Here is a 72,089-nt window from a genome sequence, read left to right on the forward strand (position 1 = left end):
AATGAAATCGACCTCTCTCTCTGATGCTGATCATTGTTATTGTTTTTAGACCGCCAAATAGGTGACTAGATATGACACGATTTTCTCGGTCATATAATATTATAAACCTTTAACTTTAAACGTGGTTTTATGTGTTGGCTCTATTGATCATGCAATTAAACAGTGGTTATATACCGTCGATAGTAAAACCTGTGTAGTTTGCTATGTTTTCTCATCACTCCATTGTTTACATAATGGCAGCTGTTACAGAGGCGTGTTTTTTAGTGTGTCCGATAAATACATTGCACTTTTTAGTTAAAGTGATTAAGCATAATATGTTATGTAAGCAGTTTAATCTCCTGGTTAAGAATTTTAATAGAAGCAAACTTATTTATTTCATTTAAAAGACATACAGCGATTTCAAAATCTCGATTGTGACGTAGCTTTTGTCAACAAGGACAAGAAAAAGAATGAACGACTGACCTAGTTTCTTCAAAATTGATTGTTCCATTTGATGGTTCTCCGTCTGTCAATCTAATAACATTGATGCTTTTTTATTTTAGAAAGACTATAACCATACAGTATGAGTCTCGAGTTATTCACTCAACATGCGATGCATACCCTACATTATTGACAATTACGTCAATTATTGTGTATTTTATTAAAATTAGTTGAATACACATTTCAGTAGTTTTATTTTTGACTCGAAAATTTAAAATTAAGTATATTTTGCCCCTGATATCAACCAATAATCGTAAACCAACGACCCGAAGCCACTTCGAGTACTTATATTTCAACCAAAGCAAACAACCCACAATTCCTGAGCATCTTTCACAAACTTAACATATAATTGAAAAAATACGTAGTGTCATCGCCTGTTCAACAGTCGTGACGTCACTTCCCTCGTAATGACGCATAGTAACTTAATATGTAACTGGTTCTAAACTATCGGAACAATGGCGGGCGCCTTATGAAATACTTCTCCGACGAGCATATAAGTGTATCCAGAGGAGAAAAACATTATAATATCAGATCATGCTTTGACCTTTATACATTCTGATCACATGACATGTGAAATAGTTCTAGCCAGCATGAAGAATAACAAGTACCGATTTTCTTTGTTTAGAGCCAAGCTGCTCGTTGCTGGCCGGACGTGACATCAGACTATTGAATCCTATTAGTAATTTTAAGGAGATAAAAATAGAAGTCGCAAGAGTCAACTTTAGAGATCAACAATTTACTCCCAAAAAGGTTAAAATAACACTTCAAAATCCTTAGACTTATGCACACTGGCATAAAATTTCATTTTCAATAAGTTTTAATGGCTTAGAGATGTTCATGAACCTCTGAAATTAGAGACAAAAGTAATTAATTCTACGAATTTTTCGTAGTAGGCAGGTACTATAGTAGCTCCATTTTCATTTTGAAAATAGCTATCAAATTGAGAAATTAGGGAACAAGCATTGGTGTAAGATAAATATCTGAACACGTGTGTATGAAACAGTGCCAGGCAAAGCAAGATAGAAAATACAAGGGGGGGGGGGGGGGGGGGGGGGGACATCCCAAAAAATCAGTCTTCCTCGACTGGGGATAGAACCTCAGTTCTCCTGATTACCGGTCAGGCGTGCTACCATTACACCAAACTATCGGGGAACTTCTGTGGATGCACGTATGACCGGTAATCAGGGGGTCTGATGTTCGATCCCCTGTCGATGACGGCTGATTTTTTGGGATGGGTTTTCTCTTCTATTTTTCTTTCTTGCTTTGTCTGGCACCTAGGTGTTCTAGTACTCAGTCTGGCATCGTTTCATACATACTTGTTCAGATATTTATCTTACACCAATGCCTGCTACTAATTCCTCAATTTGGTGTTTTCTTATCTTCACTCCTTATTTTGCAAAGAAGAAAATGTCTGAAAACAAATTTGGACCTCTTCCCCGTACTATCTACCCGTTGACGCGAATTACATATTATTTTGTATGATCATTATATTTATTTATCTATGGAATATGCTATTTCGTCATGCTGGGGACCAAAGCATTTTTTCTTTTTCTTTTATTATTATTTTTTTTTTAATTTCGACCCGACTGTAGACTTTGGGAAAGAATTGTGTATAGTTCAATCTTAATATCTTTAATTTACCTAGTCACTATGTCAAAGTTGGAACATATTCTTGAATCAATTGGCAAGGAAAAACATTTCTAAGTTCTTGAAAAATGAATTTGCTCTCATTTCCATTTCCTTGTTTATGTATGGATTTTCAAACTTTAATCCATGATTATCAGAAAACTTATGAATATGATAAGAAAAAATTGATCTAAAAGTTAAAGAAGATTGCATAATTATGAAGGGTTGACTAATAATGATCCTAACAGAATGGTTTGTTCATATTATAAGCTTCTTGGCTCTGCCTGACACCGGACAAAAAATCCATAAAATACCAGACTATTCCTCACTCTCACAACATACCATCCATATCTAGTATGGAATAACTTACCAACCAGAGTTCTTTTTGGAAATAAATCAAATATCGGCTGTCCTTCCCCAACTAACAGCTAGTGCTAACAGCAGATTTTGATGTGATTATTCGACACATTCGGGCCAGACGTTTGAACTTCTTTTAACTTTAAACAAAATAAGTTCTTCAAGCTTCAGCTTTTGTTACTGACAGATAATGCAATGTGTTGAGATTTTTTTGCCTCCTACACAAGGACAACTATTCAGTATAGTAATCCTTGCTCCTACCCTATCTGTTTCAGTGTTGGTGAATTGAAACCACCGACTGACTGATTTCTGATGGCATTCGAGACGAAGTCAGTGTAACTTAGAGACGTCTGAAGACGCATACACCTTCGAGTTTTGTATTGTATATAAATATTTCTGTATATTGACAAAATGCCTTTCAGACCTGCCTTTCAATATCTGCCCACCGCGGGTGTAAGAGCCGACTTCAAAAGGTTGATGAATGAATTCATAACGGCAAAAACTGTCAGGTTTGAACATTTTGCAGAAATGTGGAAGAAGAGAAAGTTCAGCTTTTTGTGTGCTGGTCGATGTACTGATAGAGAAACAAGAGAGGTACCGTATACATTTTTGAAAATAATTTCAATAAAATCCCTTCCCCCCTCCCTTAGAATTAGAAGAAATTCCATAAATAAAATAATAATGGCAACACTCAATACGAAGTGGCAATTCGGATTCGGACTCGAGTCTGAATAATCTCCCGTGGCTATTCGGACTCCAGCGTGCGCATACAGAGGGGAGGACGACACAATGCGGGCAGTAGGCAGAGGGTGGATCTGATAAAGAAATAAAAAAAGAGTTAAGAAATTCTGTTTCACACTGACTCAGCTCATACTCATACCCCTACTACTTTGGACTGTAGAAGTAGAAGGATTTTGCCTGTCTCACACTATCACAATGGTTTTTTTTCTTTGTCCTGATTTTATTTGGACATTGTGTTGTTATGTTGTTGGAATAGCTTTTAATTTATACCACAGTTACTTTGACTGACTTTTGTTACTTTTGAAGAGGTTTAACTCTTTTCCTTTTAATTTCTATCTGGACCCAATTAATCTATGATTTTGTCTTTCTCATCAAATATAGCGGGTTTAGACTAACTCTAACTGTTGATAGTTACTAAAATCATCATTTTGATTTGAATTAATTTTGTGTAATTATCAATAACCAAAATATATTTTTTTTAAAGAACCAAAAACAAACCCCAAACAAACTTTTTAAAAAATATACTGCCATGGTAGACTATTCAGACAGTCGGAATAATCGTTTGATTGTTACATGCGCATTGGAATTTGAGTCCGAATAGCCATGGGAGACTAAATCAGACTCTAGTCCGAATAGCCGCAGCCAATTCAATATGAGAGTGAGAGCCATCTTACACTTTAACTTTAACTAATTAAATCATAAGATCAAAGATGTCGGCATTCTTAAAATTGTACTATTTAAAAAACCCACAATTACTATTACATAAGGCAGAATTTTTGTAGGTTAGCAAACTTTTTCTGCACCTTGGTTGGTGATGTAGGTTAATACACTGTTTTTCTGCTCCGCCTTTGGCATTGTAAATTCTAGTTTTAAATTGTAGTTTAAACCCTGCTTTGTTATTGGTGGTATATGTTTATACAGTGATACTGATAATAAAATATTAATTTTTAAAAGAACAAAGGCGAAAAAAACTCCCAAACCTGTCACAAATACTGATCATAATAAGAAGAAGACAATTGAATGTGATAGTAGTAGAATTAAAACTGATAAAAATAATAATAGTGGGAATATTAATAATAATAAAATAATGACAATGATAAATACATTTTTTTTCTTTTTTCTATAAATTAAGATAGATAAAAACAAATTTTTAAAAATTTGTCCTCGTTGAGAATCAAACCAGTTACCTTTACAACTAGAGTCTAGCACTACGCTACAGAGTCAGCTGGCTAGCAGTACTTGTTTCACATTCAAAGGGACTGAGATCGATCCCGACTGAAGAGGAGGTATTTTCTTACCCTACTGTTCACCCAACATTGCTTGGGTAGCTGGGTCTGCTAAAAATCTGATGGAAAGTACTTAGCCATAGTCTAGAGTCCTTTCACAAGTGTAGCAAACAATTGCTTTTGTCTATTTCATGCTCCAGAAACAGGGATAACGTCCGGCTCCATGGGCCTAATGGCTTTGAACGACTACTTTTTAAAATAGAAAATAAGTACGGCCAAAGGATTGAATTTTTATCATTGAAATCCAAACACATTCACATTTTTAGAAATTGTTTCACACTTGGGTGGTTAGATTGAGCGAGTAAATGGTAAAGCCCCACACTGTTGATGTTTTGTCCAATCCGCAACTGTGTCTATTGCCCAGATAATGTAGAAGTGTAAATTTTTAAAGTATTGCAGTGTAGAAAAATATATAATCAAGACCAAGGTCTGCAAAACGAGTGAAGAAAGTAGCTACATCAATAAATTTGACCGTAATGTAGATTTTTACATTTTTACTCGTTAACAAAATTAAAGAGGCTTGATTTTTTTTCCCCTCAAGAGCTTTTCTTTTAATTTACAGTTTCTAGAGAGATCTCTGCTCATTGCTGTTGAGTTTTTCTTGCCTCCTTATCAGTTCCAAGTCAGAGTTGGTGGCTTGTATCTCCTATATGGAATTTTCATGACTCAGCCCATAGCACCAAAAGTCAAGGTTACGATTTTATTTTTTTATTTTTTCTGTTATTGCAACAATTCTATTTTTAAGTTGATCATTTACTATATTATTGTTTAAGTTAAGCCTAAAAATTTATAGACTTAAGTCTGCTTGCTTATTTTTTTTTTTGTTTTCTTTTTTTTGTCTTCTTTCAATATGTGAATATAAAATCAATAAAAATGTGTACACACACACTATTAAAAGAATTGAAAACTAAAATATTACAGTATAATTCTTTTCCCTCATTTCTCTCTCTATATATATAGCACGTTTCATGGTTTTATCAAGCTATTTTTGCTTCACAAAACTACATTTTATTATATCTCTCACATAGTAGCCATTTGTATTGGTTAATTGGTAGCTATAACTCTTATACTGTATTATTTTAGTTTTTAATTTTTTAATTGTTATTTGCTTACAATATTCATTTCGGCCTAAATTATTGTTTGAATCAGTATAAATCAGTATAATGTTTTAGATGTATTGAATGATAACACTGGGGGTCATTTTTGTTTTAAATCAGAAGTGAATGGTAAAGCTTACATTTAATCGCTCAGAAAATATAGGGATGGAAGTTTATATTATTATTATTACTTTTTAAAATAATTATCGCACTGCAAATAACAATTATAAACTAGCTGCAGTTAACTATGGTTATTTTTTGTAGTTGTTATTTTAAATGAGCTTCTTTTTTATTGATTCTTAGGTTAGATTGACTGTGAGCCAATGGGAGGATACCATTCAATTCCAACAAGAGGCTTGTGATCAACATCATCTTGATGTGGTTTATATTTTCAACAGGATGCTTGAAGAGCATGCCTTCCACTTCTGTTACACACCGACAGAAGTAAGCGTCTGATATAAGCTCTCTCTCTCTCTCTCTCTCTCTCTCTCTCTCTCTCTCTCTCTCTCTCTCTCTCTCTCTCTCTCTCTCTCTCTCTCTCTCTCTCTCCTCTCTCTCTCCTCTTCTCTCTCTCTCATCTTCTCTCTCTCTCTCTTTCTCTCTCTCTTCTCTCTCTCTCTCTCTCTCTCTCTCTCTCTCTCTCTCTCTCTCTCTCTCTCTCTCTCTCTCTCTCTCTCTCTCTCTCTCTCACTTTTCTTTCTTCTCTCTTCTCTCTCACACATACGCAACACATGCAAATGGCGCAAGTGATGTGTCCACATATACAACAGCACAGTGTATCTCCTCATGCAAAGTGATTTACTTTGACATTGGCAGGATTTTATGTGCTAGTTGAGGTGAAAGGGGTGAAATCCATGATGCCAAGTGATGGAGTGGTAGCAGAGAGATCTCTTTTGATCTGATTGCTCTGAATTTGATTATTATGGACACTTCTTTCTTTCATCTGATCTCAATAAACCCTGATCGTCTTCTGTTACTCCCTCTTTCAAGCCGACATTACTTCTCTCATTGTGGTTCATTGCTTCTTCAGATTTCTGGAGTATTCTGAAACAGAGAAGTAAGTGGATATACTAGGCTTTAGTTTTATAAAGCAAATATAAGGTATGCATTACTTTCCGGCAGATGGCATGTTTCTTTTCTTGATTTGTGTCTATTTCATACAACGTCTTTGTTTTTTATTTTATTAATATTTCTTATATCCCAGATCTATAAAATTGATGAGATTTTATTTTGAACATTTAATCAAGTGACACTCCCCCCACTTCAAAAATCTTCAACTGTTCCAGACAGTGTCAAAAATGAGCTATGATACCTCAGCTACCCAACTGTGTTGTGAAAGTTACCTTAACACTAATAAGGTTTGGTCAGTTACCGTGACAAGTAAACTAGAATATTTTATTTTTCCACCCATGGATGGATAATTGATGCAACACTGTTCAGGGCCGTGATATTGCTTATTGATTTTTTTTTAGACTTGATTAAAATCCTCCTCTTCACATATTCCGATTACTTACCTGGTGTCAAAAATGATGAATAAGTGGCTAAAGATTACAAGAAGTGCGAAGTCCTCAGTTAATCACCTAATTGACGACAGTTGATAATCATGCAATATGCATGAGGCATAAAAAAACAACAATATTGTTCTAAACAACAAAAATATTTAAGATGATAAATACATTTTTTGTTTTAACATTGCAGACTAAATTTATGTTTGCTTTGAGGTTGACATCAACTTGCCACAATTAGACCATCACTAGAATATGGAATAGCAGCCTGGGAAATGCACAAAAGCCTAGATGGGAAAACTAAATAAGGTCCAAAACCAGAGCCTAATATGCACCACTGGAGGAATTTAATCAATGCCAATCGTACAAATGGGAAACACTAAATGGTGTTGAGTCATTGGCAGAAAGAAAGAACAAAAGAATTCTGGTACAGTTTATAAAGATAAAAGCATATCCAAAACAACCAATTCATGTAGGGTAAGGTGGGGGAATTCCACGCTTACATTCATTATATCTAGCTTTTTGCAGAAAGAATGCAAAAAGACCCTTGGAAACTGTTCAACGTTTTAACTGCCTTTGATTTCTATTTCCTGTTTGAACACAAGAAGCAGCCACTTTTACTTGTTGAATTCTGACAATTTTTCAAGTTTTTACAAGCCCATTGTTTTCAAATATGGCAAAATGTTAAATATTCTTCAACTTTGAAGCTCAAGCTAGAAATGCTTAATCATTCTTCGGATATATAACATTTTCCCCCAAACCTGTTCTAGATGCCTTAACTAAGATGCTGTGCCTATTTTAGATACATAAAGGTCAGGGAAATTCCACACCCTACAAGTTTCGAATTTCTCATGTCTTTTTTTGTGAAAATATTTGATTCAAATCCTATGTCAACAGTTTTATTTTACTAGGAGACTGGGATCATCTTAATGTGCTTGAATGATTGGGGTTTTTTCGACTTGCCAATCACTAAGGGTGTTAGTTTGTCGCTTCCGTCCATGGTGGTGGTGAGTAGTACAGTGAGGCGACTCTTGGACTTCTTCCCACTGGTGCACGTCTTGTCCTTTAAAGCCAGAGTCATGTGGGAATCTACATTAAATGGCCAAATGGAGAAATGCAAGAAAAGCATAAGGCAACAGAAGCTCTCTTCACCAACTATAAAGCTGAGGCATCGGCAACCAAACCAGGGATACAGATAATCATGGAATCAAACAACTCTGTCAATGCCTAAGTAGTCTTCCTTACAGATGCCAAACAAGTATTAGACACTTCAAACTACACAATGCAAACAGATCTGATCATGAAAGTGCAAAGCTAATGAAATTAAATCAAATAGCAAAAGGAGTGAGACTTTAATAGATTCCTGGCCATGGCAGCATCATAGAAAATGAAATATCAGATACTTTGGCCAAAATGTGATCTGAGGAAACACAAGATGAACATTTTTATGAAGTTGATGAAATCAAGTCAATCATTAAGGCCCAAGCTAAGACCAACTGGTACAAGATGTACCTGAGCTTCAGTAAAAGTGACCCAGTCATACTTCTAAATAGAAAAGTCCAGTCTGTGATCATGCCACAATTGCCTGAAACACCACATGCACAAGGTTTTTCAAAATAGGAGAAAAAGGCATGTGTAATTGTGTGAAGGAGAAGACGCTCACCACACCATGTACTCCATACGTAATCAAAGTTTGCAACAGTAAGAGAGTATTTATGGCCTGGTACCACATCTCTGCAGACTAAACTGGAATGAGCCCATGACAAAGCTGAGGACGAAAATGGCATTCTTTCACCAATAAGCTGTTCAAACATGAATACAATATGAGGAGGAACGAAAAAGAATTTGATAAATTACCATGAGACATTTTCAAACTCTTTCATTATTTATATATTTAAACCATCATTTTTTTCACAGATGAATGAAAGAACTCTGAACCCTGAAAGAGAGGATGATGAAGTCAATCTTGCAGATGACATGAAAGTTGAGCAGCGTGAAATTGATCGGCTCTTTAATTATGAATCCATGGAAGTTAGTTTGTAAATCAATTGAATAAATGATCTTTATTATTATTATTATTATTATTATTATTATTATTATTATTATTATTAATATTATTATTAATATTATCATCATTATTATATTCTGTTTCGTAATTCATATCCAAACTTAGAGATTTTTCTCTTTAGAACTGTCTTTTGTTTGGTACTTATGTTTTGCATATATATCTATTCCATATACCCGTGGCCAAACAAAAATATATTCCCAATTTGAAAAAACCCACAGATATTAAGAATTTTGCTTATTTGTGCTGTATTATAAACATTTACAGTTATTAATTTCAAATTCCAGATGCTTTAAAGTACAATTTCATAACCTAAAATGATTATATTAAGTATTTTTAACTTAATGTACTGTAGACACTAAATTTTTGTCTTCTGTTACAATTTGAGTTTGTTTGTTTTTTAAAATCAAACTTTAAGAGGAAAACATTTTCAATTATGGATATTAAATTCGGAAATTTATTTTTCTTCTTTTGTCGTGGTAGCCGTGTAAAATGTCACTGTAATGCAACAAATAGTTTTAAAAGATAAACATCTCTAAGCTTGGATATGAATTATGAAACACTCTAATAATAATATAATAATAATGATGATGAAAATAATACTAATAATAATAATTATTATTATTATCATAATCATTATTGTTATTGTTATCGGTATTATTAATTTACCATCAAAAAATGTGTTAAATCGGTTTTAATTAAGTTCATAAGTCTGATTTTTATTTGATAAATTATGTAGGTATCGTAAAGCCTCTTTACTTTATACAGCCATGTAAAATTGATGAAAAGATTAATTTGACCTATTTTGCCCAGGGTTCAATCATTATAAAACATTCAAGACCTGTGCTATTTTTATTGCAGCTGGCATCATATTAGTTGACAGTCAGTTGTAGGCGGCTACAACTAAAAGGTCATCTAATTCCTTTAGTGGCATTGGGAAACTTGGCATTTATTAATGACATTCTACATGTCAGTTAACAATAAAGATGAAATTTTGCATGTTGGAGACTACTTTAAATTTTGAAGAGAGTTCAGATTTTAAAATCAGATCGTATCGTTTATGGGCTAATAGGCTTTTAAAACCTTTAAATGCTCTGTGAAACTTTCATACATAAGTACAATTTTCAAAATTATATAAAAAACATTCATTGTTAATTTGACTATTTTGAGTCTATAATCACTATTTCGAACTATTAATTATCTAATACACAAATAAGTGTCATAGCCAAGATTCTTAGTATAATTTTCACTATTAACATTCATTTGGCATTCATTAAACATACAAACGTTTCAATTAAATAATATACAAAATGCAAATAATGTTCAATGTCACTGGTACATTTTTGATCAAAATCAAATATTATATTGGTAAGTTCTCTTTCAACTTTAATGGTTGACTTCCCTCGACACTGTGGGTAGTACTCTAAAGTGGTATCAAAGACATAGTTCAAACACAACTTGCGTCAATAACAATTAAATCTGACAAATGTGTCCAGTTTTGTTCAGTTGGACATAGTGTGAAAGAGTCTGTGACAAAGTAGTCCATATGAATTATTGATAATTACAGTTATAAGATATGTGATATGGCTGACTTTAATGTAACCACAGAGATATGTGCAAAAATACAATTTTAATTCAGATTGTCTCTATTACAAGATAGCGTAATTAAGGCTATATGCAGGAATGTGGTCTTGTGGTATGACACTCACTTTTGGATCGGAAATACTGTCTAACAGTGTCATGTCTCATTCTACATGTTACGTATTGCTGTTGGTCAGGGACCATTTTTAAAGCACTTGAAACACGTTTTGTGGATATGAAAGCTCAAATTTTATTTTGTTTTTTTCAAATTTTTATATTGCTCTATTAAGTACACAGTAAAAAATATAGCTGGTTATATGGTAAAGAAGCAAGACAAAAAGAATATTTGTGAAGGGAAAAAATCTGTTAGACGAGAGTTATTGCGCAATTTGGGCTATTAAAAGCTGGTTGACAGATGGTAACTAACAATATCATTTTCTGTTGATTTTGATTCATCCATTCTGCATTTTAATTTTTTTACAGCAACTTTCATACCTTTTGGACCATTACCGTCAGATGAAAATTAGTATGTCTGGTCGTAATGCCACCAAACCAGACAAGTCTCTGGATGTTGTTCAAGGGTCCATGGTAGAAGATATAGTTGCGTAAGTTTCTTGCCCATTTTGATGTCATAAGTCTGTGACATCATCACTTATGATAATGTTATATTTTTCTTATAGTAATGATAGTTATGATTATGATGATCATAATAATAATAAAAATAATACTAATTAATATAATAATAATAATAATTATAATAATAATAATAATAATAATAATAATAATAATAGAAGTTGGAGTAGTGATTATAATGATAGTCATAACTTCTTCCGAGTCTTCACCATTTGATTTATAATGAAAAGGGCGAGATGGTAAGTGATTTGGCATTGCCGAATTCAAGCCCTTTTATTGGGAACTTCTATTTGTGCCTTGGGCAAGTTTATTAGTGCCGTATTAGTGCCACTTGGAAAATGTTTGATGGGATATCTGTGAATATCATTTCATGGTATGCCTTGGTGGAGTCATCCTAGAATTTATATCAAACAATGTCTGATAATTGCAATTTTTAAAACATTCTTATAATGAACTTATTTAGATTGTCTCATATTTCAAGAAATGATGTTGCATTTTATTCTTGATTCTCAACTGATTATCTGTTTGCTTATTTGTTTAAATACAGATTACTGCAATCTTTCAAGGAAAGTTGTTCAAATATTTACAAGCATGTAAGTTGAACTTTCTTGTTACCATCAGAACCTTTTCCCCCAAGAATGAATAACATTGTAAAGAGGTATAGGCGTCATTCTAAATGTTAATACTTTGAATTATAATTGCACTCTGATCATTCAGTGAAAATCTCAGATTTTGTGTTTGTGTGAGAGGGGGGGGGGGGTATTTTTTTTTTCTTACATTAATAATTAATGCATGTTTGACTCAAATTGAATCAAATGCTATGCACCATAATTTTTAGCATCAAAGGGTTTAGAAAAGCCCGCATATTTCATATTAAAAGCTTTAGGATTTTGTAAGTCCTTTTTCAGTAAGGTTTGTTTTAAAGGTTATACTTTTGAACTGAGACTGTTATAGGAATAAAGATGATAGAGTCTTTTAAATTGATATATAAACCCTTGAAATCTCTTGCTGGGTGGGGTTCCTGACCTCCCATAGTGGGCAGAGAGGCACTTACTGTGTCATCTATCCCCCTATATCTATTTTCTAACTTGCTTTCTGTCTTTGTCTTGGAATGAGATTACTTGGTTTTGTCCTGGCCCTGACCGGATACCCTGGCTGAGAGGGAAACAGTCAAATATATAGTTAGTTTTGGGGGATGATATCTTTTTCTCTGTTATGTACTGTTATTTTGTTTTATTCTTAACATACAATTATAAACAGTTGAGTGTATTCCTCATAGTGGGGACTTGTGCTGGTGTCTGGGTGAGACTTTTAGGTGTTTTCAAACTAAGTACACTGATAATGTGCTCTTGGAATATACATCTGTTACCTATTTGAACCTTTTCAAGTCCCTTTAAGTGTACATCTTGAATGTTTTTACTATCCAATTTTCTTCCTTTTTTTTTCTGGCGCTGATATGACCCAAATTTGTTGCAAATACCGTAAAACCCTTTGAAACAAACAAATCTCTTGGTTGTATCACAAAATAGATGTATGCTAGAGTTGGATTAAACTAAGGTTTCTCCCAATGTCAAGCTTTTTAGCTGATGACGCATCAAATAGAAGTTTTGGGATTTCATGACAACAAATTTCGAGATATACATAGAATTTGTTGGTATTTTAGCAAGATGAGCAATGAATTAAGTTGAAGTTGTTTTGGGTTTGTTTTTTTACAGTCACTGTAATGAGCCCCATTGTTATATTATGCTTTTCATGTTTGTTAGTACTTGTCTGTTTGTGGTAAGATGGAATTTCTCTGCTGGGTTGGTTTTCAAAGAACACATATTATTAGAATATCTAAAAAAAAAACGTGCTGTCTTGCTTGTAATGTTTCACTTTTTATCTGATATCCAAATGCAGTGATTTAATCCCCCTGGTGTGATTTAAGACCTGTAATCTGTACCCAACTTCATTTGTTTAATTGCAAATTGATAAAATTGGCTTTCATAATTATCAAGTGAAATTTAATTGGATCCCCTTCATAATAAAGAGTTGTTTTTTTTCATAATTTTTTTTCTTCTTTCTTTTCAACTGGTGTATGTCTGAGCATCTGACTAGTCAGAGCGAACTGATTGTCCAGACCAGGCCATTTTAATACTCACCTCCCACAATTTAAAAAAAGCAATGATTATCACTTGACTCTCAATTGAACAATGCATTTTGATATACATTAATTATTTTTTTTTTTTCTAAAACATTATATTTCTATAGGGAGCAGCTCATCCTGACACATCAAGAGAGGCTGGACCCTCCAGATCTGTAAGCTCTTTGAAGTTCATTTTGATATTTAATTTTGTTTTGTATTTCATTGATTAAATTTAATGTCGCACATATCGAGCTTTCCAAATAAAAAGAAATTGATAAATATTGATATTTCAGATATTTTAATTTAACTACTCTACTTAACTAATTTTCAGACTTTTTTTTTTCACCTTTTTTTTACGTTGATATGATGTTGATGGGGAAAGAGCTTATAATTCTGATTACAATTAAGACTTTGTATAATTTCAATAAAATATTAGCCGTTTGAATTGGGTTTAATTTTGCTGCAAGCCAGGATGCTGATCTCATCTGTTGTTGATTGGATGCAATGTGATAAATGATGAACCTGAGAAATCACAAAAAACATAGAATCCAGTTCAATCTCATTCAATCCGGAAATTTTTAACATTGTTGTGTTTCTATTTTTTACCATTTTTTTTTATTCGAGTTTAGAATTTAGTCATAATCTGTGATCCAATTGCCTCAAAAAATATGCCAAACAAAACTGCTTTTTTTTTTTTTGTTTGTTTTGTTTTTGTTTCAGTGATTTTAGTTTTACAAAGCAACCAACACCACAAAACGTGCACCATAGCAACATTTTGAAAAATATCAACCTTAATAACAACTGATGTCTGTGATATGACTCTCCTGTATACCTAATTTATCACCCCATGTATGTCGAGAAGTCCATAGTTGATATTTTTAGTCATTCCAGCATTTATTCCCTGGTCATAATATGATAATGAATCGTTTCCATTCTATTTTATTTCATGTAAAAGATGTGCACTTCAGCTAAGTTTTTAGTCCTAAGTCTCAGCTCATGAGCGACTCTAACTTATTATTGATGTTCACTCCATTTTTATATTTCTATTTTGTGTACAGGAGCAGAGTATTTTAAGTAAAAGGCATGCACTTAAGTCCAAAATTTATGGGGAAGTTGATGTACATAGTCCAGTCAAGAAATTTGATCCTGATGCTCCTAGTTCTTCACAACAAAAAAATAAAGGTAAGTTCTTTTTCAATTATTCGGGATGCCTATAATCCTTTAGTTGACCTCGAATATCCCAATGAATTAACCTCCTTGGCTTGGGAATGGGGAACCAAACCAATGACCACCTGACCATGGGATAGATGTGCTACCATTACAATAAAGGGGTGACACAGTGGTTGGTATAATGTTTATATTCTTCTCAGAGTGTTTTTCACCATGAACTCTTTTTCACACTTTTTACAAACAAGCATTGAACACAAAAAACACAGTGTCATCCAAAGTATTGTCCCAACCATCTTAAAAGTTTGATTTTGAACAGTGGCTCTTTCCAGATTTTTCATTTCATATTTTCAGCTTTAAAAAATATATGCAACGTGAAGCGCACCCTCATGTTTTTGCCATTGTCTTTTTGTGATCAATGGTTATAAAAGTTGTGGAAAAGAGATCACAGCAGAATATGAATATTCTATGTAAAGAATATGAACATTATGTGCAACAGGGGAGGAATCTGGTTGTCTGATAGCTGTACAAGAAAGTATAAAGCTATAAAACACCCAACTGTGACAGCGATAAAGTTTAATCCATGATACCTCAATTGTAATGTAAATAAAATAGAGAGAGAATTTCCGCTTAAATACGGATCAATAGAAATGAACGATTAAAACATTTCAGGCTCAATCTCTTTCTTTTTGATCAAGACAAATGTTACCTTCATTGAATAATTAAGGGGGCTTTCTGTATTTTAACTTTATAAAATTGTACAGTTTATTAAAAATCCATGCTCAGTCATAAATAAGTGTAACACACTTTTATTTGTAATAATAATAATAATAATAAAAATAATAATAATAGTGATGATGGTGATAATAATAATGATAATGGTGATATATGTGTTATATTATGATTTTTATTATGACCAGACCCGACTGTAGAATTATATTGCTTTGTTTCATATTGCATGTTTGCGTGGTTGTATGTTTGAGTGAAAGTTGCCACATTACTGTTAAGCGTTTTGAGCTTGTTGATATATAGGGTAAGGCGCTATATATAGACATGCCTGTGGGTGGCCTAGTCACCCCAGTCTTTGGTCAGCCTTCAGGGGGTGAATTAGGTCACCCCCCACCTGGAGCTAATTGGGAATGGATAGATTATAAATTAGTTTTTCAACTTATTGCACCTTTTAAAGCATTTACAAATAAGATCTAACATTAACTTACTTGTCCAGACTAAAGTTTAAAGTAAACGAAACAAGTCTAAATATCACCACCACAATGTTGGATGATGAATGGGTTGGCAGAATTTTTTTTCTTTGAGACAGTTACTAAAAATTTTAAAATAATAAATCTTTTAATGCTGTTAACGTGCTTAAATGAATTATTTGAATGCACAGAAACTTCTTTTCCAGACAGGGGTCCAAGTCACCTCAATATCTGATGACATGGAAAGGCCACCATCTTGATTTATTGACCAATTTACTTCAAATATTACAAACAAATATCAATGCGAGTGAAATTTGGAATTGTAATTTGCTGGAAAAGATTTAAACTGTCAACAACTTGTTTTAAGATGAGCTGAGATTAATTCCTTTAACAGTTTTCACTTTTTTAGGCCATTGTGATATATTTCTGATCAAACCATTAAGAGCAAAATAATTGATTTTAGACGATAGGAGACAATGGTGATGATTGATTTAAGATAATTTTGTTTCAGTCAAGTCATTGCATTGTTTGGTTTATTTGAAATAAAATCATTGGTAAAACTTGGGTTTGTTTTAGGTCATGTTATTTTAAAGAATGTTTTCTGATGCTAAAATATTATAACTATCCTAAAAGAAACACATTATTACGAAATCAAATAAAACATGGTCATTCATCATGTCACCTCCCCTCCCCCTATAAAAAATCTTGAATTGTCTGTTATTGACAGTTTATTAATACAATTTTCTTCTACTTATCAAATATTCGTCATTTGTGCTATAATTTGCCATTATATATGACATAGTGATTAGTTTTCTCTCTAATGGATCGAAAAGTTCTGAGATATGATTTTGAGATCTCCCAAATTCTCTTAATTATGTCAAACTATATAAACGCTCAAAAGGCTTTTTACAATGCTGTTTTACTTATTTATGTGTTTATTTAAGTTCTGAAGTCCCTCTTTTTCTTTTACTTTGCAGTCCCTAAAATTTCCAAGTCACCATCAAAGAAATCGACTGTAAGATTTACAGATGAAGAAAAGGAAGATGTCTTGGAGCAATTTGTCTCACCAACAGGAACAAAACGTTCTCGTGGACGTCCTAGGAAGCAAACACCCTCCTTCGAATCTATGCTTCAAATATTACAAAAAAGTCAAAATATCAGTGATAAAGATATGGGTAAAGATGTGGAAGAATCTAGTCCTTTACTAAAAAGAGGAACAAAGCAAGCTCAAGGGAGAGGGAGAAAATCAAAAGGTCATCGAGATTCTTCTCTAGACAAAAGTTTGAAAGAAGAAAATGGTATGGAAATAATTTTGTTTCCTTCCTCTCCAACCTCAGGGCAATCAAATGACAATAACACGGGTAGCGTTCAGCTCAAAGATTCTGTAACTCAAATTAGTTTTGATGGTGATGGTGATGATGATGATGATGATCATCATAATGCAACACCTTCAAGCAAAAGGGGTAATACACCAAAAAGAAAGAAAATAATGAATGAATCTGACACGAGTTTAGAAAACAGACGAACATCCTCGAGAAAGAAGAAGCAAGCTAAAAAATTCTCCCCCACTTTATCAAATAATAAAAGCAAAAATAAACGCAATGCTTCATCTGAAAATTCCAGTCAACTTTCAAATTCAATGACCCAGTCTGATGGTATTATCACCATAGGTGATAATGAGGATTATAATGATGACATAATTGTCTCAGAAGATAAGAATTTACCTGGAATATTAGCTAAAAGACAGTTGAAGCCACCTGCTGATAGAAAAAGGATGGTACCAAGTAAATCAATAATTTCTGACAGCTCACCAATCAGGTCAAAAGTTCAAGTCATTAGTAATGGATTAGAAAAACAAAACAAAAGAGTCATTGGTGATCCTGAAACTGCAGGCAGTGGAAGTTTGAAGGCAACTTCAGGTAAGGAATTGTTCGATTCGAGGAAGTCTATTCATAAACATAAAGCTGAATCACATTTTGAATCCTCTAAAAATGAAAACATCAAGTCTAAAGAAAATGGAAATTTACAGAATTCGCCAAAAGAAGGAAAAGTTAGGGTTGCTTACACAACTGATTACACGGTGAAGAAAGAATCTCATTCATCAAACGAGCCAGTTCTTAAATTGAATCCAAAGAATTCCTCTGTTTTATTTAATTATCAGCCATTATTAGAAAGTGGTTCTAGAATACCTGATCAAATACAGCAAAAGCGTCCACGAGGTCGGCCGAGAAAAACAGGTCAAAAGGAAAGCACAGCCCCCAAAACCCAAAAGAGAAAAATAGGTTCAATAGCTTCTGCTACATATTCAAATGGAGAAAATGCACAGGGAGGTGGGAAGGATCAGTCGTCTAAACAGAGATTTTCCCCACAGAAGGTTGTTCAAAACTTTAAGCATGTTTTAAATGATGATTTGGCTAATCCTAAGAAAGCTAAAATGTCCTCAGAACCTGCTGGTAATGTGAAAAATGTTAAACAAAAGACTGTGAATGTAACCCAAACTCCTCTCTCTAATATATTGGGAGGGAAATCCATGGGGCAGACTGGAATTGAAGGTAAAAAACCTATTAAATATATCAAGATTGTTGCCAAGAGCAAGGCAGAAGCTGAGGAGGTTTTGAAATCAATTGAAAAACAGAGAGAAAGTGGAAATAAACTCCTTTCCAATTTGCCATCGGGTTTTGTGCAATCCATTTCCGTTGAATCACATTTGCCAAAATCGAAAACTGTGAAAAAGAGAGGAGAGACGAGTTTAAAGGAGATATCTGATCGGGCCAGTGAACCTGTACTAATTGATGATTCGGTTAATCCTTCTAGTGCTGGTGATAGTAAAAGAGATAGTAATAAAGAATCAGGGATAAATGAACAGAAAACTCTAAAGGTACCAGAAAAATTGGTATACGTCTCTGTATAATTTATCAGTTAACAGTTCAAAGTGATTTCACATTTTTAAATCACTGGTCACGTTGTTTTTCATTTTATTTTGGTGATCAATGGTTAATTTTACCCTTTACCATGTATTGACTTAAAGGAAACCTGGGCTTACATTCTGCCGGGTCTTATTTTAATAAAATCTACACTGTTTCAAACAAATATTATTTTGGATAATGATTCATTTGTGAGTCAATGAGGATTAGAATTAGATCTTGTATATCTGTGTTGAATTGTAATTAAAAATATACATAGATTTAAGAATAGTATTCCCGTAATTCATTCCCCTTGTAAATTTGTATTCAGTGACTCTTTCAATGGAATATTGCTGACCTCTCATAGTGGGCAGAGAGGTACTTACTGTGTCTACGATACCCCTGTATCTGTTTTCCAACCTGCTCTCTTTGTCTTGGAATGAGATTACTTGGTTTTGTCCTGGCCCTGGCCGAATACCCTGTCTGAGAGTGAGAGGGAAACGGTCAAATATATAGTTAGTTTAGGGAGATGATATTTTTTTTCCTTGTATATCATCTCTGTTATGCACTGTATTATGTTATGTATACGTATTATATATGATTTGTAAACAATTGATTGTATTCCTCACTGTCAGTTTTGAAATGATATAGTTTTGTGTATTGTAATTTTAGTTCTTGATTTGTTGATTACTGACTTAGAAAGGTACTGGAGATACACTCCAACACGGATTCCTCAAACTCATTCGAATGTCCCGAATATTTTCTTTATTATTCTTTGTTATAATTCCATTCCTTCCTCGAACTAATTCACCCAGCCAGTGTAAAATAATTAATAATGTTTTTTTTTAATGTGATGATTTACTATGGCATTGACTGCGTATTTGTTTATCGTATCTATCTGCACTGCATGTGTGTGTATACAATATGATACACTACACATGCAGACACACATCCACTTACACACTCCATCACTGTTTCGCATAACCAACACCTCTCCGCTTATTCTTAGCACTTCGCCATTCGTTATATTTTCAATGCCACACACCATGATTAGCTACGACGGTAAATGAATGTTGTAACATATAGCAACACCCTCCCCCCTGTCCCCCCAACACACACACACACACATAAACAATTTGTAATATGTCATATATAAATTTATCTCCCTCAGCATATCAATGAAATAATTAAATAATACAGTTCCCTTTTTCATCTTCAAGCTGAAATTTGACTTAGGGTCTATTCCAAGGGAAGACTGAATAACCAAAGTGAAGACCTGTAAATGAGCTCTATAAAAATTGACTGAGACTGAAACTGAACCTTACTGAAACTCTTCGTATCGTATCAGAAGAATCCAAAGAATCGAGATGAATAGTAAACAGCAAGCTCACTTGAGCAAAACAATGGCAGAAAACTAATTTACGTGGGAATTAATTAGGCTACTTACAATTGTTTCTTATAATTAGGTACCCACATCAGTGAAGAAATGGTCAACCAGTTTATTTACAACGTGAGGCAATCGAGATGTGCTTGTAGCAATCATATAACTTTCGATTTGAAGGTGTCTTCATAACGCACTTCTTGGGTGGGGTTCCTGACCTCCCATAGTGGGCAGGGAGGTGCATGCTGTGTCTTCTGTCCCCCCATACCCGTTTTCCAATCGTTTCCTGTCGTCTTGGAATGAGATTACTTAGTTTTGTCCTGATCCTTGCTGGAGTTCCTTGGCTGGGAGGGAAACAGTCGAATGTATAGTTATAGTTTTGGGAGATGATATTTTTTTCATTGTAAATCATCTCTCTGTTATGCATTGTATTATGTTTATTTTACATATTATATATGATTTGTAAACATTTCAGTGTATTCCTCTTAGTTGGGACATGTGCTTGTGTCTGGATGAGACTTATAGGTGATCTCAAACTAAGTACATTGGTGGTATGCTCTTGGAATCTACATCTGATCCCTATTTGTTCCCAGTTCCCCTTTGTCCTACTTCTCTTGGGTGCTTTAATTAATTGTAATTCTAGAACTTTTTACTATCCCATTTTCTTCCTTTTTACTGGCGCTGATATAATCTAAATGTGTTGCAAGCGCCGTAAAACCCTTAAAAACAAAAAAGCAAACTTCATAACACACTTCCGGCTTTCGCATTCAACTTTTTCATACTTTTAGGTTCTACCAAGTAAATGTGGTCAATTTTGGCTTAGACGAAACAGTGAAATTTATCGCTCAGCAGCTCAGTTAAAATTGGCTACCATTGGGATCACGACAGGTTTGGAAAGTGAAAAGATAATTTCAAGAAGGCTGTGTGAAAATACACTGGGGTGTGTTCAGACACAGCAATTCTAAGAAGCGTCGCTTAGCCTTGGCAATATATTTATCGTAAATATAAACGGCCCTTGAGCTATGCGTAGCGCTGTGGAACATTCCTAATTACTTCACGGTCATTAGACTACGATTCACGAATTTTTTCTTTCTTCTTCATTTATTTCTTTCCTTTTTAAAAATATTTGAATTTGACGAATTGACTGTATTCAGTTAATTGACTTGAGAATTTACAGGTCTACAAGTGTCAGTCGCAGCGCAGCGCAGCAAATTGAGCTAAGGAGAAGTGGCTTACTGAAGGCCACATAATGCTATGGACCATATCGAACTAGATATTTTTTGGGTGGGTAGTGAAGTCTATACTGCCGAGCCACATTGCCCCCTCCCTCCTTTCCATCAGGTCGTTATGGCAAGGTATGTTTTCCTCAAATTGTTTTTACTTGTCCCAAGGAGTTTGAGTTTGAGGAAACCGTGCTGGAGTGTATATATATTTAACCTAATTCACAATCTCTCTGGGTGGGGCTCCTGACCTCCCATAGTGGGCAGGGAGGTACATACTGACTTCTATCCCCCTATATCTGTTTTCCAGCTTGCTTTCTGTCTTTGTCTTGGACTTGGAATGAGATTACTTGGTTTTGTCCTACCCCCGGCTGAGAGGGAGACAGTCAAATGTCTAGTTAGTTTTGGGGGATGATATTTTTTCCTTGTAAATCATCTCTCTGTCATGCACCGTATTATGTTTTGTATACATATTATATATGATTTGTAAACATTTGCATGTATTCCTCTTAGTGGGGAACTGTGCTTGTGTCTGGGTGAGACTTTTGGGTGATCTCAAACCTACTTTGATAGTGTCTTCTTGGAATCTATATCTGCTTCGTATTTGAACCAATTCCCTTTGTCTTACCTTTTCTTGGGTGTCTTAATTCTAGAACTGTTTACTATCCCATTTTGTTCCTTTTTACTTGCGCTGATATGGCCTTAATTATGTGACAATAAGCTTGGCTTGGTAATGGCTTTACATTGAAATATCACATCAGTAAAGTTTAGAAAATTTAAGAACAATGAGGTTAAATTATTTGGTTTGTTCCCTTTATGGAAATGTGAAGAAAAACTGTTCTTTTTTTGTTTTTGTTAGAAGATAAAAGACTTTTTTATACAAAAGTAGGCTTGATAACATTGTGAGGAGAGATGGATTTTTTAATAAATTTTATATGAATGATCATATTAATATTAATTTTACCTGACACTAACAGTATTTATCATTTTTGAACGCATGCTTTGTCGGTTCTGGCATAATTTCACTCTTTTGAGGGGCATTTTTGTGGCATATTTGGGGGGGGGGGGGGGTGTCATTTTCCTGGAGGGATAATTATATGATATTGGTTGTTATAGTATTATTTTTAGTGACGATGATGTGGTGTTGTGATTGTAGTAGTCTTGGTAGTGATGACAATGTGTGGTTAGTGGTTGTAGTAGTAATATTATTGAAAATGATGTGGTGGTTGTAGTAGTAGTGATGTTGATGTGGTGATGATGGTTGTAGTTGTAGTAATGATGATGTATTGGTGGTGGTTGTGACAGTGGTAATGGTGTGTTGATAATTGCAATGGAGGTGGGAATCGTGGCAGTGAAAATGATGCTGTGGTGTTTGGAATGGTGGGGGGTATCCGTGGAACAATATGACCTCACCCAGAATATTTTCTACTCCAGACTGAATTTTTTCCTGTTAAAACAAGTTTTGGCATGTCTGCATACAGGCCTGTAAATCTTCCGACAATTATCGGAATTCCGACAGTACTATTTTGCTCTATAAATTATGACATTAAAAAAAGAAAAAAATTATACAAAAAAATATATATATTTGTAACATCAAAAGACAGAACCAACTAAAGTTTTCATTTTGTGCCTTGACGAGTCTATTTAAAAAAACAAACATTGTACTTATCTTGTCAAAGACAAAACAAACCAGACAGCATTCCATCTTGTCAATAATTATCACCACCTCCACACTCCCCAGAGGTGTACGTATTCACTGCCTACTGTCTGCCCGCAAGTAGCTAGCTAGTGCCGATCACACACAACGTAGTCAGTAATCAACTAACACACATAGCGTGTTGGGGACCGGCCGTTTGCTACCAATAGACACACGTCGTTCCGTTCTTTTTTCAGTTCAGTTCATCTCTATCCGGTTGAAAGTGAACCAGAAAAATATGAATGCGAAATAAATATTTTTCTTGGAATTCGAATGAAAAGGTGAATGAATGCTTATATCGGAAGTCTTCACTCCTTTGGTCTATGGCCGATTCTCTTTTCCTTTATTCTCTCATGACCGTAGTTTTTCAGTTATTTATTAATTCAATTATTCTTCCTATTCAATATGCCTGAAGTATTTTTAGATCCCAGTTGCGAAAAATATGACGTGGTTTGACAAATTAATGTGTCGTATCTGGGTTGTGTTGTTAATCCACTTTTTTAGTTTGGTTGGTCTATTTTCGCATCCTCGAAAAGTTCAGACAATTTTTTCACCAGCCATTTACAGGCCTGTGCATAGTATCCTATAACTGAGAAACACGTTCTGTTGGTGAGCAAGTGTGGCGGTGGTCGGCTAGAGAACGCTTGTGCAATGCAAAGCACCAGCTAACCTTGCTTTGCTTTACTTCACCAACAGGTCCGAAGGGGGGACTGGATATAATAATTGGTTGGCCAATTAAGCGTTATCAGTATCAGTGGCTACATATCAGGATTTCATTGATCAGAAAGCAAGCGTTAGACTAGAAGATGGCAATCACTACCTTATCAATGTCGTCATACAGGGATTTTCTTAAAGTGTATGCCATTATGGTGATTTAAAAAATTACTAATGATATATTTGAAAAAAAATATGGACTTGGACACCACGCTGCTATAGAGAGGATGTCATATGTGGCACTGCACTATACTATTGACTGTTTCCCACTCAATCAAAGACTCCAGTCAGGGCCAAGACAAACCCAAGAAATCTGATTCGAAGACCAAGAGAGAAAGCAACCTAGTAGTCCGTTTTCTTAGCAGCAAGTTCCGTGCGTTTTGTGCACTTTTTGTAACCAGCAAACTAAGTATACAAATTGGTGCAGAAAATTAGGAAGATTCGAAAAATAGGTGGCTCCAAATACAATTTTTATTGAAAAGACCTTAAAATTCGTCGTAAAGTCTAGTGAAAACGCGCACTTTGTGACGTTTTGGCGCTCGATGACAAAAGTATTTTTAAAAAAACATTCTCACCCATTAAGAACATCTTGATTAGTTTTTGATCGTGGAGATATTTTTGTTTTAATGTTTTCCATTATTATTTACCAAAAATCGAGCTTTTAATTATTTTAAAACAATTTTTTGTCTTCTGACTGCAGAAAAAAACCCAATAAAAATTGTCCTTTTTTTGCCCCTGCAACAAAACTATGAGTCATTAGGACGACCTATTCTTTACTAAGTATGTTGTACTAGGATGTCTTAGCGCCTGTAAACGAAAAAAAAAAAACAAGAGACTAAAAAAATATTTAAAGCAGTTAAAGAGGTTTCTTTCGAACAGTGTGTACAGTACAATAATGCTAAATCGAAATGCGGTTTTGTCATCTGTCACCGGCTCTCCCTTCGAGATAACGACAGTGACAGCTCCATCTACCGACAATGGCATCATGTGTTGTCTAAAAAATAACTGAGGGAATGGGTTTTGTCTTTTGAACGATGTCAACAAACTACAATTTTATTTTGTGCAATCGATATTCATTGAAAAGGTAAGGAACAATATTTTTCATCTATTATAAATGTCTTATATCATCGTGATGTTATTTTACTTTATGCGCATGCTAGTGCGATAAGTATCGCGCAATGTATGACAAAACAATTGAGTTGTGAAAAAAGAATTGGGTCAGATCAAAGCTGAGTCACAGTCATATCATTCTACACACAATAAGCCTCCTGGATGCAATAGATGGAGTAAGATTATGGCCCATGCTTGGATCTGAACATATTTTTCTATCTTAGTATAATATAAGATACATGTGTTATGTCAGTACTAAAGTTAGACCCTTTTAGATTCGATTCTATAGATTAGCCTGTCGATGATTGATGATAGAATAACGGTGTTTATCATTACTGCTGCCGGGGAAAAAAATATAACTAATTTATTATTAAGTCAGTTGATTAAAAAAAGAACATCTCCACACATAATTCTGCAAATACACGCTAATATCCACACACATGTTTTACCTTTTGCTTGTTCAGGTTTTTTTTTTTTTTGAAACAATGTAGCAATGACTATGAAAAATGTTTTTTTCTCTTTTTGAGGAAAATTTTTGTCTAAAATCAAAGCCCTATCTCCACTGAGTAAAAATGTTTTTGAATTCTGAAAATCCATTCATAAATAAACAAGTTATGCAGTTTCAAAGGTGTAATTTATTTGGATGACCCGCAAAGAGGAAAAAAACGCGAAAATATGGGACGCTTTTTCGGCATTTTTTTCGACCTTTGGTTGTATCTTGCGTAATAAGTGAATTAAAAGATTGAAACTTGAAGAGCAAATTAGGATGGTGTTTTGTAAAATACGGGAAAAGTACTCGTCATATTCATATGAAATTGTACAACCAAAAAGAAGAAATGTTCATGTATTACCTTGTCAGCGACAAAGAGTAAAAATCTATTTTTAACGGTCTTCTGGTAATCGCACGAGTTTTGTCGCTTGACATAATCTAAAATGAGCTTTTTTCTAACTGTGTGCCAACTTTCAGTCATATTCATCGATAAACAGCGTCGTAATTAATTTTTAAAAATAGCATATACGAAACAGCTTCGTCCCATATTTTGACGCGAATTCGGGCACTTCGTAAGCGAAAAAGAGGCCCAAAGATTTGTGCGGGATAGTCATTGCTAAACAATGCATTGACTTGTTTGTTATATTTCTACTTGCCAGCCTCACAGTCCTTTGTTTCCTTAAATTTAATAAGCATCATGCCTGGGGACCTCGTCAAATTGGAATGCTAGTTTGATTTGTTGAATAGTCAAGATTGCAAGGACTAAAGTTCCATTCTAACAGGTATTTGGAAGTATGTGTACGTTGTGTGTGTGTTGTTGTTGTTTTGCAGAGAATCTTACCACTGAGCAATCCAAGCCCCGTCAACTAATATGTGTTTAACCTTTCTCACGCAAACACACACTCACACGCATACACACACACACACACTCGCATGCACACAAACTTGTTCATTCTGTCAGCTCTCAAGCTACCCTATATCGCCTTAAGATGGTAACATTTTCTGTAACTTGATAAACTACAGTGCAGTCCTGATAATTCGAATTGGGTGGGAAAAGCAAATGACTTCTATTTATCAGAATTCGATTTGTCTCCAAACAAGGGAAATAACTAAACCTGACTCCAGGTATCAGGGTTAGATCTATTTATAACCAACCCCCTTTGTTAGCTAGCGGCCAGCAGACCACAAGTTAGTCTTAGTGATGAGAGCGCGAGAAGGAGAGAGGGATGACGCGAGACAGCTGGTCAATTTGGAGAAAGAAGAGAGAGGGCGGGTGGGACGGAGAGGGAACAACACGCCATTACATGACTCAGGGGTCTAGTTATTATTATTATTAGTCAGCTCAGTCATTAAAACGCGTGGGAGGGTGGATACGGAGAACAGGCAGTTCGTTATGACCTTCCAGAGTTTTTTTTTTAGTGATGGGCAAGCACTTGCACTTCGAATAAAGAGAATAACGACTGTTCGAATTCGAATTAACCATGAACATTTTATATAGAAAAAGAAGAAAATAATTCATTACATCGTATTTTCTTCGATTTAAAAGAAATTCGGTTAATCAGATTTCGAATTATCTGGACTGGACTGTACGTAATTCACACTTTGTAGGAAATAATTTTAAATATTGTCTCTTGAGTATGTCATGGGGTTTTGTTTTATTTTTATTTTCTTACTAGAATGCGCTAATATGGCAGGAGGAAAGAAGCGGCAGACATCCTTTGTCGACTGTAAAAATCTGAACAAAGTTCCAAGACTCGATCAAGCTTCCCCTGAAATTGACTGGTCGAAGTGCCTGTTTTGTCAAGAAACCATTGAAAATTCTCCTCTCACAAACCCAAAAAAAGCAACCAAGTTAAATTGTATTGAAGACACTTATGTTGCCATTTCTGAGGATATCAAACTTTTTCATGACTCTGGTAGATTGCCAATAGCATTGAAATTCAATATTAACCAACCTGTGAAATGCCTTGCTAATTTTTTGAGAGACAATGATGGACTTTACCATAAGAATTGCAGACACAGGTTTCATAAATCAAAACTCAAAAGGCTTGCAAAGAAGATAAATCAATGTAATAGTGAAGCAGTTGCAAGTCCTGATACAAGAGGCACATTAAACACATCACATGTAAGCAAACACTGCTTGTTTTGTAAGGGTTGTGAAGGGGAATTGACTGAGGTCCGGACTCTTGCTCTTTCACAAAAAGTCTACGAGGAAGCTGTCCTTCTTTCAGATACAAGTATTCTTAGAGTATTTGCGGAGGGTGATCTTATTGCGGTGGAAGCAAAGTATCATAAGCCTTGCCTTATACTGTTCCACAGAAGAGCAGACGATTTTAGATGTAAAAATACTTCAGACAACAAATATAAAACACACATTGCAGAATGCACACAGGATATTGTCAAAAGTCACTTTTATTGATCAACAACAAGTTCGCACCGACACAAATGTTGTGTTTAAGGGGCGGTTTGGGTCTTTTCTAAAAAAAATTTAATTACCTATAATGGGCGGTTTTAATCATTCTGTATCATCAATATAGTTTAAAAAACAACATTTATGGTGACAAATTTTAATTATCTGTGTTGATACCCATTTTGCGATCTAATTTGGTGGTCTGACATAAAAAAATATAACAATCTTGTGGCAAACGTTCCACAAAAACTAATAAAGGAATGACCTCCATATTCTTCCCTCTTGTCAACATTGTACCATAGTGTGTCACCATAGAGAGATTTTACGGCTTTAGCTTATGGAATTTTTATTAGATCATTACAAAGTTGAGAATCAAAATGTTATGACAAAATTGATGTAAAAAATTCAGATTTAGGATTATAATTTAAAATTCACAAACCTTATTAAAAAAATATCTCTATGGTGACATAATACATTATCTCTGTGATAACTGTGGAAATTTTCAGACAATTTCATTGAATAGATTCTGAGAAACGTTTGACACAGTATCCCATACCCTTAGAAAAATGACATATTGAGAAAATAGCAAAATAGCTTCCCGTTTTTTACACATTTCTTACTACCTACAACATTTTCGACTGTGTATTTCGTGCCTTTATAGTCTACTTTAAGAATTTGGACTTCAATTTTATTATTTCTAAGATAATAAAATATCATTTTCCACCAAAATCTCAAAATCAAATTTTTGAAGGATTTTCCTAATAATTAGAGCCAAACCGCCCCTTAAGCTGATTTTTTTTGTTTGTTTGTTGCTTTAGGTCTCTTCCAACACAATTGAGGTTATATGAGAGACCGCTGAAACAAAAAAACAAGCAATCTAACAAAAATAGTACAAATGTAAATCAAAATCATAACCGAAAGATATCATAAGCTAAATTATAAATAACCAAGAACAAACAGGCAGAAGATTTAGAGAAAAAAAATATCCCATGTCAAAAATACAATCACAAACCAAAGAAGCAGGATAGGCTAGTAAAGAGAAGAAGAAACGACATCACTATCGGATCGTACACCCATGCGAACATCATAGGTATATGATTCAAGGGTGATGCTCCCATCCAACCACCCGCGCCCCTTAAGCTGAATGATCTCTACAATTTACTTTTGTCAAAATTAAATGCCATAAATTTGTCGGATGTATATGTACATAAAACTAGATTCAAAGAAAATTTACTATCGAGAGTTCCTTCTTTAATGGAAGACAGGGATGGGCGGGAAGTCTTGCTTACTTTCAAAGAGGGGAATATTATTTCACAAGCAGCTATTGCCGATTTAGATTCAAATGATCTTGCAATACAAAAAGCAGTTGATATTATAGGAGCAGAAATAAGAAATCATACATTCATATCACAAAACGACATTGGAACAGAAGCAAAGGCCGTCTTACCAGAAAGCTATACATCCATCCCACTGCTTTCAGAAGTAAAATGCTCAATACCATTGCCAAATGTAAACTTTGATATGATGGCATACATTCCGAAAAGTGTCATTGTTTCAGAGTATGACTGGTTGACAGATTGTGAAATTCAAATGTTGAAAGATGAAGAGTTGAACACTTGGTCAGTTTTTAATTCAATACAAACTTGTTCAACTGCTCATAGAAGTATTTCCTTTCTGCTTCCCCTTTTAAATCAAAGTATCCAGTCCTCAGCTACGGTCCGCCATTCTTTTGATATTGTCAAATCTGCTCTATCATTGATCAATGCATCACAGCTACCTGTCATTACAGCTGATCAACCAGTTTATGCTATAGCAAAACAAATTCAGTGGTTGATGCCTTCGAAGTATGGTGAAGACAAATTTATTATGATGATGGGTGGCCTCCATATTGAAATGTGTATCTTGAAAATACTTGGAACATGGTTGGAGGGAAGCGGCTGGGTAAATACTTTAGTTGCAGCTGACGTTGCATCTCAGGGGAAAGCTGAGTCATTTCTAGCTGGAAGTCATGTCAAGCATTGTCGCTATATTCACCAGGTCACACTTTGTGCCATTTATCACCTAATGCTCCAATCTTCTCAAACTAAGTACTTTGACTGCGTGCTCTTGGAATCTACATCTGTTCCCTATTTGAACCAATTCCCCTTTGTCTTACTTTTTCTTGGGTGCTTTAATTGTAATTCTAGAACTTTTTACTATCCCATTTTCTTCTTTTTTATTGGCGCTGATATAACCTAAATGTGTTGCAAGCGCCGTAAAACCCTTAAACACAATAAAACATTGGAAATGTTCAGCCAATGAGGAAGAATCCTTGGCGTCATGGCTCTCCAGACAGCGAAAGGAATCGGTAGTGTGACTAATGGCACAAAGCCATGTGTCTCATGACCCTTCTTCTCACTTTTGTGCAAAGCATAAGATCTGCTAATTTCCTTTTGTTCAGGGAGTCAATACGTCAGATGTGTCCTTGGTTATTTGCATTGGACAGGACAAATTATGCACGTTGGGTTCCTGTGTTCCTTCATTCTCTTGATGTCCTTGAAACTATGCACCCTGTCAATTTCAAAGAATTCATGGATGGGCATTTTGTATCTACACAAACAAACAGAGCATTTCCTGCATGTCTGATGATCAGCTACATGAGCAAAATAACAAACTGATCAAGTCAGATGGTGGAGCTATAGGTATTTTTGATAAAGAATCTGCTCTACTAAACTGGATGGTTGCAGGTCCCGAAATTGTATCTCTGACAGAAAGTTGTGAGAGAAATCTTGACATCATCAAGGTATTGGAAACTAACTGCCACAGTGAGGACACTCCTGCAAATAAGAGACGCTTCACAAAAAATGTTAAAGATTTTATTGGGCAAATGGAGACCTTTGGAAACCCATTTGAGGAAGAAGAGGATAAACTAATAACATTACACACTCGCCAAGCAATGTCAAAGAAATCGGCCTTGTCTGTCAGGGATGCATACACAATTGGAAAGCAAAGCTTTCAGACTTATTATAAACAAAGGTTAAACACAATTGAAGCCACAATCCATGACCCTATTAAAAAAAATAATCTTCCTATCTTCCATGCAAGTTCCTCAAAGAAATCATCAAAACAGAAAGAGAAAATTGCATGTTTAAAGCAGGATTGTCATTTGTTCTCAAGACTGTTTATTTCTTGCCAGAACAGAGATGGAAATTTAGAAGAGTTTTTTGAACATGAAAACCACCCTTACCCACTTTCCCTGTCAGAATTCGGAAGGCTCCGTTCATGTCAAAAGTCTGACATTATTCAGTGTCTTCCTCAGTCAACAATTTTTGAGGACTGTCCTGATTCAGTTCAATTTTGTGTGTATGACTGAGCAGCTCTCATTCATATGCTCTCTCCTGGAGGAAACAGTAAAACCTTTGGAGAATATGCTTCTGGTGTATTTATTCATTATATAAACACCCAGTTGAAAAGATTTAATCGAGTGGACATTGTATTTGACGTCTACATCAAAGATAGCATAAAATCTGCAACCAGAAACAAGAGGGGTGTCTCTTCAGAGCATTTTGATGTGAAGGACTTTAACTTCAATTCCTAGAAAACAATGGTCGTCATTTTTTAAAAATGAGAACAACAAAGTACAACTGTTCTGTTTCTTATCCTCAAAAGTATCAACAATGAAAACACCAGGGAAGCTTGTTGTTTGCACTACAGGTGAGAACATTTACACATCTATTACAGACGTAGAACATTCATTGCAATCGCTGTACCCTTGTACTCAAGAAGAGGCGGACACTAGAATGGCACTTCATTTAAAAAATGGAAGCGAGTGTCACTTCAATTCTGGGGTTACACGAACAGTTGACTCAGATGTGGTTATCATTCTGATATCAAAGTTTGCTGCAATGGGAATGGAAAAGTTGTTTGTCAACTACGGTACAGGAAAACATAGAAGACTGTTTATCCAATCGATTGTTGAATCCTTGGGTCCTGAAAAATCTCTGGCTATATCCTTCTTCCATGCCTTTACGGGGTGTGACAGTGTCAGCTCATTTGCAGGGAAGGGAAAGAAAATAGCATGGTCAGTTTGGGCTGCATTTGATGATGTTACAGAATCATTTAAAGCTCTTGCTAATCAACCCTCTAAGGAAGATATAGCCAGCCATTTCAACATCATCCAGAGATTTGTCTGTTGTTTGACAGAGCAACCAACTTATCTGCTGTCAATGAATGCCGGCATGAACTTTTTACAAAAAAAAGTCACGCCTTCCAGACAATATGCCACCAACTCGTGAATCTCTCAAACAGCATTTAAATCGAGCAGTTTACCAAGCTGGTTATGTATGGAAACGCCCTCTTGCTAAAGACCCTAGTCTTCCTTCCAAATCAGATTTTGGTTGGAAAGAAGGTGGTCCACTTTGACTGACCTTATACATGACTCACAAAATCTGATTAAATGTAACTGTTCATCAAAGGGATGCTCCAAAAGATGCAATTGTGTTAAGGCATCTCTTCCATGTACTCTGTTATGTGCCTGCAATGGTCAATGTTCTAGAGACAATGATTGACTTTAAACACGTTTTTCAATTGTATGTTTTCAACAATGTAATTAAAAAGGGATGTAAATCTATAGTAATGCTGCTGCTAAATATGTACACAGAAAAAAATGTTTTAAATGGTTCAATTCTTCATTGAATAAATATGTTTTGTACAATATATCAAAATTTAAACGTGTTATTTGCTATATGATAGAAATACATTGTACTCTTATGTTTGAGAGTGATTGTAAATGTGTGTGTCGGGAGGAGAAGGGGTACTTGCTTTGGCAGTTGAATTGTCTATTATTGTTTTTTTTTAAAATCAAATTAATATTGCTAAATTTTAGAGGATGTGAAGATTAAAAAATGTTTTTGAAATGCATGGCATTTCAAATATATGTCAGATTCTAAACTATTTAAACAGTTTCCAGGAAGGAGATATATGTTTTTTCTAATTCCTGAAAAATCCCAATTGAATTTCGTATTTTCTTATATATTTCAATAAAATTCAAATGGAAAAATATTTGTGAGTCCAGAGTACGCAACGGAATAACAAAATATCCACATTGTTATAAAATATTAATAAAACTAAATTTTTGAGGAAAATTTTTTTTTTTTTAATGCATTTTGTCACCTTTAAAGGGCAATAACTCTTGGTTCCAGCTATTTTTCAACTTGGAGCCACCTATTTTCGAAATCCTCATAAAATTCTGCATTTTGTGTGAAAATTTCATGCTGGTTACACGATTTGCACAATTTTTCCATTAAGGGAACGGACTATAGATAAGAAAATATAAGTGGATAGAATTAGAAGACACGGTAACAGTGACCTGTCCTGGGTGGAGTAAGACGGTGGAAGTTAAGGAGAGGGTCTACAGTTACTCAGAAGAAAAAAAACAGCTGAGAGCAGATCCTTCCTTAAAATTAAAATACTTTTAAATAAATGAAAATACATCAAAAATGTGCATAATAGATATTTTATTTTTACGCATATTATTGTTTTTAAAATATCATACTGTCATCAGTTCATAGATTTGAAAGTGTGCAGATTGTAGCATATCCTACAATATATGAATATGCCTGTCATATGTTATTTATTATTACAGAGGATGTGTGACTCATTTTGACACTGCTACCACAGACCCACTAAATATAACACACACGCACACACACAAAACGCCAATAGTAGCTGCTAAAATTACCTAGCCAAATAATCATAATGCTCATTAGACTATCTCTCATGTTTTCTTTAGCGTTTCTGTACCAACTATAAGAGGGAAGATGCTAGATTCTCAAAACTAGCAAAACGAGATCTTCCCCAACAGTGATACACGCCAATTCATACTTGCAATTTCAGATATTTCTGAAAATTGAAATAAATTGCTATAAAAAAAAATTTTTAAATTGTAATCACAGGAAAGGTTTTCATCTTTCATAGATCTAAAATGAAAAAGAAACGCATCTGACTGCCTCATTTTTGGCAAATAGTCATCTTTAGAGCCCTTGGAAAACAAGTATATTCGCCCGGGGAACTCCCATAATCTCACTTCAACTGAATTTATAACAAAGTTCTTAATTTTCAAATATTGGTTAGATACAGTGACACTGTGTAACATTTTGATAGTTTCCAGCTTATTTTAACCATTATCAAAATAAACCACAACATTTTTTGCGCATTGTATTTTCACCATTAAAAACAAAACATTTCAAATGATGTCTTGGGAAAAAAAAAATATTTGTACGGCATCATAAGATGGTGAAATATGCCATTATGTGTGCATGGGTTTGGAGGTGATGGCTTTTACAATATTAGATCCCAAGGTTCGGATGTCCTCAAGGATTGATTCTTTGGTAATATTCAACATGACTTTATTTTCATTGTCAACAGGTCGGTGCATTGCAAAATTGGACAACTGCAAAAGAAAAGAATTTTTACATTTTATTTAAATGAATATATGAAATATGTTTACGCCCCCCCCCCCCCCCCCCCCCCCCCCCAAAAAAAAAAAAAGGACTAATAAAGTAAAAGCTGATAAAGAAAAATAAAATCAAGAAAAGGTCAGGAGTGGCATCATTTTCAATCAAATACAGAGTGAATGAACATGATAATGTCTAGTAATCAGTAAGGTTTTACAATAACTTTGCTGGGTGGGGATCCTAACCTCCCATAGTGGGCAGGGAGGTACATGCTGTGTCTTCTATCCCCCCATACCCGTTTTCCAATTGTTTCCTGTCATTGTCTTGGAATGAGATTACTTAGTTTTGTCCTGATCCTTGCCGAAGTTCCTTGGCTGGGAGGGATATAGTCGAATGTATAGTTATAGTTTTGGGAGCTGATATTTTAAATCACCTCTCTGTTATGCATTGTATTATGTTTAGTTTACATATTATATTATATGAGTAGTAAACATTTGAGTGTATTCCTCTTAGCTGGGACCTGTGCTTGTGTCTGGATGAGACTTTTAGGTGATCTCAAACTAAGTACTTTGACGGTGTGCTCTTGGAATCTATATCTGTTCCCTATTTGAACCAATTCCCCTTTGTCTTACCTTTTCTTTTGTGCTTTAATTGTAATTCTAGAACTTTTTACTATCCCATTTTCTTCCTTTTTACTGGCGCTGATATGACCCTAGTGTGTTGCAAGCGCCATAAAACCCTTAAAAACAAACAAAACAATAACTTTGTTAAGCCAAATCATTGACAATACCATTAATTGAAGCTAGCACTGAGCACTAGCAGAAGCCACCAATCAGCTTGTCTGTAAAAAGAAAGTTAAATAAAGACAGCCCCTAGCAATGATAAAAATAAAATAAAACAAATCAATAATATAAAGCAAACAAACCTTAAAATCCTTTCTTTCAAATGCATGAGGCTTCCAGACCAGACCAATGAAATTACCACCAAATCGGTCAAAGAAGAAAATAGCTAACTTGCCATACAGATCCTGTTGACAAGAAGAAAAAGAGACCAATATCAAAGTATAATAAATTTTTTAAAACACCATTATGTTTGGTCTTAGTTAGGCAAAGTTGTAAAAAGGGAATAATGTTGATGATTATGAATTGACTAATGCAAATTTATAATTGTTTGTTTTGTTTTTTGCTTTTTTTTGCGAATTTAAAAAATGCAGCTTAACTTTTTAGTATTTTGTATAATATTTTTTTAATGTGGTGATTTCATCTGAACATTCGTTTGTCTTGCAGTGTATCAGGGATGCCACCAGGCAAATTAAAAAAAGCCTGAAAACTTGGGCGGACGAGATACAAATCAACGTCAAGGGCTTTGTAGGGATTTGAAAAATATCAAATTTGGAATATTGATTCAGTACTTATTATTGCAATTGAGAGCAAATAACACACAAAAGAAAGGAGAGTTAACAGTTTTCAAATTGATAAAATAAGGTGCTGAAAACAAAATATAGACAAATTAATATCAATAGCTATCAGAGGTGAGAATGACTGGTCACATAAAAGGAGAAAATTTTTCATTGTGAAGATCATGACCCACCCATGCAACCATAACCTATAAATTTAAACTTCACTCAAATTCACTGAGATTCGATCCAAAATTTGTCTCGCAGCAATTTCTGACACGACTCGGAGAATTTCAAAATTGAAAGTGTAATTACATTTGGTGGTTGTAGTAGGAATGATGATGTGGTGGTGGTTGTAGTAGTAGTGGTGGTAGGGATGATGTGGTAGTGATTATAGTAGTACTGGTCGTATGGATGATTGTGTGGTGGTGGTTGTAGTAGCTGTGGTAGGAATGATGATGTAGTGGTAGTTGTAGTAGTAGTGGTGGTAGGGATGATGTGGTGTTATTTGTAGTAGTAGTGGTGCTAGGGATGATGGTGTGGTGGTGGTTGTAGTAGTGGTAGTAGGGTTGATGATGTGGTTGTAGTTGTAGTAGTGGTGGTAGTGATGATGGTGTGGTGGTGGTTGTAGTAGGAGTGGTGGTAGGGATGATGTGGTAGTGGTGGTAGGGATGATGATGTGGTGGTGATAGGAGTAGTAGTAGTAGTAGTAGTAGTAGTAGTAGTAGTAGTAGTAGTAGCAGTAGTAGTAGTAGTAGTGGTCTTAGAGATGATGATGTGATGGTGATTGTAGTAGTAGTGGTGGTAGGGATGATGATATGGTGGTGGTTGTAGTAGTGGTGGTCTTTTGGAGATAATTGTGTGGTGGTGGTTGTAATAGTTGTGGTAGGAATGACGATGTGGTGGTAGTTGTAGTATTACTGGTGGTAGGGATGATGTGGTGTTATTTGTAGTAGTAGTGTTGGTAGGGATGATGATGTGGTGGTGGTTGTAATAGTAGTGGTGGTAGAGATGATGTAGTGGTTTTGGTGAGTGTTTTTTTTTTTTCAGTGATAATAATAGCAATTTGTCAAAAAGGAGGAAAATGTCTCCGTCCATCGGTCAAACGCAAGCAAAGTGTAAAAATAACAGGAACATAGTTTTGTATTGGTATTATGTAATATATTACTATTACTAGTATAAATCCATTCTTATCATTAAACATAAATTTAGTTTTTGTAAAGATTAAATGGATGGTTGCGAGAGAGAGAGAGAGAGAGAGAGAGAGAGAGAGAGAGAGAGAGAGAGAGAGAGAGAGAGAGAGAGAGAGAGAGAGAGAGAGAGAGAGATTTGTCCCCCCCCCCCCCCCTTCCCCTTCAACCATCAACTTGCTAATCAAAGAACACCACTGGTCGTCTGTGTCAATTGTGACATCCGGTGCCATTCAGTCTGGCCCGACGTCATAAAAACGGGACCGTCACTAAATTTCACGAGACTATTGCACTGGTGTTAAAATATGACATAAGACATAATGGTGATTTTGTGGTTTTGAGGGAAATGTTTGACACGGCAAATTCAGCGGAAAATTTCTGAGAAATTCTCAAATCACTGTTTATTTATCAAATTTTTTTTTTTAAAAAAGGAGGAATTGTGATGGGGATGGGCATAGATAAACTACCATTTAGGTGCCCAAATATTCGACCGGCGGTGATAGCCCAAATTATTCACCCGGCAAAAAAGTTCCGGCTCAAATCTCGATTTTGAATAGTGACGACGGACAAAAACCGGAGGTTCCGGATTAAAACCGGCTGGTGGTAAAAAAAAAACGGATTTCCGGCTAAAACCGGAAAAGTGGCATCCCTGGTGTATTATTATAACCACAAGAGATGAAGTGAGTAGGAAAGTGCCAGAAGACAATAGAGCATAAAATTTTTTCGCAGCAGTGATGGGGGTTTGAACCCGCGACCTTACTGGTACGACAACTCCGCCTGGCCGGTGAGGGCGTGATTCTACCGTATAAGCTATCCACGATCCCAAAAAAGATCGTCTCTAACTCAGGTCATTATTAGAGCTCTCTCTCTCTCTCACCGACTACTTGAGATTGTGGGTCCAACACACACAACCTCCGCGAAGTTAGTTGGCCAGCAATTAAGCTTAATAGCCAATATTCTCAACACAAACTTATAATATAACAGAAACAATTGAGTATTCTCCTGTATTTGGGGTGAATTTTTAATTCAGAAAAGTGAGTGGAGCAGGCACTTATGTTGGTACCTAACAACAAGAGATGAAGTGAGTAGGAAAGTGCCAGAAAACATTTTTTTCGCGGTGGTGATGGGGGTTTGAACCCACAACCTTACTGGTACGACAACTCTGCCTGGCCGGTGAGGGCGTGACTCTACCGTATGAGCTATCCACGATCCCAAAAAAGATCGTCTCTAACTCAGGTCATTATTAGAGCTCTCTCTCTCTCTACCTTTACATTTGACTGTTTCCCTCCCAGCCAGTGCCAGAACAAAACCAATCTCATTTCAAGACAAAGACAATGCATGTTGGAAAACAGATATCAGGAGATAGAAGACACAGTAAGAGCCCCTCTACCCACTATGGGAGATCAGGAACCCCACCCAGTCAAATTACCTGATAGTGGAATAAATGTGGGATTATGAACGACTTTGAATGTACCAGGACCATGTACATGATCTATATAGACTAATCATTTTTTTTCATTTCAAGCATAAATTACCACCATAATTGGCTTTTTCTTTCATGAGGTATTAGAAAAAAAAGTGTGGTCTCTTTAAAAACAATCAAATCTATAACTGTATAGCTTTTTAAAATTTAAAATTTGAAAGAAAGTTAAGGAATTTGAAATAACAATGGATCAATATCAATTTCAGCCAAGCAGCTAAGATGAATAATTTGGAATATTCCTCCTCTGTCATCTTTACTCAAGTCTTTCTCAACTTTCTAATAAAATAGTTTATATGGAGTTAAGACCACTATCAACTATCTATTTTTTTTCATTTTTGTTTTGCTCCAATTGTTTGTTTGTTTGTTTGTTTGTTGCTTTAGGTCTCTTCCAACACAATTGAGGTTATATGAGAGACCGCTGAAACAAAAAAACAAGCAATCTAACAAAAATAGTACAAATGTCAATCAAAAGCATAACCTAAAGATATCATAAGCTAAATTATAAATAACCAAGAACAAACAGGCAGAGGATTTACAGGAAAAAAAATATCCCCTGTCAAAAATACAATCACAAACAAAAGAAGCAGGATAGGCTAGTAAAGAGAAGAAGAAACGACATCACTATCGGATCGTACACCCATGCGAACATCATAGGTATATGATTCAAGGGTGATGCTCCCATCCAACCACCCGCTTGCTCCAATTGGCTGATGATTAATATTGCTTCTCATCACAATCATTATCATTAATACCACTGTTGCAGCAGCAACAGAAGCAGCTGTAGTTGTTCTAGTAGTAGTAGGTCAACAAAGAAGATGTTGAAGGAGAAGGAGAGGAAGAAAAATAAGAAGACAGAGGTGGATGAGGAGGAAGTGGACAAGAAGAGGATGAAGGAATAATATTCTGTCATCCAAGTTGAAGCAAATTATCAATAAAATTACTTTCTTACTTGTAATTCGTTAAAAAATTTGAGAAAGACATCAAAGTCCACCACTGGCAGAATTTCCTTTTTCTGATTTGGGTCTTTAGTATAAGGTGGTATAAACCGTCCATGTTTAGCATCCACCCGCTGATGTGATGCAACATTCAGCATTTTCTCCAGGATTATTGTAAAATCAAAATGATCAACAGGTGGCCGGAAAATTTGCTGTGGAACGAATAAATAAATCAAATCAAAGAGAGTCCTTTAAAGAAAAAGATATATTAAAAAATTTAGGAAGAATAAAATTGTAATTTAAGGAATTTCTATCATAATCATAATAAAATAAATGTTTTTTTTTTCTTTTTAAACCAGAGCACGTTCTATCTCATAAATTATAGGGTAGCCCTATTCGTCCTTAAGGTCGAATAGCATCAACCGTCGTTGCCGTACGTAAGGACAAATAGTGTTGCTTGCACTATTCGTCCTTCACACTAAAGCTGGGCAATATTCCGAAAAAAGAACCAACATAACAAGTGAAAGTAGTACTGTCTGTTCCATAAGTTAATATTATTGTAATGTAAGTGGTCATCTAGATATGGTGTTATATTACATCACTAAAATGCAATACTTTGCGTCTTAACCCTCAAAAAGGGGAATCCCCGTCCAGGTAGCCAATTTACAGCATGAAACTGCTGCTGTCAGTCACTTGCTGGGTTCCAGCACTATAACTAAGTGATCCGATTTTATGAAGAAATTAATAAACAGCAGTGACAGATGGCCAGGAAGTGTGTGTTTTTTTAAGGGGGTAGTGGTGGAGTGAGAGGGATTGGTAATAATTTATGATGTTGCAGTCGCAGGGTGCGGCGTTTCTGTGTCGGTGTCCACTTTTTTTTTTCTTCTTTTCTTTTCCTTTTTTAAAAACAATAATGGGTCAGAGAAGGTGAAAGGAGAGGAGTATTTGATATCAGATCCCAGATGAAACGCATTTGAGACCACTCAGACATAGAGAAAGATATACAGAGAGGGAGGGGGAGAGAGAGAGAGAGAGAGAGAGAGAGAGTGTGTGTGTGTGTAAAATATGTATATGGAGGTAGAGAAAATGAGAGAGGAAGACTGAAAGAGAATGAGATAGATAGAGATATGCATGACACTCGCTTTTGGGTCGGAAGGTCCTGAGTTCGACCCTCGCTCGGTGCATAGTTGAGTCCTTGGAAAAAGTCTCTTTACACACTTCTCACCATACTCAGGTGTAAAATGAGTTGGCAGCGTTGTCGGAGAGAGAGAGAGAAGACGACGAAATAGAGGAATAGACAGAAAAGGAGCGAGAGACAACCCGACATAGGGAATATTAGAGATTTATGGGGGAAAATATGAGAGAGGAAGAAGAATGAGAGACAAGGAGAAAAGAAATGTGACAAAAGTCAAGAAAGAAAGAGGGAGGGGAGGGAGGGAAATAAAATTGAGAGATTGATAAAGAGAAAGAAAAGTTTTTAAGAAAACAAAAGAGTAAGAAATTAGAAGAGATAGATAGATAGTGAGAGAGAGAGAGAGAGAGAGAGAGAGAGAGAGAAAGAGAGAGAAGAGAGTATGTTAGAGAAAGAGAAATACAGAGGGAAAGAAAGACAGACAGAGCAAGAGAGAGAGAGGAAGAGAGAGTGTGAAGAAATGAAAGAGGATGATAGCGAGATAAAGAGAGGAAAATACAAAGGAAGAAACTGATGGAGGGAGAGAAGAAATTAGAGATAAAAGGGGGAAAATATGACAGAGAGAGAGAGAGAAAGAGAGAAGAATATGCTTTCTTTTCTACTCATACTCATAACAATGCTTATGTTTCAACAGTCGTTAAAAAAGTGAAGACGTGAAGGACTGAACACTCCAATTTTGTAATTCCAGTTAATTACATAGGTAACATGGGCGCACACAAAAAGCCCCGAAAGCAGTGACATTATATAGGTCACTGTAATAACAATGCGATTTATGGGAGGGCAATAACCTTGAATTTAATACATATAAAAATACGGTGACAAATGTGACCATTCGCCTAAAAACGGTATTAAGTCTGGTTTGTTAAGATGTTGAAAATTTAATTTATAGTCAGAAATATTAGACTTATTTTGAGTTTATATGATTTATTGAGGAGAATAGCGACCATATTGTATGGTTCGAATGCCAACAATTTATATTTTTGACCAGTTTAACATTAAATTCGGCTTTTAAGCATGTGGTCCGTTCCGACATAATACCGTTTTGAGACGATGGGTCACAAATATAAACAACGGCCTTTCTGTCAATTGCCTTGTGCGTATTTCACGCCTACCTCATTTGCAAAAGCACTGAAGGTCGGCTAGACACTTTTTAAGAATACGACCTGAAGGACGAATAGACACTCCGTAAATTATAAATGTTGATATCATTTCATACTTAAATTACACCAAACATTAATACAAAGCAAATCAAAGAAATGTGAAATAATTTTCCATCAACTGAGATAGATTGTTCTTAATTTGTTCTTCACGTGATTCTTCAGACATTATTTCCAGTCCCTTTTAAATATAGTACCACAGTTGTATATTGACAAAACTCGTCTCAACATTGCACTTAAGCCTCAGTCTTGTAGAGCTTTTTCTTTCTCCTTTTGTTTTATGTTTGTTTGTTTTGTTTTTGAATTAAAGATCTTTGACACTGATGCAGATTTGATCAGAAAATTTTCATATCAACATCCCAATTTTATTGATAAGGCCAAAAATAAATCTGCAGCATACTTAACTAATACTATAGGATAAAGCATACTACCAGCCAATAAAATCCAATGGCGAGGATAAGGAACCCCTATCAATGCTTGCCACAATGTTTAGAAGTTAGATGTCTGTTATGACGGCTCCATTACTTCTCATTATTGAGACGAAGCCAGATGTCAACATTGACCAAATTGTTGAAATTGGTGGGAAAGTCTCCATTAACATAATTGCTCCTGATACGGCAAAAAAGGAATATTATGATAATAGACGTTAAAAAACTGTCCTGCTTATACAATCTGAGTCAAGCAAAGTATTGCAGTAATCAAGATCCTGCACAGCTTTGTCTAACAAAACCCTTAACTTGATGCTGTTGTCAACAGAAGCAGATCATCTTCATGCAATGGCCAATCTGAAGGCCATTTATAATTTGATTGCCTTGCAGCTTTCCATTTTCCATTGGCTTTGCTTTATTATTAACACTTTTATCAATCCTTTACAGTTGTCGCTTCAAAGTCGATATATGCACCCTGCACTGTAAAAGAAATAAATACCCATAAAATACTGTGTACATCGAATGGCTATTGATGACAGCATTACCAACCTTGAAATCATTATGAATATCAACAGACATCAACTGGCTCTCCAGTTTCTCCAATGATGCTGCAGCCAGTATAACCAGGCGTTCTAGAATGAAAGGCTCAGGTTTTTCTGAAGTCCATACATTTCCTTTCTTGTCCTTTGGAGTTGCAATACACATGGCCGGCAAGGCAACTCGTGTTTCCTTGAAATTCTTTGGTACATCTGTGTAGTCTTGTTCTAGTAGAAATGGTATTTATAAAAATGGAATTTAAAATTTACATATTTATCCTCATATACAAATTTTGCTATAAAATGGTTACATATATATATATATATATATATACTCATAATGCCTGTCACACGGTCAGGGCACGAGTGTGCACGGTTCGGACCCAGACGGCGACACTTATATAAAAAAAAATAACAAAAAGGGGGGGTGAGGCTGACTGCCAAAGATTCACAAATTATGAACACAACAAGTCCGAGATTTAAGTGTATATGATATGAAGTGTTTATTAATTAATGTAATGAGCTGGATATAAATGAAATGTATATGAATGAATATAGCAGATGAATCAAGAAGGTATGGTGGATGATGATAATGATGATGATGTTGATGTAATGAATGTTATCAAGATGACGCTTCTGAGTAGAATTATGATATTGATAATATAGTCAGTGATAAAAGGATAAATGTCAAAATAATATTGATGAAACTAATGATTGACAGATATGATGAGTTGGTGATAGACGTGAATGATGTGAATATAAAGCTAAATGATATATGAATAATGATAGAAAAACATGATTATTTAGTTTGTATGACCTCAGGGTCCCCAACTTATCTCCGTCTGTGTGCAGATGATATTCTACGTGCTGTAGTTGCCTGTGTGTTATTCCAAGAGTGGGTTATTGATGAGCTAAATGTCCAAATGAATGACACACAGTACCAATGTATTCGGTTCCAGACAATGTCTGTTATCAAACAATGGATTGTTTTTCAAATCATGTATAGGTCACAGTAAGTTATTAGGTATATTTTGTAACAGGTTTCAGTTCTTGTTTTTGTTCATTAAGTAATAAGTTTCAGTTCTTGTTACTAAAGGTTATACGTTATAGTCAATGTTCATTGAGGTTACAATGAGTCACATAAAGGTTACTTGATGGTCAGGTAAAGTCACAAAAAAGTTAAAGAAAGGCCAGATCTCTAGATTTGGGAAAGAAAATGAAAACAATGAAAATCAATTCTTAAAAATATCAACACTAACATAAAACTCAGTATTTAACCGGATAATTGATACATCGCAAAATAGCACTGGAAACTCGGGTATCACTATTATCATAAACAATCAATTAAATCAGAAATGCCGATAATCACAACCGAACACAATATTTCAATAGATTACAAATAACACTGAAATCTCTCACCAACAGAGCACTACTCAAAAAGAAATCAAACAACATTAATTTCTGTTTGGTAATACTGTCTCACAACAGAGACAGGAGTTAGAAGCCGTGATAGAACGTTACTATGGACTTTCACAACAGAAAATACAAAACGTCCTTCTCCACCACGGACTTACAGCAGAACTGAAGATGAAATTAAAAGTCACTATCTTTACCATCCCTATTCGCATGAATCATGGAAAAAACTCGAGGCGAAATGGGGTGGGTGTTGTAATTTAATGTTCTTCTCCCCCTAAACATGTTCACCCCTAAATGAATACAAAGCGCGTACGATGGATGGATCGTCACGAAGTAAACCATGGTCTATGGAGACAATGGCCATTCGCAGCTCCGATAACGTCAGGGATTAAATTGGGGATGTCGAAGATCAGACTCTAAGACACGACGGAAATGCTACACCCTCACGTTTTAGAGTGACAAAAGAAATAAATCAAGATAAGGTTGGATGTCCTGAGTCGTGCATACCACAGGTACTTCCCTACAGCGCCATAAACGCAAAGGCATTTCCTTACAATGCCTAATAATGAGAGCATCTGGTCTACCAGACCTCGTTAGTTTGTCCACCCAGGAACGGATTGGCTAGCTGGGTCTTGTTTGTTTCTTGTAGTGTTACTGCCTTTACATAGCAATGACTCTATCCCTATGACATAATATGACATTACAATGAAACAATACCTTAATTAAAATAAAGCGTGCGAGGATTTGTGTCATCCGTCATCGCGAACAAGGTTGCCAGATGGTCACATGTGTGGCCAAATATATAATTTTGTTTCTTTTATTAAATTTTATTCATCTATTTTTATCACAGTGACATTTATCCTAGTCTATTCAATTTTCTGTTTGTTAAAATTTAGTTCATTTTAAGTGGGCCAGTCTTAATAGTGAAAGCCATATGATTTTCTATTTAGCCACTTTTGAAGTCAAATTTGGTCAGGTTAAAGTCTGGCCATCTAGCAGCCTTGCCTCGCTCACATCATTTTCGTGTCGCGCGATGGGGGAGCAAAATGGCTGTCTCCATATTTTCACTCATTGAAATGCAAATTGGGTTGATGTTTTGTGAGAATACGGGAAAAGTACTTATCATAATCCAGTGGAATTTGAAATATAAATAGAAGAAATGTGCATATATAACCTTATGAGCGACAAAATCTCTCCTCTTTGTAGTTTTAGAAATATTGTACTCCAAAGAGTAAAAATCTATTTTTAACGGTCTTCTGGTAATCATACGAGTTGTGTCGCTTGACATAATCTAAAATGACCTCTCTTCTAACTGTGTGTCAACTTTCAGTCATATTCATCGATAAACAGCGTCATAATTAATTTTTTAAAATAGCATGTACGGAACGTGTGTAGCATGTACGTACGTCGTCCCATATTTTGTCGCGAATTTGGGCACTTCGTGAGCGAAAAAGAGGCCCAAAGATTTGTGTGGGATAGTCATTGCTACTTTACAACAGATTTATGTCATTTAAAACCAGTAAAACGGAAAAAGATGGCAAAGCTAAAAAAATATAGACCTGCACTTTCAAGCATTCCTAATTAAGACAGGAAACAGTGGTAGATTCCAAGTAGGTACGGCAAACCCTCTTATCGAGTCATGGCTTTATTGGCAAACCAAGAATTTCAACTCAAATCGTCACTCTCTTTTTCTCATTTTCAGTCCGTCAAATAAAACGTGTAAGGTGTCAAATTAAATCTCAAATCTTCATCTTTTAAAAAATGTTTATGCTTTTTTCATAGGATTTGCCGTTATTTCATGGCTTTGAGTTGAAGAAGAGGAATAAACTATGGAACCGATTATGGAACCGGCGCTCCGCTACTCGAACACCGTAGCTGACGGTCGTCTTTTCTCTCCGCTCGGCTGATCACATCAGCGCTATTAATAGTAACGTCAATGGCTGCATCAGAAAGAAAATTGAACAAGCTTTCATTCGATACCAGATTCGCATTTTTATGATTTTTTTTCAAAGTTTGAAGTTTCAAGTTAAAAACTTTAAATTGATAAAAAAAATTAAGAAAAATTTGAAAGTTTAAAATCTCAGCTTTAACACGATGTATACGAAAGCAAGATTTATAGCTTTGCATTCACCAGCCAACTGAAAACGAAACTACAACTACAACATTTGCCGTATTCCCTTCACTCATACACCGGCTCAGGCAAGGGGCACAATCGCTGATATTTCGTAAGTTCGCGTTGAAATTGACAATTTTGGCTTTGTCAGCTACTTTGGGGGCAAATTGTTTCTATTTTACTTAGAGTTGAGCTCAGGAAAAAAATACACATATTGTTTATAAAAAGATGTGTATTGTTAGAAAGTTACAGAGGTATGGATTGAATATTTATGAAAATATGGCATTTTGAAAACGAACAAAAGGTTGCTTTCAAAGCAGCCCAAATTTGGGCGATTTTCTACAAATTTCAAAATAACATATCTTTTTAAATTTTTAATCAAATTTAATAAATTTTATACCATTTTAATCAGGAAAAAAAGCTCTACCTATTGAATGCAACTTAAAGACAACAATTATATAATCTAAATTTGGGTTTTCCGTACCTATTCCAAGGCTATCTAACTGTGTGTCCAGACTATCTTTAAGTTCCACCAAGGCACTAAGACAAGGTCTTTCCAAGAGAAATACGCTTAGATGGTTGCAAAATGCATATTGTTTCAAATGATACAAAAATAATAAAATAATTGAGCAACATTTATTCAAGATGATATCAATTCTCTTATTTAATGGTCAAAGAAGTGGCAATTAAAACACAAAATAAAAAAGTCAAGGTGTTCCATGCTAGAAAAATCCTTCCATTTAATTTTTGGGGCTTACTTTTTGCAGTAAAATAACGTTGTAACACAGTCAGCAAGAAACGCGCTATGTAAATAATAAAATACTTAACAAAACAAAAAATCTTTTTTTTTAATCTATAAAATAGACTTACCAGAAAATTCTGAACCAAAGTTGACCATGAGAATGTCATCTTTCCAGTTGAAACTTGAGAACAGCTTAAGAAATCTCATAAATCCTACACAAGGACTCCTACAAAAAGAAAAAAAGAAAGATAAATTATATGATTTACATTTATTAATACAGACCTTTCTCTAAGAACATTAATGTTTGTTTTTTTTTGGACAACTAAAACATGTACTATAATTGATGAAATTTGGTATAACAACATGCGTTAAGACAAAGTCACCATCACCTTGAACTCATATAGCTCTTTAAATTTAAGAATTTCTTGAAGTATAACATTTTTACTGGATCATAGCATTTTTGGAAAGGACAAAATGTATTAAAATTTTTCACATTTACAGGTCACTGAACTTTTGTTTTCAGGCAATATTATCCACTTTTCTTCTTCAAATGAAGTGACTCAACCCGAGTGGGTTGATGTCAGGTCTGTAAATGGTTGGTGAAAAAATTGTCGGAACTTTTTGAACACGCAAAAATAGACACAACAGGAAGAAATATGGACACAACACAGATATGACACGTCAATTGACTAGTCAAATCATGTCACTTTACCCTACTTATTTATAACGAGGTCCTTATTTTATGGTTCCAAAAAAAAAAATCCCAATTATTTGAGGGCACAGGTCTGAGTTAGTTGTAAAATGAAAGGAAGAGAACAATTCCTACTCTTTTGAAGGATGCGTATCTTGGCTCCTGTTTGTGTTAAATGTTTATGCTGATTCTTTTGTTTATTTGGATTAATTCTTATAGAAGAAGAAGAAGAAGAAGAAGAAGAAGAAGAAGAAGAAGAAGAAGAAGAGAAGAAGAAGAAGAAGAAGAAGAAGAAGAAGAAGAAGAAGAAGAAGAAGAAGAAGAAGAAGAAGAAGAAGAAGAAGACGAAGAAGAAGAAGAGGAGGTGGTGGGACGACTGTGACAGCTTTCGAAGAAGAATATATATTTCGAAGAAAAATAATTATTTCGCATTATTTTTTTTCCGTCTCACATCCGGACGGAACCAATAAAATATAGAGAAAAAGATATGAGAACCAGAGATATGCGTGTGTGTAGGTAGCAAAATAGAGAGAAACCTTCCGGTCCGGTTTGACACTTCTGTGCGTGCGCTATTTACTGACTAGGTGTGTGTGTGAAGACGCTCGCGCGAACTTCGCGACCTCTCTCTCGCTGGCTGTGGCACAGTAGCCAGGCAGTGAATACATCCATGTCTAGCAGAGCATGTAGGTGGCATGATAATATTATAGACGGCAAGTCTTGTTTTGTCTTTGATGTGACAAATAAAAAGTTTTTTTGTTTTGTTTTTTTAAGTCGGCATTTGAAATGGAATAAAATCTGATTTTTTTTAGGAACGAAATAAAAGTCCTTTATTTTCTTTTTTATTGGTTCTGTTCTTTGACGCTACGAATTTTATTTTTACTATTAGTATTATTTTTTTAAAATATTAGCACTTATAGAGCAAAATCGTACTGTCGGAAATCCGACAATAGACGGAAGATTTACAGGCCTGTGATGTTAATGAGCATATACAAAAGAAACTTTTATAGCATTACAGACATGCAAATAAATGGGAATGGAAAACCACAATTTCAGATGGAAAACAAAAAAAATATTTTTATTCTCAAAATTTTTAAGAATTTTGATGTCAAATGATGCATTTTCGACTTACTCAGAAAGCTATGCACTGCGTGGCATTTTCCCCTCTGAGCGGTATTTTAGTGCTAGGTCAACTCGACCCCATTAGTGGGGTCAGCCCATGTGTGTAACAGGTAGCGGTCAGGGGAAATCTGTGATGCCACTGATGGTAATTAATTGCTGCAATATTTCATGGTATTGCTCAGTTGCCAACATGAATATGGAAATTATTCCCTCACCACAAGCAAAGCAAGGGTTTCTTTCATCATATGCCATGGTTGATAATAATGTATCCTCTTAAGGCTGCTCATAAGAAAGGTGTCAATTTAGTGGTTTTTGAGCTATCAATGAAATTAATTTGTTGTAATTTGCATTTTAATAATTTAATTCCCAGCGGCAGAAAATGATTGAAACAAGCATCATTGTAAAGTAAAAATGATGATCTTGACACATGCCAAGTTTTGTTGTCCGGGCAGTAAAATCTTAAAAGATATGAATTTTTTAATTGTAAAATTCTTATTTGGCATGACTTGGTGAGATCTTCATTTTCTCTCCCACAGTATTCCATGCCATGAATTATGTCCAAATATCAGTTTAGGAATAAAATATAAACCATTAGATGAAAATAATATTAATCTTATTTTTTAAAGCATTTAACTGATTTAAATATTATGTAGTTTTGGGCACATTTGAAAGCCAACTTTTCACTGGCTTGATGACTTTTTTCTATACTTAAATCCCTTACGATTCAAGTCAAAATCACATTTATTTATGAATATTAGGCATAATTGTTTGAAGATGTATACTGCCTTGTGTGGTTGTCTCCGGAGTGTCATATAGATAGGAGTCAATGTTTAGGGTCATTGAAATCCATCTCAATTACTCTTATTTTTGCATGTTGAATAAGTAATATAATGTAAGTTCAAGTTCTCCTTTTGTGCACAAGTGAATGTGTTAACTTTTTATAGACTGAAGCGTCCAGATATATATGGCAGTGATTTCCCAAAAATTAAATGATCTTATGTGGTATACCTGTGGTGTTATACTGATTTGACTCTGACTGTTATTCAATTGTTTTATCTCTAAATCTGACTGACTGGAGTTCAAGGGTATATCGATCAGATGACTTTATAACACAATGACTGAAGGTGTATTCTTGGAAGAAAGGAGATGATTCTATATAAACTATATGGACAGTGTGTTCGTTTTGAATGTAGCTGGTCGATAAGAGAAAGAGGTCGCTACTTAGAATAAACCATATGCCCTCGTAATTTTGAATCCTCTTTTGTCCACATATGTGTTCATCTGTTTGAGCAAATCATTTAATTTAACCGTACCAGTACTTAGTATTAGTTGTAATTGATGATTGATACTGCCATATTTGTAGTATGTCCAGTAACCTTGTTGGGTGATTGAATTTTTTCTTGTAAAGAGGTCATACTTTATAGGCAGATTGATAGTAAATTGAGATATTGAAATCATACACAATACACAATAATGGTTTTTAGTTTTAACTGGTCAATAAAATATTATCTTTATGAGTTATTTTATCACATAAAGACATAAATCATATCAGTTTAATGTTATGACCAATACAACTGTTTGAGAGGAATCGAAGTGGTAAAAAAATATACAGAACAAACAAAACCATGAATAAATCAAGAAAATCAACTGCCAATATGATAATAATGCACAGGAACATAGATGCATATATGTACTTTTGATATTTATTAAAACTATTAAGATACTGCCGCTGAGTTTTGAATAACAATTTTTTTATTTAAGTGCACCATAATTTACAAGCACTTAAAATTAGATCCACAATTTGTGATATCTAAAGAAAACTATTAACCACAGGAATATCAAATTTTCACTGATCTTTAGAAAGACAACTGATTTTTCAAATCAAAATAATAAAGTGAAAGAGTCTGTTATTGTTTTCCCGCTATACAGACATATTATAAGACCATAAATATCCATAATTGCCCCCATTGGACACGGCACTGCCTGATACCAGTTGACCTCCAATGACCTCACGCAGGTAGCTAGCAGGGAGGGTTATTGGTCCCTTGGGAGCTCCAACTAAAATAGCGCTGATTCCATGCAGTGTATGACCCTTGTTTTAATTCTTGATTTATCAACATGCAAAACAAAACATTAATACTTCAAAGTTCTACCTATGTGAGAAACTTTCAATGAAAGGAAATTTCCATAAACACCTTAAACCAACAAGAACTTACACAGGTGGTGTTGAATAAGGATAATGGTTGATAAACACAGAAGCCACCATCAATTCTATTGCCTCCTCTCTAATGTAGTACCAAACCATCTGGGATGAAAACCATCTTTTGCAGAGACGCACTGTGGCACTGAATACCTGGTGTTGTTGCTGCACACTAGATCGCAAATGTTTTATGTTTTAAATAAAAAAAAGAGATGAATTAAAATCTTTTAAAATACTTTTTTTTTTTAAAGATCAAAAGCAAAAGCATACTTTGTCTAAGTCTGCCACCACGTCTAAAACAGTTCTTGCTTAAAATTTTAACAAAGCAAAACAACCCCCCCCCCCCCCCCTCCTAAAAAAGAAAAAAGAAAAGCCCTGTAAATTCCTGACTAATAAAAAGTACAGTTAAGTAGACTGGAACTATTCGACCAAGTTTCATAACCAAAACCATCAAGTCTTCAATAAAGTTCCAGATTGATGGGGGACACAATACATCACTTATATCATTGCATTCCGTGTCTCATATTATCTGATAAAGAAACTCATTTGTTTATCATATACTGGGGTTAAAGATAATATTCTTGGTACATTTTCTCCTGAATCACCATCTTCTTAATAAAAATAATAATAATAATAATAATAATAATAATAATAATAATAATAATAATAATAATAATGATAATAATAATGATAATAATAATAATAATAATAATAATAATAATAATAATAATAATAATAATAATAATAATAATAATAACAATAATAATAATAATAATAATAATAATTTTTTAATGTACTTTACTGATGCAAAAAGGAAATTTTTGAAAATACAGGCAATAATACATACATAAATAAATGTGGTAAAGTAAATCTAAGTAATAAGTATAGTACAATAATATTGTAAAAAGAAAGAACAATTACCTAGTGTAAATTTCAAGAGTCATACAGATTATATAATTGTAAAGGTGTAGATATCTAGTAAAGTGTAATACCGATGTTTACATATAAGTAAATAAATTTAGTAAAAAGCTAAGTAGTAGATACAGAATAATAATATTGTTAATTAAGTGAGAAAAATTACATAGTATGAATTACATGGCACGCATAGATTGTATAATTTAGACCTGTAAATGAGCTCTATAAAAATTGACTGAAACTCTTCGACAAACTGAAGATACAATTATTTTTAAAAAAATAAGGGCATCATTGGAGAGGAGAGTGATAAATACAATACATTAAAATAGTGGGTGTTATTTCTTACTGGAAGTATGACTGCCATAATTTGATGTAGAAGCAATGCTAAATAAGCATGTCATTCATATAGGTAAAGATGACTTCATCAAAGACATATTCCTGCCTCTGGAATTTTTCTGACATAGTCAGAAAAATAAGCACCATTATCATCTTTAACTTCTAGCCATGACCAATTGAATTTATTCCTCACATCTTTATCGATGCTCGACAAGTCTGAATTGCGATCCACGAACAGCTCAGCCATTGTGAGAACATTAGAATAATGTAGCAATGAGCAAACTAGATGTTCAATCAGTTAATGGCAGAAAAAAAAACTTAAATAAATATGACTTCTGGCCAATACACTGAATTATTAAGTAGAAGTGAATTGTCAAGAAGAAACTTTGGCAGGCGTAGCAGAAAAATTCAAAGAATCGAAATGAAGGTAAATCACCACAAAACAGCAAGCTCGCTTAGGCTTGAGCAAAACAATGGCAGAAAACGTCCTGATTTGCACGGGAATTAATTAGGCCACTTACCATTGTTCCTTATAATCAGGTACCCAATCAGTGAAGAAACGGTCAACCAGTTTGTTTACAACGTGAGGCAATTGAAATGTGCTTGTAGCAATCTATCCTATTCTAACTTCCGATTTAAAGGTGTCTCCCATTCTCATCTACTAGAGATGTTACTTCCGGCATTCACATTTTACTTTTTTATACTTTTAAAACTATGTGGTCAATTTTGGCTTAGATGAAACAGTGATTTATAGCTCTGCAGCTCAGTTAAAATTGGCTACCGTTGGGATCACGACAGGTTGGAAAGTGAAAAAATAATTTAACGAATGCTGTGTGAAATTACACTGGGATGTGTTCAGTCACGCCAATTCTAAAAAGCGCCGCTTAGCCTTGGCAATAAATCCATCGTTAATATAAACGGCTCCCATGAGCTATACGTAGCGTTATGGAACACGCCTAATTACTTTACGGTCATTCGACTACGATTTGTGAATTCTTTCTTTCTTTCCTTTTTTAAAAATATTTGAATTTGACAAATTGACTGATTTCAGTTCATTGACTTAGAATTTACAGGTCTAATAATTGTAAAGATGTAGTAAACGATGATATAAATTGATGTTAAAATTGTAGGTCTGGAGTAATTTTTAAAAAGAAGATTCAAAGTTAAAACAGACATAGACCATAATCTATAAATTATTTTCCTTATTAAAAAGTCTGTAACTATGTAACATGGAATCTGTGGTATATTTGTTAGCTCTTTTATAAGTTCTGTAAAAGTTAGCTTTTGCTAAGCTAAGACAATTTCCACCCCAGGCAGTTATACCAAAAAACAAAACTTTCTATTAGAGATATATAAAATAACATACAAAGTGTTTTGTCAATGTTAAGTTGGGACAATTTCCGTAAAAAGAACATTCTTTAATTTTACTATCAATGTAACTGGTATGCATGTCTCATTGTAATTTGTTGTCCATGGTGACTCCTAGATATTTGATATTCGTATTTTACTACTTGCTCTACTTTTTCATTTTTAATAGTGATATGGTCTTTGGTGTTCTTATCTTTCCTGAAGTCTATGATTAATTCTTTAGTCTTACGTTCAGTTCAAGGTGGTTATTGTCGCCCCAAGAAACAAACTTATTTATTTCTTCCTAATATTTTTTTTTCATCGTTATTAGTAATTAATCCTTATAAAGTAGTGTTGTCTGCAAATTTAAAAAGGGGTATATTTAGATCTGAGCTTTTACAGTCGTTCGTATTCAGTATGAAAAGAATGGGAGAGATTACACAGCCCTGCAGAGCACCAGTATTTATAGTTATGTTATTGGAAACATCTCCTCTAATCTGTATATATTGTATTCTATTTGTAAGGAAGTCACCCAGGTGATGATATAAGGATTTATTTTAAAAGTATAAAGTTTTTAGCAAGGCGGTGGGACTGAATCGTATTAAAAGCGAATGAAAAACAACAAAAAGAACTCTGCAGTAATTTTCACAAATGTAAACAATTCTATTTCAATTATCTGACAAAGCAAAATTAACTAACCTATGGATCAGATGACTGTGAAGCGGAAGCTGGATAATCTCACGAGTCAGATCAGTAGCTTCTTTATTGTCCTCAAACCTCAGCATGCCAGAATCAGTACGCACAGTTCGCAGTACTTTGATCTCTTTTAAGCATGTCAATTTCAGTCGAAATACAAAGCCGTCCTGAAAATATTGATACCAAAAAAAAAGTCCAGAAAGAAAATCATAGCATTTGATCTATTTTTCTGTCTTGCCACTTTAAAATTCCATTTCCTTTTCAATTTCTCAAAAAATTACCCTATTCTGACCTTTTACCATATCTCATATGAAGGACACATTGACTCATCAAAATTCAAATCCTATACAGATTCAAAAAGACTTCTATTAAGAGAAAAATGAATAATGACACACAACATCCAATCATTACCCTGCACTATTGAAAATAACAAAATTAATTCCATCATTATAATTATTGCTGAAAAGAAAATTTAAAAAATCAAAGTAACAAACCAGAAGATTACATGCATCTAAATATGATAGAATTGCTTTTCAAACATTTATTGAGCTAAATAATTCATCAATACAATAGTCTCACAATTTGGATAGTGAATGTAGTGGCAAAAAGTGGAGTAACATTGAAGAATTTTACCAACAATAAGAATGAGTAATAAATACATATATGCGAAAATTTCCGTTTCAATTATCTCTAGCATTTATTAGTCCTTTTATAAATACAACACTTTATAGCAAAAACCTATTCAGAATTTTTCTTTTTTCTTTTAAAGAAACAACTGTCCCAGAAAGGCAACTTTATAAAACATTGCAATACAATAACTTGAATCCCATGCCTTGCCTCTTACCATTCTCATCATAGAGGCACACATGGACATATAAAGAGCACAAAGTCAATCTGAACATCTTACCCTATAAACATCAACATGAGTTGGATGGATACCAACACACATGGAGAATTTCTGTTTCAACTCCTGTCCCATTTTGACGTGCAATAATACCTTCATAGACTCCAAGGCATCCTTGTCATCAGGCCACTTACCTGTGCCTTCCAGTTCACACAAAACTGCAAAATAATAGATTTTATATGATTAACGAGCTGGAGTTTTGACAACCACAGTCATTAACTGGAATACACAATTTAGCGCATATGCCTTGCATAAGACTACATCTTCAGTTCAAGACAAAAATGGTTGCCAGTACAAGGTGCAGCTATGTGGTCTTGTGGTGTGACAGTCGCCTTCGGATCAGAGGTCCTGGGTTCAAGTCCAGCTCTGAGCGGCGCATAGTTGAGTCCTTAGAAAAAGCTATTTACCCACATTCTCCCACTGTACTCCGGTATAAAATGCGTACCTGATCGTTTTGTCTGATTTGTCTCTGTAGAAAAAAATTGTAATATTGCCTAACAGGCATCAGGTCTTGTCCTACATGTTATCTTTTGCTGTTGGTTAGGGACCGCTTTGAGCATGTTTAGTGGATACTGCACTAGTTTATTATCTTTACTAGTGGTCTCTGTATCTGTGCCATATGCTGTACCATTTTATACTGCCATGTGTTCTGGTGGCCTAGTTGCTGGCTCCCTTACAATGGACACAATCCAGCATGTCTATGAATCCTTTCTGGTATGAATCCCATAGAAACATATTCAAGGACAGTCCTCATTTGCCTTGTAAAGCGCTTTGAGCACGTTTTGTGGATATTGCGCTATATAAAAGCTCACTTAATATTTAAGAACATCCGACAATTCAATGCCATTATAGATAGTTATTCACTTGTGTCAGGACTAGTTTTTAAAGCTCATGATGTGGCATTTTTGGGCCGTAAAATGCATGCCCCAAATAAATGCCCTTATTTATAGCAAATATAGGTTATTTTTGCAATATGATCTTGATCTGATTTAATTTCTCTGTAAATGAAACAAATCATTGGCAGATAGTCTCATTTTGCAATATCACTCTGCCTGGCAAGTCATCGATATGGCACAGGAATAATATAGGTCCTAGAACAGTTCCTTGGGACACTTCCAAGACAATAAATACTTTTAAAAATTACAAAATAGAGAAGAAAGAATGACTTATACAGATAATTACACAATGCTTTATATTTTTTTTTAAAAAAACACTCCATACTTCATTTTTGTTTGAACTAGTCAATGAAGAAATGTTTTTCCTACTTACTGCCATATTATTATAAGTATAATTCAGGAAATACAATTAGTAGACTAAAGTAGGTGCCAAAAAATAAGAATTTATTATTTCTTTAAGGTTGTCCCACGACCTGTAGGACTACCATAAGATGGATTCTACGCTATCCACTACAAGGAGAGCCGCTCTGGATCTATTTCTCCACATTCCAGAGTGTGACAGATCATCGTTGGGGCCATTGAGAAATATAAATGAGGAAAAATTGAAATGGAGATTAAAGCAAAGGGAGTAAATGTGACTCATATAAAAGATAAAACACACAGGTTAATTTTGTATTGTATCTTTTATATGAATCACATTAACTCCCTTTATTTTACTCTCCATTTTATTGACTCATTTAGGCACCTCTAGCTTCAGAAAAAATTCAGCCACCCAACAAATAAAAGAGTCCACACCTTTTTCAATTTATCGCTCTTTCGGCTGTGTAAATGTTGACTAAAAATAATAAAACTGTGTAAAAACTTACGCAATATTTGTTGTATTCATTGATTATCTAAACCTTTATATTATCATATTTAAGGCCTTAAGGATTTATAATACATCATTTTATTTGAGTTGAAGAGTCAATTTTCTATAAATGTCAATTCATGAGATGACTGGACAGGGGCTGGTGACTCTTTTGTCTTTATACGTTGTTGTCAGGTGCTCTAGCTCAAGATATTTATATTTTCTGAAAGAGCTTAAAAATCTCCTAGGTGACACCAAATATGACAATATTCATCCATTTTCCAAATTAAGTCCGGAAAAGTAAATCCTAAAATTTGTCCTGTAGAATCCCCCTAATTTAATAAGGAATGTATCAATATTTTCATAAGATTTAGTAGGTCTGCAATCTTAAAGAGATTTTATGAGAGATTAAAAGTAGATATGAGATTTACAGAAATTTACACATCACTTTTATTTTCCTCAGAGAGTGTATAGGAAATTATAGAATGTTATGATCCATGTCAGAAAGATGGAATTGTTACCGTGCAATACAGGAAGATGGAGCGGTAACCACTTTTCATCATGTGGGATGAGAGCTTCTTTTTTAACTGTTGTACTTCTGTTGTAGCGCAATGCAGTAGGCAAGGGTGGAAATACCTGAAACATCATTAAGTGAAAATATAGGTAAAAATGTTTCCAAAGTCACAAAAAAACAAAAACAAAATAAAGTCATGATAATAGAAAAAAGAACAAAACTTAAGTAAAGGAGATATTTCCCGATTTTTACTCTTTCCACATTGCTTTGTATTGCACAATACTGTACAACATTTCTATTTAGCTTGCTGGCTCAAGCTCACCTTAAAAGCAAATAAAAAAAGATGGGTTAAAAAAAAAAAGATGTCTCGTTGTAGTTATGAATAATGTTTTTTTTAAAAATTGTATAAAATTGAAAGTAAAAATAACATTTATAAAAGTTCATTGACCGAATGTGAATGACTAGCCACTTATGTATCCAAATATGGAGTAAATTGAAAATGAAATAACATCCCCCCCCAAAAAATGGCATCTAAATCTACCTCTGCATGTCTGAAGACAGGGTGAACACCTTGAACTGAAATGATAGGTAACGGAAGATCTGATAGAGCTCTCAATATACGGTTGACAGGTTCAAATGATTTCAAAACTGCTAGACTAAATTCCTCCCCTGTTCCATAGCTGGGACGCTCCTGATTCATAGCACTCGGGTGGATTTTCAGCAAAGTGTCAAGTGGATTGCCCCTATAGACAATACTTTCAACTGGAATTCCACAATGTCTGCCATAAGAATAGACAAAATTTGTATACACTGTATTATCCTGATGAAGTGCACTTTACTAAAACAACCAACTCCCTTCCACTCTTTATTTTATTCTGCTAACAACTCCTATTTTCTCTCTTTAATTCATATCATTATGAATCATAATGAAGTCATCCCATCCACAAACTTGTAATTAAAATTGGGTCTTTCGCTGCACACACAAAGGGACCAAGATCGATAACGGGTGAAGTCAAGATTTTTCCTTAACCCCCCCCCCCCCCCCCCCCCCCCCCCTTCCACCAAGCAGTGATTGAGTAGCTCGATCTGTTAGATCTGGAAAAAGAACTTTGCGATAGACAACCTTCCTATCCAAAAGCAAAAGGGTAGCAAGCACTTGCTATTGTCCATTTCATGCTATAGAAACTGGGATAAACTCTGGCTACATGGGCTTTGTGGCTCTGAAAGACTACTTGTATCACTGCTCATTGTTTGTTTGTTGCTTTAGGCCTCTTCCAACACAATTGAGGTTATATGAGAGACCGCTGAAACAAAAAAAAAACAAGCAATCTAACAAAAATAGTACAAATGTAAATCAAAATCATAACCTAAAGATATCATAAGCTAAATTATAAATAACCAAGAACAAACAGGCAGAAGATTTACAGAAAAAAAAATATCCCCTGTCAAAAATACAATCACAAACCAAAGAAGCAGGATAGGCTAGTAAAGAGAAGAAGAAACGACATCACTATCGGATCGTACACCCATGCGAACATCATAGGTATATGATTCAAGGGTGATGCTCCCATCCAACCACCCGCTATCACTGCTGTTATGGAACCCGTGAATTAAGATGCATTGTATAAGGGGTATGGTCTCCTATGTCAAATCTTAAAGTTATAATATATTATCAGACCCGATAACAAAATACTTTGAATCCACTTGTGTTTTGTTGTTAACCCATTGCTTGACAGAAGGCCCGATTGCGGCCGCCGATTTCCAACCCTGATCATGACAGAATGCCGAATGCGACCGGTGATTCCTCATATCTAGTGCTTTGTTTTGAAGCACCGAAAGTACGAGAAGAATGAAAGTGAATGTAACTTTTTTCGGTTTCTGATTTTGGCAATTATCAGATAGGTTACATTTTTTCAATTTGGTCAAAAAAATGAAGCTAAAAATTTTTTAATGGCCTTTGATATCCTAAATTCTTTGGTTCTTGAGACCATATCAGATAATGATGACGATGTTGGTAGTGATTCTGGTGATGAATCGGACATTGAAGTTAATTTTGAAATGGGCCAAACATATATGTGTCTTGGTATCAAAATGTAGATAAATTGTTCCTCTATCTAACACAATTTAAATTATAAAAATCCCACTACAGAGATGGCACAGTGATTTTTTAGTGACGTGTGGTAAATTTTCTGGCAGTTATCTCCCTGTCGTTGGTTGTTGGGATTAAATTTCCTGAGATTAGGCTGTCAAGCAATGAGTTAAAGGACAAAGGTAATGTCACAAAGTTAAATGCAAATTTACCTCAAATAATTTGCTCCATACGGTTTATATTACATTGTCTTAAAAATATTAGTGATTGAGTTTGATAGCCCACTGGTACAGCACTTGCCTCACAAGCAAAGGGACCAGTAATTTGTCCCGGATGCTGTCATTATGAATGGGTTGCTTTGTTTGTCAAATGAAATCTAATGAAAAGTATTTTGCAATAGACTAGCATTGTATCCAAAGGGTATCAAACTGTCCATTTAACATTACAGTAGTCAGACTAACTTCAGCTAATGTTACAGAAACCAGTATAAACTTCAGCTATTTGTTTTGTTTGTTTTTAAGGGTTTTACGGCACTTGCAACACATTAAGGTCATATAAGCGCCAGTAAAAAGGAAGAAAATGGGATAGTAAAAAGTTCTAGAATTACAATTAAAGCACAAAAGAAAAGGTGAGACAAAGGGGAATTGGTTCAAATAGGGAACAGATGTAGATTCCAAGAGCACACCATCAAAGTACCTAGTTTGAGATCACCTAAAAGTCCATCCAGACACAAGGAGAGGCCCCAACTGAGAGGAATACACTCAAATGTTTACAAATTATATAATATAACATGCAAACTAAACATAATACAATGCATAACAGAGAGATGATTTACAAGGAAAAAAATATCACCTCCCAAAACAATAACTTTGCATTTGACTGTTTCCCTCCCAGCCAGGACTCTGACCAGGGCCAGGTAAAAAACCAAGTAATCTCATTCCAAGACAAAGACAGAAAGCATGTTGGAAAACAGACATAGGGGGATAGAAGACACAGTATGTACCCCCCTGCCCGCTATGGGAGGTCAGGATCCCCACCCAGAAACTTCAGCTATTTTTTTTACAGCTAGTTAAGTTGAAAAAGTATGAAATTTGAGAACCGTTGCTGGATACCTTTCCCATACATCTGACCATAACTTCATGAAAAATCTCCCGATTTACTTCAAATAAAGATTAAAATGCTCTTTCAGAAAAGGCAAAAAAATTCAAATCCAAAACCTTCCGACTGATTATGTTATGCACTGACACATATTCTATAATGTGCAAGTGGTTTTCATGAGATACTTTGGAGCTCTAAAATCTTGCAATGCTCCCATCTTTCAAATGCTCATTTGCTTACAACATACACAAGTTACCAAGTCTAAGGAACATGAGAGCAGGGCAGAGAAAATAGGTAATCAATTCTGATGAAATTATATAAATACTTATATATCTTTCTTGCTCTATTGAGACTATGTGACTTAACCCTCTCGTGTTCAGATTCTTTTTGGGGGAGTAGATAATGATTTCCCTATATGGCCATGTCAATCATGTAGACATCCTATGATGATATAAGCCTACTCTTTGATATCTGTAGTCGCCTTTTCGTTTTCTACGGTCACTCATGGCTAAACTCCGCCCAGAAACGATTTCATAGGTCCGTCCATCACCAAATTTCAAACTTTTGTTCTCGTGAGTTCTTAAGTTTTTTGACCGAAGAACGATTGGCTACTGAGCATCTTGACCCTTCAACGATTGGTCGTTCTGGCAGCTCACGTGTCAACAGCCGTCAAGACGGCCATGGAATAGTTGCGTCACATCGCCACGTTGTTGAATAAATTATCCAGGCATGATCGATAGGTAAAAAAGCCAAATTATGTTCTAGTTACATTTGAAACAAACAAAGTATATCACTGATCTCGTCTCTTTGAGATATAAAGAATGATATAAAAATCAAGAAAATCGGCCGATAAATAAAAAAGTTGCTAAAAAAAGCTAAAATAAACAAAAGCAATTTTTTAAATCAAATTTATTCGTAAAACAGTTGGTTTTCAACCGATTTTTATGAAACAAAGACCAATGTACTTCTTTTTTCAAGCTGATTTCAGCAATGTGACTTTCAAATTCCTCAGAATTATATCTTTTACTTTTAGATTTTATGCCTACTCAATAAGGTGTTATATTCCTTGCATAACAATAGCGTAATACATCGACGGGGAGAAGCGTCTTTGTTTCGGCCAGCTGGATAGATAGCCTGTGATTGGTCAAAGACTTTTAGACGCTTGATCACAATTCTACACGAACGGACCCCGGCGGTCTATCAAAGAGGTGTAACAAATTTATTTACCGACTATTTTTCTTGGTGCTAAAATTACAAAGTAATAATTTCGCATCAGAAAAAATAACTCTGAAGTTCCTATCTCTTTATTACAATAAAATTGATACCTCGAATGACAAAATCGACCCACAAATAAGGGAGTTATAAATTATTCATAATATTTTTTAATGTTTACAATAATTGTCTTCAAAGTCATTTTTCATCACCAAAGTCGTAATTTTTTACCGATTTTTACCAAAGTGCAATGTCAATGATTTTCACCCGCAAATAAAATAGGATTTAAATCGCAATTTCTGAAACGTATTTTCTTTTCTGTCGGCAAATTTATAAAAATCAAAGCTGAAAACACCCTGCGGCAGTGACAGGACCTGTCATTTCCTTCACAATGATTGGATTTTACTTACTGAGGCCAGTCTTGACTACCCCGCCCATGAATATTATGTCGTCGGTTTTTGTCGGGTTGAATCTTAAAGAGTTAATGAGAGTATTTGACTTAGCACCTCATAATTATGTCAGGGTGAACTAAATGCTAAAAATGATCTTTGTGTTAAGCATGAATCATGAATATATATGAAAGGATTTCCTCACTACCTGTCTTTTAGCTCTTCATATTATCACAGCAATCATCCTCAATATAATAATATTGACAGGAGTGAATGTTTTCTTAAAAATCAAATGTTATATTTGATTTGCCCAAATATAATATCAGATTCAGGTGAATGGTATAAAAATAAATTTCAAAGAACTAATGATAAAATGTGTTTGTTGAAGAGGCACAAGCAGTAATCGTCTCTTAAGCTTACAAATTCAAGATGTGAGAAACAATGCTTTGGCAGATGATGCGTCTATCACTCTGATTGGTAGAATTTGTCCACAAGACAGCTTCATTAATACTTCCATCTTTGAATCGTCGCATCTCTGATTTGCTTCCCCAGAACTTGCGGAACTCAGCAGCCTGAAATAAGTGGAAAAAAATTGACAGTGGTCTATATCAAAAGTCTTGAACCAATAAATGGATTACAATCTGTGGCCAGTAATATAGAATTATTACACTTTTAGGCAATTTAGTCTGACTTCACAACTAAAAACTGTAACTCAATAACCATCTTTAATCCAATAATTCTGTTTTCATGATGATAAAATAGAACAGATCAATCACAGAAACCGGGGCTTTCACTAAATGATCAGTTCCAGCACCTTTCTCTGTGCAATGTCTTGTAAAGTGCTTTAAAGCACGATTAGTGAATATTGAGAGATATACAAAAAGCTTAAGTCAAATCTGCATTGAATGATGGCATAAGATTGTTTGCAACACAGAACTGAGATGATCCAATGACGTCATCACCACTTTCAACTGTACATGCTTTAAATTGTCTATTTTGATTTCTGTGGTTTGAGGTTCTTTTCCACTCAGAGGTTTTCTCTTTTGAACTGTAACACAATTAATTAACAGCATGCATCTTCAATATGAGAATTTAGAACATCTCAAAGCAATTGGTCCTGTCGATTTAACATCACTAAAACTGGTATAATTTCTGCCAACATGGGCCTTACAGCTCTGAAGGACTATCTTTTAAGGATTGAAAACAATTTAACTTAAATTAAGTTTGAATATATGTGTGTGTGTTTGAGGGTGTCAAGCGAGTGATAACATATGTGATGTAAAGTGCTGAGAGGTTTCAACAGGAGCAAATATACAAGAATGTTTTTATTATTATTAACAATTGGGAAGCCAAAAATTCCTTGCACTGAAAATAGTATAGAATGAGCAATATTTGATGGTGACCACTTTTGTTAAGAATATAAAATGAATATCAAAAAGTATATAAGTTTGAATGTATCTTTGCATTGACAGGATTATGATTACTTTACTTATGGTTTAACTGTCGCGATAGATTTCACAATTAAAATTTACTTTTAATGTTTCTGATCTTCATTTCATTTTTTTGTTTTAAAGCCCAAACCTTTTCATAATTCAAAGGTGTCTTTAAATTGAGTGGTTGTTTCTTAAACTAAAAAGCTTTCAATGTTTTAAGCACAAATTCAAAAAGATATTCACCTCTGCTTCATCAGCTGGGGGGCCCTTAGTCAGAATGCTGAAGGCCTCGGAGGGATCCAATATTATGCCAAAAGTCAGTTGTGAATACTCGTCATATTCAAAGGCCTTGCAAGTTGCAGACCACTGAGGAAGAATGTTGTTATATGAAGTTCTTAGTAACAGATGTCAGGGGTGAGAATGACTGATCACAAAAAAAAAAGGAGGAAATTTTTCTTGTTGCAGTGGTGACAGAAGGAATAACATGGTAATGATTGTTGTAGTAGTTATTGGGCTTGAAGTAGTTGTGCTTGTGGTAGAAATGATGAGGTGCTGTAGTAATGGTGATAAGAGTGATTTTGTGGTGGTGGTTGTAGTAGTCGTTGTGTTAACCATTAATTTCCCACTGATTGTGGTAGAAATGATGATGTGCTGTTGTTATGGTGATAAGAGTGATATTGTGGTGGTGGTTGCAGTAGTCGTTGTGTTAACAATTAATGTCCCAGCCACTGAGGACTTCAGCAAATCCACAGAAAATAAAAAGTAAATAAATAACTACTTTTATTTGTGAACTGAATGACATAAATTATTTTTCTGACCAAAATTTGTGAAAAAATCCTGATTAACAATCGTCATCACCATTACATTTGGACACGTTGACAGATTAAAATATCAAAAATTAAAATTTCCCACTTAACTTTTTGTGTGGATTAGTTTGAACATCCAACTTACTTTAGAACTTAAAATTGGTTTTGCTTGTATGACCACAGCCCGTTTCAGCAAAGCTTTACTCAAGACAGAAAGAATGAGTTGCTGCACAAGCAATATCCTGCAGCCAAGACCCATGTCTAGTTCTACATTCATTAAACTTTTGTCCTTGGTGTAGATGTTGTCTAATAAGGTCTTGTTAACGAGTAAACTGAAAAAAAAAAAAAAATAAATAAATAAATAAATATTCATTTGTCTATCTGTCCATTAATTAGTCACCTCTTTATAAATTTGTATTTTTTAAATCTAAATTGAGCGTTTATATAGCCTGGATTCTACTAGACATGATGCCTATAAAGCACTATTCATTTTTTTTTCCCGACAGAGACAACACTATTACCAACCAGGTACTCATTTCATATTTGAGTGTGGAGAAATTATAATTAAAGAGCCTTTTCCAAGCCAAGGATTCAACTTTGTGCTACCCAAAGCGGGATTCAAACCAAGGACCTACAGGTCTGAAGGTAAGTGTCATACCACAAGCTGCGTATAAAAGCAAGAAAGCAGACTGTAATGATGTGACCTTACAATAAAATCAGCATAAGTCACAACAAGTTCATTGGTTTAGAAAAAAAATAAAATTTCCTGACCTTTTACTGTACTTGAATTGCTTACCATCTAAAAAATTATCCAATTCTGCACTTTAGTATTCTAGAAATAGGAATAAATATCCAAATAAGCAAGGCACTCTTCCAAATAAGAAAGGTAAGGAAAATTTGTTCCCTTCTGGTCAGGATACCCAAATTTCAGAAGTTCCATTGTATGTTTTCTAAAAGTACTTTTGTATCAGTGGAAGAGCATCTAGACTAAAACTTCACCAAAAAAAATCGGTTTCTCCCTTTAAAAGAGTTACATAAAAGGTCATAATGATACATACTGAAAGATGTGATCAAACTTTTGTCCAAATGGTACAGGGGTCATGAACAGGGAATCAAAAACTGTCTGCTCTGATTGTGCCATTGAATCAATGGATGCTTGGCATTCAATTTTAACCTTAAAAAAAAATTAATTAAGAATGTTAAAATATGGGGTTGCCGGGAAGGGGAGAAAATCCATGGCGGATATGTATGGACCAATTATACAATACACAATCAAAAAGAAGGAAAAATTTATCTGTTAAGTCGAATGCAAAATACAAAATTTAATATCACAGTTACAACCTACTATGTAAGATATCAATACTAGTGCACATCCTTCCTTATAATTTGATAACACTTTAATTTTTGTAAATATTTGATGAATTGTCCATCCAATAGAAATAAATTTAATGGCAATCAACATTAATTGTACCCCCTCATTAAGAGATTACGATAAATTTGAGTTCAAAAGGCCAGGAGGATTTATATCTTTACTTAATAAACCAGGTTACAATTTCTTTGTTATTCAACTTATGGAGCTTATGTATATGGACACATGACTCTTTTCATATTCTATCTAAGATAAGATAAGTAAAGAATCATCTGTTTCTGGAGTCGTTCACTCCTGCTAATTGCAATGTACCATTGCTCTATCACCTGGTGACTTCCATAAACACAACATGAGGATATATATATATATATATATATATATATATATATATATATATATATATATATATATATATATATATATATTGTTCAAAACTGTTTATACGGTCCAATCTCAGGGTCAAATTATTAAATTATATATATATATATATATATATATATATATATATATATATATAAGAGAAGAGAGAGAGAGAGAGAGAGAAGAGAAGAGAGAGAGAGAGAGGAGAGAGAGAGGAGAGAAGAGAGAGGAGAGAGAGAGAGAGAGAGAGAGAGAGAGAGAGAAGAGAGAGAAGAGAGAGAGAGAGAGAGAGGAGAGAGAGAGAGAGAGGGGAGAGAGAGAGAGAGAGAGAGAGAGAGAGAGAGGAGAGAGAGAGAGGGAGAGAGAGAGAGAGAGAGAGAGAGAGGAGAGAGAGAGAGAGAAGAGAGAGAGAGGAGAGAGAGAGGAGAGAAGAGAGAGAGAGAGAGAGAGAGAGAGAGAGAGAGAGAGAGAGAGAGAGAGGAGAGAGAAGAGAGAGAGAAGAGAAGAGAGAGAGGAGAGAGAGAGAGAGAGAGAGAGAGAGAGAGAGAGAGAGAGAGAGAGAGAGAGAGAGAGAGAGAGAGAGAGAGAGAGAGAGAGAGAGAGGAGAGAGAGAGAGAGAGAGGAGAGAGAGAGAGAGAGAGAGAGAAGAGAGAGAGAGAGAGAGAGAGAGAGAGAGAAGAGAGAGGAGGGAAGGAGAGATAGAGAGAGAGAGAGAGAGAGAGAGAGAGAGAGAGAGAGAGACTACCATGCTAAAATAATTTATGAATCAAATCTTTTTTTTAAATTAGAGGAAAGTAATAATGAATTCTAGATTATTTCTAAAAACAAAACAAAACAAAAAAACACTCAATAGTAAATAAACAAACAAAACCTCATCAAGCACTTATAATATTTTCAATATTGTACATGTTACAAAGAAAAAATAAATAATTTTGACGCATTTTGCCTTAAGCACCTTCCACATTGACCACCAACTCATCCAGTACTAATAACTACAATAACACAAGACATGATGGTGATTATTCAGTGGATCCACCACTTAGCGGACTGACCTTTTAGTAGAGGAATATTGTTTGACATGGCAAAATCAATGAAGATTCAAAATCAAGATTTACACAACAAATCATCATTACCCTTTTAAAAATATTCTCAGAAAGGGTATGGGCCATGTTGTACGACCCAGTAGAGTCAATGAAGACACAATCAAAAGCATCTTTGTAGTCCTCCACTGTGGGCATGTTTTTCGGCATCAGGTCTTTATCACAAAGAGAAGGAGGGTATGCCTTCCAATCCGCCTTTGCTGTCAAAAACAGAATTAGTGCTTTTGTTAAAAAGAATGTCTTTATATAAAATAAGAAGGCAGAAAATTGCTTGTTCAAAATGTTATGCTTGTGAGCAAATTGTTTATAGGACTTCTGCTTCAAATTATCTCAAAACTTAGGACAGAATTAACAGAAATTATGACATTAATAATGTGCATGGAAAAATCAAGGGGGGCATTAAAACTGTTTATATGGTCCAATCTCAGGGTCAAAATAACTTAGTTGGCAAAGGGATGGGTATCGGTCCTGGTAAAGTTGAGTAGTTTTCTGATCCACCTGCCCACCCAGCAGTGATAGGGTAGTTAGGTCTAATGGATCTGGTGGAAAGTATAATTTTATGATGGACTAGTGTCTTATTCAAAATGTAGCAGACAATTGCTGTCATCTGATTAATGCCATAGACACCAGGATAACTTACAGCTCCATGGGCCTGGAGAGCCACTTCTTTATCTTTTATTTATTATTTGGATCATTATAGGTAGATTTTATTATCAGCTATCAAATAGCATTCTTCAGTCATGAAAAAAGAGGCATGTAATTTAAATGTATTCCTGCAACCGGAAAAGAGTAGTGGACCTTTTTTACCCAAGTTATGATACGCCACTGCGTGTGTAGAACTCGTGACATAAGTGTCGTAATTAGAACCACTAGAGTGTTGAAATTAGGGCCCCAGTGGCGAAATTAGGGCCACTATCAGAAAAAAAATTACACACCTCAAAAAATGCAAACTGCGAGCGTAAATGGAAAGGTCAAACATTAATTTGTATGATATTAAAGCCATTTGATGATACAAACTACACGTCGATAGCTTGTAAACAAAATGAGCGGCAAGGCTTTAAACAAAGCACGCCAAAAAAACAAGGTCACAGGGTGTCGAAATTCAGAAACCCTACCTTATATGAAAATTAGACATTATGAGAGATTGTCAAATTCTATAATATTATAATTTATCGTTATTTGATTGACCCGCTTCTTTTTTATGCCCACTTAAAGAACACACATCAAAATCTTGCACTATAAAATCCAACAAATTATGGGAGAAAAATTTTTATTGTGTATCTCGAATGAAAATGAAAGGACAAAGGGTACGATGATGCATGTACTTACATCATTATGGTTTTGTAAATATGTAAACAAAATAAAATTAGACCCCATTTAATTTGCCATTGCATTTTTTGAAATTTTTAAAAGAAACCAAGCAATTAGCATGTGCAGAGCAGATTTGTCTGTGATGCAGGTTGTAAATCGATTGGGCTGTTCAAAGTCAACAATAACAAGACTTTTGATTAAGACGAACAAAAAGGGCACTGTTGAAGATAGGCCCTGGAAAAGGACCTTCAATTGATAGTTGGAAACTTAAATGCACAACACCATGTTGCCAATATTCTTCGCCCTTGTGTTGTTCCATTCTTCAAAGAAATACAACATCTAACAATCTATCAGCAACACAATGCATGTCCACACACTGCACATATAACCAACAAGTCTTTGATTAATAAAATTTCAAAGTCATGTCCTGGCCAAGCTAAAGTCCAGACTTAAATTCCATCAAGCAGGCGTGGGACATGTTAAGACAATGCGTGTATGCATGGAACGACTTTGGAAAACTGAACAATTTGCAGAGAGCTCTGATGGGAGAAGGGGAGGCAATTCCATAAGTAGACATTCGGAACCTATTCATTCAATGAGGTGACGTGTTCAGACTTGCATGCGATCAAACGGAGGTAACATGTGCTACTAATGAGCGGAACGGTACTCACTTTTGGAAACCTGTGTCGTTATGTATGCTTTTTCAGTCTTCATTTTGAGGATGACTTTTGTTTTCAAAGACATGATTGCTTTGTATTGATTTGATTGTAACAGTATCATTGAACTAGTATTGAATTACTTTTTCTGTGATATGCAAAACAATTAAGTTCATAAATATGCTTGAAAGCTAATAATATTGATCAAACAGATTTCCGTTAATTGTGGCGCTGAGTATATATGGAATATTCACCGACAAGGATAATTTTTTCATATGTTCATATATTAGTATAATAAAATCATCCCAAATTTATGATACTTACACAGACATGACAAAGTTGTTTTGAAAACTTGATAATTGCTCATCAATTTGTTCAGCTTCTTGTTTTTCACCAGATATGCAACATAGGCAGTCATGAGAAAGTTTGAAAACATACCATATCCCTGAAATAAAACCAATAGGAAGAACATGATAAAATAACAGGTGATCTCAAATGCTTCTTACTTTTGATCAAACCCACGTCAAGATGTTAGCTTGATGGTTTGTTGTGAAGTTTAACAATGTTCAAAATACACATGGATCGTTCAAGTGCCAGGTAATGTAACTCAACAGGCTTAGACGATATTTGTGATGCAACTGTCTGTCCCTGTCCTCCTCCTGCCACTCCAAATTATGGCAATACAAATATGAAAATAAAAAAGTAAACCATTTGAGTTTAGGTAATCCCCATCCACAATAGCCACATATGGGAGACATATTTCATTGTCTCCAGTTTTTGTCGGGTTTTTTGTTTTGTTTTTTTTTTGCTTTAAATATTAGCCAATTCAGAGAGAGAGAGAGAGAGAGAGAGAGAGAAGAGAGAGAGATAGAGAGAGAGAGAGAGAGAGAGAGAGAGAGAGAGAGAGAGAGAGAGAGAGAGAGAGAGAGAGAGAAAGGGAGAGAGAGAGAGAGAGACACACACACACACAGCTACTCACATCTGAAAGCTCCCGGTGATGCATCCAAATCTTCAGTAACATTATTCCTTGTTTCAAGCCCTCAGAATCAGATAAGGTCTCCTTTATAAAGTCATTATTGTCAATCAGACACATGTCTTGCAGGATACTGGTGTTGTAGTGCTTTGTAGAAGGCAAAGAATGGGCATCTAAAAAGAAAATAACAAAACAAAAAAACAAATAGCTGTCCAAAACCGCGTCACCATAAACCAAAATGTTAAAATCATTCTGAAAATAAAATATAAAATCCTGACTACACATCCTTGATTTTAAAAATATATGCATATTGCCAGCCTTCACCTATGTGGTACAAGACTTTTCATAATCAAATGTGCAAAAAATCTGGGTTTATATATATATATATATATATATATAGACAGTACATTGTAAATGGAAAAATAAATCAATGGCATTGCACACATCATGAATTCATAATTTAGAAGAATTACATAAATGAAACAATAATTCCTCTCTTTAAAATCTTTTGCACCAGCCCTAGTCTTATCTGGTTTACAAGTGATTCTCTTCTCGATATTCAGTTAAACTGACCGCATCATGTGTGGAACTGTGCTCCAAGTTTAATCCTCAGAACTTCTTACTACTTTGACAGTGCCACAGTGATGCTTATGTGACTGCGCTGACTACCTCTGAATGCCAAGTTATCCATTTTGTATTACATATACAAAGCAGTTGTTTATCATTCCGATCCTGTTTATATCCAAGATTCATTACTGAACACAATCTCTCGAGAATACTCACTGTTTCAAATCTCATTTGCGCCCTGAACAAAATTGAAATCATATGGGAACAAAGTCTTCTGAAAGTTTGGACATATTGCTTGGAATTCCCTAACAGAAGCTAAGATTATCTGTAGCTTTGATACATTTAAGATATGCCTAAAACTCTTCCTCTTTGATAACAATTAAATTGTATGGCTATGTGGTTTGACACTCGCTTTTGGATCGGAAGGTCCTGGGTTAAAGCCTCTCATCGTACTCAGGTGTAAAATGAGTACCTGGCCATTAACAGTGTTGTCTCTGTTGGGGAAAAAATGATAATATTGCCTAACAGACGTCATGTCTCATTCTACATGTTATGTGTTGCTGTTGTTCAGGGACCCTTTATAAAGCGCTTGAGTACGTTTAGTGGATAGAGCGCTATATAAAAGCTCAAGTTTTAAAAAAAAATCATCTCTTATTCATCTTAAACTGCCATTAGCGTGTGAGAGAATAAATGTGAGTGAGCAGGTTTTAGTAAGTGCATTGCTAATGATCTATGGAAAGAGCTTTGAGAACTTGGCATACAGAGCTATGGGAATGCTCTTTAATATTATTATCATTATCATCATTATTATTACCATAATCATCATTATTGTTCCTTGATATGTTCATCAATACATTTTACACTGCACTTACAGTTCATACAGAACAAAATTTATATATTTTACAGTCATCTGTTAGATGTATTTTTTCTTTTTGTACCCGCCCTCCACTATATACAACACTGTCTGTCGCCAGCTACTCATTCACACCAGTTTGGATGTGGTTGTACCAGATCTGCCAAACTAAACGCCAGTAAAAAGAGATACAAGTTTCTTTAAAAAAGGAGGACTTTGGTTAAAAGTCAGGGAGTTGGGAGATCTGTTGTATATGTGTCAAGTACCTCACTAAATGACACAACACATGGAACAGAGGTTTTTTTGTTTTGTTCTTATTTTTTATTTTCAATCTCTCTTAACCATCCTGTGATATACTACCTATAATCAAAGAAGGCTGATTTTTTCATTTCTCTTTCTGCTTTGTTTGGCACTTTAACACATACATCTTTTCCGAATTTTACATACAATAGGAGACATATACCACTAGGCTTCCACACTAACAGGTATTTGATTCATGGAAAGTATACATACCACCATCATCATTATCATCTTCACCTATTATGTCTGACTTGGATTCAAAAAACCACTGAGGTTGGACATTGTTTTTAGCAATATGAA

At 34.8% G+C, this 72,089-nt stretch overlaps 3 protein-coding genes across 4 annotated transcripts in view; 2 read left to right on the plus strand and 1 right to left on the minus strand.

Annotated features, from left to right (window-relative positions):
- Nucleotides 1-2,499: 2,499 nt before the first annotated feature.
- On the plus strand, nucleotides 2,500-19,051 carry LOC144965341 (uncharacterized). Its single transcript, XM_078900585.1, has 9 exons — nucleotides 2,500-3,057; nucleotides 5,053-5,181; nucleotides 5,891-6,031; nucleotides 9,010-9,123; nucleotides 11,222-11,343; nucleotides 11,919-11,964; nucleotides 13,622-13,669; nucleotides 14,555-14,678; nucleotides 16,840-19,051. The coding sequence occupies exons 1-9, from the start codon at nucleotides 2,875-2,877 to the stop codon at nucleotides 18,771-18,773; spliced, it is 2,841 nt and encodes a 946-aa protein (XP_078756711.1). The 5' UTR covers nucleotides 2,500-2,874; the 3' UTR covers nucleotides 18,774-19,051.
- A 7,015-nt stretch (nucleotides 19,052-26,066) lies between these two features.
- LOC144965342 (uncharacterized) lies at nucleotides 26,067-27,795 on the plus strand. The gene is made up of 2 exons (XM_078900586.1): nucleotides 26,067-26,158; nucleotides 27,053-27,795. Exon 2 carries the CDS (start codon nucleotides 27,064-27,066, stop codon nucleotides 27,793-27,795), a length of 732 nt encoding a protein of 243 aa, XP_078756712.1. The 5' UTR covers nucleotides 26,067-26,158; nucleotides 27,053-27,063.
- Nucleotides 27,796-33,264: 5,469 nt separating this feature from the next.
- Nucleotides 33,265-72,089, minus strand: part of LOC144965339 (nucleolar protein 6-like) — a 58,103-nt gene continuing 19,278 nt past the window's right edge. Inside the window, exons 6-23 of one of the 2 annotated variants that reach the window (XM_078900583.1) lie at nucleotides 72,003-72,089; nucleotides 70,076-70,242; nucleotides 69,421-69,541; nucleotides 67,163-67,329; nucleotides 65,359-65,474; nucleotides 64,446-64,632; nucleotides 63,738-63,860; nucleotides 62,482-62,633; nucleotides 57,815-58,052; nucleotides 57,281-57,395; nucleotides 55,020-55,174; nucleotides 54,116-54,279; nucleotides 50,835-50,990; nucleotides 46,937-47,034; nucleotides 42,551-42,765; nucleotides 39,239-39,436; nucleotides 35,146-35,247; nucleotides 33,265-34,216 (exon numbers count right to left, since the gene is read on the minus strand). The exon at nucleotides 72,003-72,089 is cut by the window's right edge and continues 72 nt beyond it. In XM_078900583.1, coding sequence (XP_078756709.1) covers nucleotides 34,073-34,216; nucleotides 35,146-35,247; nucleotides 39,239-39,436; nucleotides 42,551-42,765; nucleotides 46,937-47,034; nucleotides 50,835-50,990; nucleotides 54,116-54,279; nucleotides 55,020-55,174; nucleotides 57,281-57,395; nucleotides 57,815-58,052; nucleotides 62,482-62,633; nucleotides 63,738-63,860; nucleotides 64,446-64,632; nucleotides 65,359-65,474; nucleotides 67,163-67,329; nucleotides 69,421-69,541; nucleotides 70,076-70,242; nucleotides 72,003-72,089 — 2,705 coding nt within the window. In that variant the 3' untranslated portion in view covers nucleotides 33,265-34,072. The remainder of the gene's footprint in view (nucleotides 34,217-35,145; nucleotides 35,248-39,238; nucleotides 39,437-42,550; nucleotides 42,766-46,936; nucleotides 47,035-50,834; nucleotides 50,991-54,115; nucleotides 54,280-55,019; nucleotides 55,175-57,280; nucleotides 57,396-57,814; nucleotides 58,053-62,481; nucleotides 62,634-63,737; nucleotides 63,861-64,445; nucleotides 64,633-65,358; nucleotides 65,475-67,162; nucleotides 67,330-69,420; nucleotides 69,542-70,075; nucleotides 70,243-72,002) is intronic. The other variant, XM_078900584.1, reaches the window with a different exon arrangement.

This window comes from Berghia stephanieae, chromosome 2 (genome assembly GCF_034508935.2).
Source record: "Berghia stephanieae isolate SIO BIC M18660-M18661 chromosome 2, UCSD_Bste_1.3, whole genome shotgun sequence".
In the NCBI taxonomy this organism is placed as follows: domain Eukaryota; kingdom Metazoa; phylum Mollusca; class Gastropoda; order Nudibranchia; family Aeolidiidae; genus Berghia; species Berghia stephanieae.

Bases quoted from the DNA above. Each gene is read 5' to 3' on its own strand.
- LOC144965341 (XM_078900585.1), top strand. From the start codon at position 2,875: ATGCCTTTCAGACCTGCCTTTCAATATCTGCCCACCGCGGGTGTAAGA. The intron at 9,124-11,221 runs GTTAGTTTGTAA...ATTTTTTTACAG, and splicing joins TTAATTATGAATCCATGGAA to CAACTTTCATACCTTTTGGA. The intron at 14,679-16,839 runs GTAAGTTCTTTT...TTTACTTTGCAG, and splicing joins TTCACAACAAAAAAATAAAG to TCCCTAAAATTTCCAAGTCA.
- LOC144965342 (XM_078900586.1), top strand. From the start codon at position 27,064: ATGGCAGGAGGAAAGAAGCGGCAGACATCCTTTGTCGACTGTAAAAAT.